The sequence below is a fragment of the Corylus avellana genome, chromosome 10 (genome assembly GCF_965113065.1).
Source record: "Corylus avellana chromosome 10, dhCorAvel1.hap1.2, whole genome shotgun sequence".
Lineage (NCBI taxonomy): Eukaryota > Viridiplantae > Streptophyta > Magnoliopsida > Fagales > Betulaceae > Corylus > Corylus avellana.
The window spans coordinates 7049912-7122000 of NC_142499.1; the positions used below are offsets into that span (position 1 = coordinate 7049912).

General features: G+C 35.5%; 4 protein-coding genes and 1 long non-coding RNA gene across 9 annotated transcripts; 3 read left to right on the forward strand and 2 right to left on the reverse strand.

Moving 5' to 3' along the window:
- Window positions 1-1242: 1242 nt before the first annotated feature.
- LOC132191947 (BTB/POZ domain-containing protein At3g05675) lies at window positions 1243-7801 on the forward strand. 4 transcript variants are annotated; one of them, XM_059607091.1, is made up of 4 exons: window positions 1243-1339; window positions 4714-4778; window positions 5137-6451; window positions 7711-7801. In XM_059607091.1, the coding sequence occupies exons 2-4, from the start codon at window positions 4767-4769 to the stop codon at window positions 7719-7721; spliced, it is 1338 nt and encodes a 445-aa protein (XP_059463074.1). In that variant the 5' UTR covers window positions 1243-1339; window positions 4714-4766; the 3' UTR covers window positions 7722-7801. The 4 variants fall into 4 exon arrangements, with proteins under 4 accessions (XP_059463074.1, XP_059463071.1, XP_059463072.1 ...); XM_059607088.2 differs by having other exon boundaries at window positions 4151-4778; window positions 7638-7727; XM_059607089.1 differs by having other exon boundaries at window positions 4695-4778; window positions 7638-7727.
- LOC132162248 (BEL1-like homeodomain protein 1) lies at window positions 7758-9383 on the reverse strand. Its single transcript, XM_059572510.2, has 4 exons — window positions 9046-9383; window positions 8775-8835; window positions 7890-8485; window positions 7758-7824 (listed from the first exon to the last, which is right to left on the reverse strand). Exons 1-4 carry the CDS (start codon window positions 9381-9383, stop codon window positions 7758-7760), a joined length of 1062 nt encoding a protein of 353 aa, XP_059428493.2.
- Window positions 9384-15719: 6336 nt separating this feature from the next.
- On the forward strand, window positions 15720-21261 carry LOC132192055 (BTB/POZ domain-containing protein At3g05675-like). Its single transcript, XM_059607247.2, has 3 exons — window positions 15720-15809; window positions 19167-19231; window positions 19599-21261. The coding sequence occupies exons 2-3, from the start codon at window positions 19220-19222 to the stop codon at window positions 20928-20930; spliced, it is 1344 nt and encodes a 447-aa protein (XP_059463230.2). The 5' UTR covers window positions 15720-15809; window positions 19167-19219; the 3' UTR covers window positions 20931-21261.
- A 1228-nt stretch (window positions 21262-22489) lies between these two features.
- BLH1 (BEL1-like homeodomain 1) lies at window positions 22490-26822 on the reverse strand. Of its 2 annotated transcripts, none has more exons than XM_059606500.2 (7): window positions 26604-26822; window positions 26092-26136; window positions 25674-25805; window positions 24745-25568; window positions 24084-24457; window positions 23918-23978; window positions 22490-23649 (listed from the first exon to the last, which is right to left on the reverse strand). In XM_059606500.2, exons 4-7 carry the CDS (start codon window positions 25522-25524, stop codon window positions 22798-22800), a joined length of 2067 nt encoding a protein of 688 aa, XP_059462483.1. In that variant the 5' UTR covers window positions 25525-25568; window positions 25674-25805; window positions 26092-26136; window positions 26604-26822; the 3' UTR covers window positions 22490-22797. The 2 variants fall into 2 exon arrangements, with proteins under 2 accessions (XP_059462483.1, XP_059462482.1); XM_059606499.2 differs by lacking the exon at window positions 26604-26822 and adding an exon at window positions 26289-26430.
- A 44118-nt stretch (window positions 26823-70940) lies between these two features.
- LOC148583295 (uncharacterized) lies at window positions 70941-71315 on the forward strand. The gene is made up of 2 exons (XR_015909299.1): window positions 70941-71005; window positions 71087-71315. It is a non-coding gene; the product is annotated as an uncharacterized LOC148583295 (long non-coding RNA).
- Window positions 71316-72089: the final 774 nt, after the last annotated feature.

A 72089-nucleotide genomic window follows, 5' to 3' on the forward strand; every position in this document is an offset into this window, starting at 1 on the left:
AATGAAGGTTGGGGTCGAATGGGGATATAGGGTATTTATAGGGGAAGAAGCTGGGGGCAAAATGGGAAAACTTTTGAAAAAGGGCGAGCACTCGTGTACTATTCACAGCTTTTGTCAGGTGATTTCTGAAAAAGGTGTGAGCACTCGTGTGGTCCACAGTGAAGTGCTCGTGTACTGTTCACAACGAGCCAAAAATGCTTTTCAGGTGTGCGTTTCAAGTATTAACCAAGAGTTTAAAAATGGTCAACGAGCGCTCGTATATACTATTCATACGAGCACTCATATACTATTCACAAAATGCTAAAAGTGTTAAGAGTACGATTTCACGAGGGTGGCGTGAGGTTCATACGAGCTCATCCAGTGAAGGTGATCTTAGACTTTTGCTTGCTAAAAGGCCCAAAGAAGGTTTTAGGGTTTTTTGTTTTGGGCCTGTTTAGAAGACTAATAACTTGTTGAGTAAGGAGTTAAAATTCTTTTTAAAACGATTTAAAAAGTTGGGATATTACAATTTTAGGACACTAGCTAAGATTACACATCAATCATCACTCCAAGTCATGCTGCTTCAATAAATTAATCTAATCTCTTATATCCCCAAAATTTTAGTCTATGCATAACCTTCTCTCATTTTCATCTTCCTCGCAACGATTTGGGAGCATTTTGCGAGAATTTGACAGTCACATCTTCTAACCATTGAAAAATAAATAAAAACAACATTTAAGTTAATAAATTGTGACAAATTTTTTCCTTCAAATTAAATTGGAGAAAATTGAGTTACTCTTTTTTATTAAACTTACATTTGTCTTTAGATCATAAAAATTGATTTCAGAGAATAAACTGTTATTTTGGCCTACCCTGAGGACCTATAAATTATTTTTTATACCATATGAAGTGATTTATAATTTAGATCAAGTACAATGACCTATAAATTATTTTTTATACCACATGGAGTGATTTGTAATTTAGGCCAACCATAATGATCAATTTTGCATTTATCCTTATTTAATAATACTATTTCTCTATTTTTTTCGACCCAGAGCAAATTGGGCTTGGGCCCACTTTTGTCATTTGAATAGAAAAAAGTGCAAGTTGGGCTTGGGGTTATGGGGGCCCAACGTTTTTAGGACTGTATGAGAGGCAATACGGCTCTTTCTCCATCCTGGCCCAACTTTTGGTAACAATATGTTCACCAGCAAATAAAACAACCGAAAAGCTCGTTGTAACCCACTTCACCCTCATCCTCACCCTCCGAGAGAGAAAGAGCTTTCTGGGTTGCTTTTCTCATGCGAAATATAAATAAGCTTCTTTTCAAGAAACGAAAAAGATTGAAAATAAATATGAGGTACCGATTCTCTCTTTCTAACTGGGTTTTAATTTGTTTTCTTTTTTCCTTTATTGTATTCTTTATTCAGTTTTTGGAAAAAGCAGCTATATTTAGCTTCACTTTGAGCTTCGCTTCTGGTTGATTTTGGCTTCCAATTGTTCTTCAAGTACTTGTTTTCTATTATACAATGGATGAATTTCAGGTTTTTTGTGTCATACATATTGTTTAGTTTCACATTGCTTATTAGGCCCAGAATGTGATTGCATTCTATAATTACTGCCTCCAGAAGTTGCTTATAAAGCCTGAGAATTTGGAAAAAAGCAGGATTATTTTGGTGAATGGTGCACTCAGAAGATAATAGGAAATCTAAATTTTATAAGTAAAGGCCGAAATGTGTGCCCACTTCCTGAAACTACTTCATTTGCCCTTCACCCACTTGCTTAATCCAATCAATTGTTGCATAAAATTTGCTGTTTTTGGTGCATCCATCTGCTTGTGCAGTGTTCTAACAGAGTCCCGGTACATTACATGTGTTCTTTAAAAACATTTCAGTTCCTTTAGCTTCGTAGAAGCTATGGCCCCAGAAATCGTCTTTTATCGGCTACTAGAGAAGTTGTAGGCAATCACATATTGAAGGGGATGCAAATATTCGTATTTAATTGTAACTGAAGAAAACAGAATATCGCTTGGAAAATTAGTCTAATTTTCGATTGTCAGAATATTAGCCAAGAAGAAAATTTGAAGGCTATGGTTTCTTATGTCTATGGAGAAACAAAATAAGCTGCTGGTTCGTTAGCTAGAATATGGCATCTCATGAAAGAAACAAAAGTTCTGAACACGAGTTTCCAGGGGATTTCTTAGAGATAGAGACTAGATTTTATGTGTCATGTAGTTCTGGGGTTGGATCCTTAGTTTCTTTCTTACCCAAAACAGAATAGGAAAAAAAAAATTATACATGCTCAATAAATCCTTTGTAGACACTTGTTTGTGTTATAACATGCAAGTTAACTGCCTTTCTTTCTTTCCTTTATTATTATTTTTTTGTTTATTAAAGAGCGTGTATCACTTTTGGTATTGATGTAAAATTTTAGATTAATTTTAGCCTTAGAAAGACATTTTGAATGTAGATTTGAAGAAGAATATAAATTAATGATAAAATATGTTAAGCAATCCCCTATTTCATCTACTTCTCCATAAATCAATTCTCCTGTCATGATAGAGTCCGTTCCTCATCTTCCTTCTGTCCCACTTCATGATCCATGTTCTGATTTCTCTGTATTTGAAGACATTGCTCCTTTTCCATTTGTCTCTCAAACTAATTTACAACCTGAATCTGCCTCCTTGCAAGGGGCCCTCTCTCAAACTGTCTCTCTTACAAAGCTCATTCAGTTGGAGAAAGTCTATACTCTGGAGCATGGATTTGATTGTGATGACATTTTTGCTCCTGTTGCCTGAATGACATCAGTTTGTACCTTAATTTCAGTTGCTGCCTCCCGCAAAGGGCTATCATATCAAATGAATATTACAAATGTTTTTTTAATGGTTATCTTCAAGAAGTATACATGCAGCCTCCTTGATTTTCTTGTGCTCCTAACCAGTTTTGTAGACTGTAGTTGTTCTTTGTATGGTCTCAAAGAAGCACCATGAGCTTGGTTTGAGGTGTTTAGTCGTATGATGCAATAAATTGGCTTTTGTAAAATTTTGCATGACTCAAGTCTCTTTTACTCCTCGTCAAAGCATGGTTTGATTTTGTGGTTTATGTATATAGACCATATGATCATTACTAGTGGTCATAAAGTTGAGATACGTCACAGTTTTTTTTTTTTGGGGGGGGGGAAGGATGCATCACTTGAAACAACATCTTTCCTAGCCTTATAAAACCAACTTCCAAACCGATCCATCTTAGGTTTTTTTTCCAACCACCAACCCAACATGGTTGGAACCTAGCTGATGTTGGTTGGTTCAGATGAGTGGGTCAGGTACTCGAATTCTTTTTCTTTTTTTTTAAATGAAAAAAAAAAAACTCTATATGCTAGTGAGATCACTAATCATGCTTGTTTATTTTATGAAAACATGTTAGTGATACACCTCCTAAACTTAATGTTAAGCTTTGAGTTACTGATAGATTTTCGTTGCAGTATCCCACTCTATGTTGGCAAATCATAGCTTGTCTTGCGTATCTTATGGTTGCCAGGCCTAATATTCTTTATGTTGCCCCTACATCATTGCATTGGGCTGTTGTTTGTATTCCACAATATCTTAGTGACACCTTGTTCTGTGCGTTGTTACTTCATTCATTCTTCTCCTAATTAGGAGTTGCATGCATATTACATGCTCTACTACAAGAATTTTTTTCTTTTTTTTTTTTTTTTTTTTTTTTTTTAATCTTTTTAGAAGACTCCCTCATATCTTGGAGAAGTAGGAAGCAAAATGTTGTTTCTCAATCTAGTTCAGAAGCTAAATACTTTCATGGCTCATACTATTGATAATACTACTTTTCATGGCTCATACTGTAGAAATTATATGGCTTAGATGGTTGTTTCAAGATATGGGGGTCAATCTATTCTCTCCAACTCCTATAACTTTGTGACATAAGCGCCATTCAGACTATTGATAATACTACTATTCATAAGCTACAAACAATATTGAAATTGACTGTCATTTTGTATGTTAGCACCTTGAGCAAGGAATTGTAAGCTTACAGATCATCCTCACTGCAACTTGCTAATATTTTTACAAGGTCCTACATTATTGCCAAGTTTAATGTAGTTTCATTTTATCATTAAGGGTAGAATAGTATTTTCTTACGTATTTTTATTCCTTATATAGTGTTATGAGGTGTAAAGGAAACCTGGAGAAATCCAAGATCATTCTGAAGGTTGTAACACCTATCTTCCATTCGCTGTGCAAGTCCAAATTTCTGCTGCTTGATTGTTTATATTAAGGAATCCCACATTGGTTGGCTGTATACTTGTTCATGGAAATATGTACTTTTTGGACCTCTCCACCTACTAGGTTCAGTTTTTGGATTGGATGCTTTAACAAATACACCTAGGCTGCATGTTACAACTTCACTATCCATTGGAACTATTATATTTGAAACATAACAAAACCTCCTATAGGTATCTGTCAGGTGGAAACATAGCAAATGCAGGAATTTTACAATTGAAAAAAAAACTTTTAGACAATGTTGGAGATCTGTACGTGACATTCCTCTGGGTCACTCGTGAGGTCTGTTTTGATTATTGTGGATTATCTTGGATTTTATTAGAAACGATTATTTCAAGATTTTGACGTGTCTTGTAGTTCTGTAGCTGTTGCTTTTGCCATTAACGTGTTTGTAATTCTACAATCATATTGATTTTTCATGTAGATTCTTCTTTACGGTACAGGTGCCATAATGTTAATGCATAAAAGATAATACTCTTAGGTGCCCATTGCTTCAATGGTCTCTCCTGTAAGTTTATCCACTTGCTTTTTTTCATTTTGTAATCATGTCACTTTGTTGTACCATTATTAAATGTTAGACTGCTAAAACTTTCTTTCTTTTAGGCTCTTGGCTGTATAATTTACAATAACACACTCTAACTGAAACATTTCACTGTTGTTTTAGTACTGTCATTGTTTTGGTCCAGTACCACAATCAACTTTTATGAACGTTACTTTGTTTTGTTTATAATACGGCCTACTTGGAATTTAACTCGCCAAGTTAATGCCGTCTTATTCATTCCAAATGTGTCTTTTGACCTCCACTGTTGCCCACGAACTACTCAGTTGCCCATTCTTTTGTACCTCGTATCTTCCCTTGCTCTCAGGATAATGAAACACGGGTTCCTAGCAAGATTGGTGACCGGTCAACCAGTGATGTAGTTGTGAGACTACGAACACAGGATGGCCGAGATGACTGGATATACTGTCATTCCCACATACTCATAGAAAAAAGCAAGTATTTTGCTGACCGCCTCTCTGAGAATTGGCCAACGTGTCAGATTCTTGATTCACGCAACTGTGTTGAGGTTTACTGCCATGAACCTGACTTTGACTACTATGTCAATGTTGTACGCCTTCTCTATGCTGTCATAGATGGCTCAATGGATGAAATGTGGCATGGTGTTAGAAATGCCCTTGGCATACTGCAGGTGGCTGTCAAGCTTGGGTGCCCACAAATTGTTACTGCTTGTGTGAAGTACTTGGAAGCTGTCCCGTGGGAAGACTCTGAGGAGGAGGAAATTCTAAGAATCATACCAGGCATGGGATTACAAACAGAGCCCATTCTTGCCCGTCTTCAACCGGTGAATCCATCAGCTATCATGGGGTTGTTTCTCTCAGCCCTCCAATTTGCCACATCATCCCCTTCACCAATGAATGATCTTAAAATTTCAGCACAGGAGCAGCTTGAGTACATGATAACTGAAGATGATGATGCCCCTCTATTAACTGCTGATGACGAGATAAAATTGGAGGTGAAAGAATGCGTAAAGAGGCTATTGTCCAGATTCAACAATCTATTAGAAGCTTCGTTGCGTGAACCTGTAGAATCGGTTTGTGGGCCTGGAATAATGCAGTCATTTCAATCCTATCTCTCTGATTTGTCATGGGCTAGTCAGATATTGAATAAGCTGGAAATTATGAGAGAATTTGTCAACAACTGGATTGATGCATCAGATACGATAGTCAATGTTGTTGAGCATGTAAGTCCAACTGCTGAAAAAGCTGAAATTGCTGAGACAAGGTACAAAGTTATTGAAGTTGCAGCCAGAGTTTTGGAGGCAATAGGGTATGGCACTGTTATATTGCCAACTGCGAAACGGCTTTATGCAGTGAAGGTGTGGCTTCCATTCGTGAGGGTTACGAAACCTTTGATTGATTCTGTCATAACTAACAGTGACGGTGATGGAGACAGTGACAATGCTCTGGCAATTAAAATAGATGGCGAGCTGTGGCAATCCTTGGAATCAACATTGGTATCAATAATTGTTGCCTTGCCGTCTGAGAATCAGGCAGAGATATTAACTGAATGGCTAGGAAATGAGCATATTCAGTATCCAGACCTGACTGAGGCATTTGAGGTGTGGTGTTATAGGTCCAAGGTTGCCAGGCGAAGGCTATCATTGGTAGTGGGAGATCATGGTACGACCAACACTCACTAACCTTTTTGCATATTTTTATCAGTACACCCTTTAGGAATCAAGGCATCTAGAGAGGAAAATTATCCTTAAACAAATCAGAGAATGGTTTAGAAGGAAAATTTTCTTGCTTTGAATTCCTTGTTGAATGTATAGTTTTAGGGGTGTTATAATCATGTGATGTAGGGCTTGTTCAATTGTAAAAGTAGTCACATTCAAGTTTTTGATTTTGTGGAAGAACTGAAATCATATTGTCAAATTTACTTAGACCAGTTTTATCATACAGGACAATTAGTTTAATATGCTTGTATGCTATGATGAATGAGCATGAGGTCCTTGTTTTGCTTATTTTAAGAACAGCTAATGGATAACATCTGCTGGGGATGATTGAAAGCTCAGATTATTTAATGAAGTCTGTCCCCTGAGCAGCAAATGTTTTCCGTCTAATTTGGGCCTATAGAAAAATGTATGGTTCTAGATTCTAGTCTCCTGAATAAGTGTGTCATGTTCGGATTGAAATTTCCGGCAATTGATTAACCAAATTAATAATTTGGTGGTCGAGCAGCTCAAAATTTATTTAGGCAAATGGTTTTATATGGGACTTCTCACATTTTTTTTATTTTTTATTTTATTTTTTATATGCATTTTAAATAAGATTAACAAAGCAGGTGATATTTAAAATGCATTTTTATATGCATTTTAAATAGGATTAATAAAGCATGTGATATATGTTGTGTATATACATTCATAATATTATTTTGTTACTTATAGGGTTCCATATTCTTTCTTCTGAGAACCCTAGAAGAAAATTGGCTCCTTGATTCCATGGATCATACACATTCATCACAAGGACATATATATATATATATATATATATATATATATATATATATATTATTGGTGTACCCACCAGATAACTAATTTTATGACATGATAAATCCATCTATCCACCTCCAAAACTAACAAAAATAATATACAATCCTCAACCATATGCTCTCAAATCCTAAGCTGTCTTTGAACTCAAATGATTCTATTCCAAGTATAAACCTATACTAAAAAGTAAGTAAATTTTCTTCTTTCTTTTCCCTACCATGCATGCATTTTCCTTGCTCCCTAGTATTTGTGGGAGCAGGAAGGAAATGTGAAAGATATCCTGAAGCCATGAATTTGTTGATCATGTTCTTCTCCAGGCGACAAAGTCAGGCAACAATTGTGCTGTAAACCTCTTTGGGTTCTGAATATTGTTGATGATTTTATATGCAGCTGAAGAGTGAGTGTTGGAAGTGCTTATGCCACCGAACTCTTCTGCTTCACGCATGTAGTCTACTCTTCTTCCCAATTGAATGTTCAGGTTTGGGAGAAATGTGTGATGGGTTCCTAACAAGGAGAGGTTTTCACAGTGGGGAAGACCAAGAGTGAGAGAGACGCCATTGCCGGAAAACCTTGGTGCTGCAAACTGCTCAGGATCAAACCTTCCAATTTCCCCAATTGGTATCGCCCAAAACCTCCAGTTAAGTTCTTTTTGGCTCCCCACGAAAGAGTACCCATCTCTGCTCTGCCTCTCAATATCACCGAATTTCATAGAAATTTGCTCGTTGTCTGCTGCATTCGGCTTGATATCCATGTAGCTTATTGGTGGCACACTGCTTGGAGAATGCAGCATTTGATTGCTCCTCCGTTTCTTGGGACTTCCTTGTGTGATCCCCTTCAATTTCGACGACCCAATCAGACAGAATCCGGAATGGTTCTGAACATTTCTTCCGACTGGGGATGTTGAAGCTATTGAAATTGAGGTTGCAGGACCACTATTCTGGTTTGCAGAGTTGTCATGTTTGGAATTGAAGCTTTTGGCTTGATGTTCAGTAGCAGGACTTTTCTCATGCTGAGCAGTACTGTTCTTTGATGCTGAATCTTCATTGCTCTTGCTTGTTTTGTCCTCTGATCCATTCTGCTCTTGCTCCTTCAGTTCCTCTATATACATCTCCTCCACCATTGGCTTCCATAGCCGAACTCGAGCATTGATGAACCAATTAGAAACCTGCATTATGTCCAAGCTATTCAACTCCAAAACAACATATAAAATAAGGGTCTGCTTGAATTTACAATTTCAAAATCCAAGTATTTGGCAAAATTGTAGTTTAGACTTTAAAATCGTGCTTTTTTTAAAACGCATCACCCCTTGCCTGCGATTTTTTTTTTAAAATGACATTTTAAACAAACCATTTGCTGGAATTTGATTTAAGATCGAATTTTTTGTCTGGGAATTCTTAATGACAAATGCAATCTAAGACTAAGAGATGTAAAGCTAGACTTTGATGGGTACGTACCTGGCTCCTAGTTAGACCAGTCTGCTTTGCAAGCATGTGCTTGGCTGAGTCCTTGGGATATCTGAACTCCAAATTGAATAATTACATGAAAAAATCAGCAAATCTTTTGAATTGAAGAAGAAACAAGTTCAAATGGGTGGAAAAAACATGAGAATTCTGAGATGCGTACGGGTGGAGAAAGTGGTCGAAAAGCCAAGCACGGAGAACAGAAATTGATCTTTCAGGTAATCCTCTCTGGGGTCTCCAAGCATTGTGCTAGATCATTCCCAACTGTTGGAGAGTTCGTTGCTGCCTAAGCTGATGATCAACATATTTGAGTCTTGAGCCTTCAATCTTCCCTCCCAAGCAATCTTCTTCGCCCAAACTCTTATTTGCAGATCGAATTTGGCCCGTTATTGCATCTTTCAAGCAATGGAACTGCTTTGAGATCGTCTGTAAGGCAAGGGCTGTGTATGTTCTTGCAGAGCCGATTCCTGCCGCTTGCTCGAATGAGGAGATCACAAATTCACAATCTGCATCTGGCTGTGGTACTGCCTGTACCGTTGATCCACCTTCGTATATATATAACACAAAATCATGAACAAAATCATTCAGATTAAAAGAATTCATTTACAAAACTAATTAACATCCTTAAATATAGGAAAAAAATATAATTTAGCCTCCCAAACTACCAGCCATTTCCATTTTAGCCCCCTAATGTTCAAAAAGTGATAAAGCAGCCCCTAAACTACCAAATATTTGCAATTTGGCAACTCCGATAGTCATTACCGTCAAATAGGATGGAAAATTCAAAACTACGTCATTTTAGCAAGGTTAAGTTACTAAAATGTCCTTTTGGAAAAAAAAAATCAATTTAAAAAATGCCCCCCAAAATGACGTCGTTTTGAGGGAAGAAAAGAAAAAAAAAAACCGTGGTTTAGGGGCTATGGGGTAGCCGGAAACTTTTTCCTCAAAACGACATCGTTTTTTTTGGGGGACGGGGGGTGCATTTTTTAATTGATTTTTTTTCAAAAGGGCATTTTGGTAACTTAACCTTGCCAAAACGACGTAGTTTTAAATTTTTCATCCTATTTGACCGTAATAGCTAACGGAGTGGCCAAATTGCAACTGTTTGGTAGTTTGGAGGCTACTTTATAACTTTTTGAACATTAGGGGGCTAAAATGAAAATGACTGGTAATTTTAAGGGCTAAATTATATTTTTCCCTTAAATATATTATTCAATTGAATTCAAGCAAAGATAAGCAAAGATGTAGTCAAGAAAAGACTTTGATGTGTCGACGTAAGCCATAAGCCGAATCACCTTAATTCTTTGATTCTCTCTTCTTGTTCTCATCTCTCTTCCATAAATTGTAAGTTGTAATAATAAACACCCAACAAAGAGTTGAATTTGAATACAAAACTCAACATCAAAATCCAATTCAAATGGAAAACAAAACTCATTTTTTACATTAAAAACTGGTTTGTATGAATTAGCAACAAACCAGTCTGATGAAATGAAATGTATTCCTTAGCATGTGAGGAGCACATATTTTTCTAATAGCATGTACTTCTTACATGTTTTTTTAGAGGATATCATCAATACGGTCATTGCATAAAAGCCCACTTTTCTACCCACCGATCAATGTATAACACATTTGCATAGAACATGATAAGAGAAAAAACAAAAAACAAAAAAAAACAAAACAAAACACCTTATATACCAAATAATACCAAATATTTGAAAAAAAAAAAAATTAAAAAACTAATTAACTTAAAAAAAAAAAAAAAAAAAAAAAAAAAAAAAAATTGAAGGGTGGTTTGCTGGTCACCCTCTCCCCCCCAAGGGGTGGCCGGCGAGCCACCCGGCTACATGCGGGCCACCCCATTGCCTAAGGGTGGCTCGCCGGCCACGCCATCCCATACCCCCACAATAATTGCCGTTTTAATTTTGTTTTAAAAAAAATAATTTATTTTTTAATTTAAATTTGGTATAATCAGGTGTGGTTATATTGTTTTCATACGTGTAAGCTTGGGATGATAGGCTTACGTGGCAACTTTTGATTGGTGACAGAAAACCACATTTTGTTATGCCACAATTGTATAGAAGATGCTCTCTTTTTTAATAACATTAATAAAAAAACGTTGTGCTTCTTACATATTTTACGAATACATGTAACTTTATTAGACTGATTTGTATGAATTAACTACAAAGTTCATTTTAAATTATTGTTTACTTATCGAGCCATAGACTCACCTTTTATTTGTAAAATGCTATTTCACAAAGAATACAGAAGTAGGTGCGAGCAGATGAGTAGATGATAGTCATGGCTTTCAAGAGTTTTTTTTTTTTTAGTGTATATATTTTGGTCTTAATTTTTTTTTGGTATAACAACTAAGAAAAAGGGGGAGGAGATCAAAGATGATCTCTCCCACTCTTGGTTCTTACCCAAGATTAAAAGGAAAAAAAAGTGGAAACGCTTCCATAACAATAATGAAAAGCAGTCAATTTAACAATAAAATGTGCCCAAAGATAATTAGCTCTCCTAAAAACTTGATATAATACCTTTTGTTATGCCTATATTTGACTGGAGTAATTAATTCTATAAACTTGGGTATGCAATTAAAGTTATAAACGTCATGTTCTCTTGGTGAATGTAATTATGGATGAATGCTATGATGTTCATGACTTAGATCTTTTGTAGCGTTGATGATTAAAGTTTAAAAAAAACAAAAAAAAATTATAGCTAAAATTTTGTTGTGAATATACTAAGTGCCTATTTATAGGGGTGAAAAAGTGGGCAGCTATTAACTATCCGCTAACCGCCAATATATATATATATAAATAAAGTCGTTTTGGTTTTTTCTTTTAAAAAGCGGTTAGCGGTTATTAGGGTTTAACTGCTAGGCGGTTAGTAAATTTTACTAATCGCCTAGAAGGTTATTGTTAGCGGTTTTAGTCAATAACCATTAATGGTAACCACATTTTCATCCTTACCTGTTTAGGTGAGGGCAAAAATGAGAGCAAAAAAATTAGTAGTACTCTTGGGCGTCCGTTATTTAAAAGGAAAAAAAATTTGGGGGCGTTACATAGAACATATATATAAGGGAAAAATGTAAAATTAGTCATTGTAATTTAGCTGATTTACAAATAGCTCCATGTGGTACCAAAATGAACTCAAAGATCCCTAAGTATGCCAAAAAAATAATTTAGTTATAAGTCAAATTTCGTTCACTAATTTAATAGATTCTGTTAGTGTGACACTAACTTAAATATGACAAATATCATAATTTTATTGGTTCTAACGTTTCACGCTATCAATAAAATTTAACATTTCTTTCTATCAATGAAATTTAATCTTACCTATGGAAAGAAAAAGACAATAAAACCAATACAAGTCCACTTAGTATTCTAACTTAATACTAAGTTGCAGCAGAAATTTATGGTTTGGGTATTCCTAAAAGTTTGTGTGTATCCAATATAATATATAGAAGTGGCTGGAAATTCAATATTGATAAAGACATGTGCCTTAATAAAATTTTTGCCCACTGATTTGTAATTTCAGCAAAGATTTGGAATTTCTTGCAAGTTTCAAACATTCACTGATGTGCAAGTTGAGTTCCCAAACATAATTAATAATTGTTGGCCAGTCAACCAGAACATGTTCCAATACTTGTCAAAGGATATATACGTGAGCCACGTTTCTGGGGGCATGACTTCATTAACGATCGATGTTAAACAAAGAACAAGCAGACTGCTGACCGGGGTCGTTTTTATTATGAAAAGTATATATATATATATATATAGTAGACGCGTGGATTGAAGGAGCAAAATTTAAGGAATAAATGCAAAATTAGTTCATGTGGTTGGCCTAAATTATAAATTACTCCATGTGATATAAAATAAATATAATTTATAGGTCCTCAGGGTAGGCAAAAATTACAGTTTACTCATTGAAATCAATTTTCATTAAGTAATTTAACAAAATCCGTTACTTTGTCACATCATACACAATAAAAATGCGACACATGTTATTATTAATTTATGACTTTAAAAAATGATAACTAGGGTTTTTCATATCATTTTATGACACCAGTTAAGACTACACATCAGCCTTCACTCCAAATCATACTGCTTCAATAAATTAACCTAATCTTTTATATCCCCAAAATTTTACTCTATGCGTAATCCTCTTTCATTTTCATTTCCCTAGTCACGATTTGAAAGCATCTTGCGAGAATTTGAGGATCACATCTTCTAACCATTGAAAAATAAATAAAAACAACATTCAAGTTAGTAAATTGTGACAAAGTTTTCCCTCAAATTAAGTTGGACTCTTTTTATTAAACTGGTATTTGTCTTTAGAGCATGGAAATTGATTTAAGGGGTAAACTGTTATTCTAGCCTACTCTGAAGATCTATAAATTATTTTTTATACCACAATAACTCAATAAGTAATTTATAATCTAGGTCAACCACAATAACCAGTTTTACATTTATCCCAAAATTTAATTACTACCAAACACTACGTAATAATTATGAGAAGAGTATGCAACCAACCACATGGCCTCTATTCTAGTAGCTATGACTGAGGCAAAGCAGCTTTTGTTGAACTTTTTATTTTATTTTTTATTTATTTTAATTTATAGCTTTTGGTTGGATTATATAATATCAACCACATTAATTTAAACACTTCTAGATGTTTGTTAATATCCATGCACGTCAAAGTTACACTTGGTCAATGAAACAACATTAAAAAGATAGTTCGATGGTAGTGTTTACATGAGAGCAAATTACAGTTCAAGGGAAGCAATAAATTGGGAAAAAAAAAAAAAAAAAACAAAAGAAGAAAAGAAAAGCACGATTGATGAAATAATATTTGAAGTGATGGCGTGCTCAGTTTGTTAATTACCATTTAATTATTTAATGAATTGAATAGGTAAAGCTTAATCTAAGAAATATTTAGTTGAAATGAGAGGTATATAAAATACATGATTCAAATTTAAGACATTTATTTTTATATTATATTAAATTACTATTTATCTCAAAAGGTTAAAATAATAAAAAATAATAAATTTAATTATTTAGTTAATATTTTAAAACAATTGTGGTTATAACTCGGTACTTTGTGGTAACAAATCGGTATCTTGTCCATCATACCAGTGGATGAGAAGTGCTACACTTCTTAAAATTTATTTTTAAAAGTCGATTCTCAAATGACGTGTCACAATTTCATAAGATTTATTATGAAATAAAGACAAAAAATAAATAAATATAAGTGACGAATGGAAAATGAAAAGTAATAGTGATTATCAATTTCAATTTTGAGAAGATTAATGCAACACGTTTAGGTGCTTTAAAAAAAATATAGTAGATTTGTCTTTAGTTTTTCAACCACACATATTTAATAATAGGGAAAATTACACTTTACCCCATTAAAGTTTGAGCCGATTTTCAATTTGACCTCTAATGTTTTAATTTTTGTAATACACTCCTTAAACTTTCAAATTTTTGTAATTCGACCAATTTTATCTCAAAATTTTCATATTGCCTCTAATTTTTTTTTTTTTTTAAATGACCAGATGGCCAGCCACCCCGAATTTTTTTTTAATTTTTTTTTTATAAAAAATAAAAATTAGGAGCAATATGGGAATTTTGGGATAAATTGGTCGAATTGCAAAAATTTGAAAGTTTGGAGGGTACATTGTAAAAATTAAAGGGAAATTATATCTAAAATCCTTAGGTAAACGCGCTTTTTTAAAAAACTCCCTGAGTTTTTTTTTTTTGGAAATTTAGTCTCTGTGTCACTCGAAACTACTAGAAAACTCCCTACCGTCAATTTTTGTTAACTTTCGTTAGTCTACTAAAAACTCACCGTTTTATCTGATTAAAATATTATTTTTTTTATTAATTTAATTTAAAAAATTCAATCTTAAAAAAAAAATATAAAAAAAAAATAAAAAAAATTTGAAGGGTGGCCAGAGGTGGCATCCCCCCCCCCCCAAACCAACCCCTATGGAGTGGCTGCAAGCCACCCCAGGAGTGGGCGAACCACCCCTGGGGTGGCTTGCGGCCACCCCCAGGTGGTTTGGGGTGGCCTGCGGGCCACCCCAAACCACCCATGGGGTGGCTCGAGCCACCCCTTGGGTGGCTTGGGGTGGCTCGCGGCCACCACGGCCACCCCTTGGGGGTTTGGGGTGGCCCGCAGGCCACCCCTCCACCCATGGGGTGGCCGCGAGCCACCCCAAGCCACCCCAAGGGTGGGTGAACCACCCCTGGGGTGGCTTACGGCCACCCCATAGGGGTTGGGGGGGGAGTGGCCAGGGGTGGCGGTGCCACTCCACCCCAAACCACCTAGGGGTGGCCGCAAGCCACCCCAGGGGTGGGTCGCCACCCCTGGCCACCCTTCAAATTTTTTTTTTTTTTTTTTTTTTTTTTTTTTTAGATTGAATTTTTTAAATTAAATTAATAAAAATAATAATATTTTAATCAGATAAAACGGTGAGTTTTGAGTAGACTAACGGAAGTTAACAAAAATTGACGGTAGGGAGTTTTCTAGTAGTTTCGAGTGACCCAGGGACTAAATTTCAAAAAAAAAAAACTTAGGGAGTTTTTAATAAAAGCGCGTTTACCTAAGGATTTTAGATATAATTTCCCGAAATTAAAATATTAGAAGTCGAATTGAAAATCGCCAAAAACTTTGGGGGTAAAGTTTACTTTTCCCTTAATAATACTATTTCTCTATTTTTTTAAACCCAAGCAAATTGGGTTTGAGCCCTCTTTTCTTCTTTGAACATAAAAAAGAGCATGTTGGGCTTGGGTTATTGGGGGGCCAACGTTTTCAGGACCGTATAAGAGGCAATACGGCTCTTTCTCCATCTTGGCCCAACTTTTGGTAACAATACGTTCACCAGCAAATAAAACAACTAAAAAGCTCATTGTAACCCACTTCACCCTCACCCGCCGGGAGAGAAAGAGCTTTCTGGGTTGCTTTGCTCATGCGAAATATAAATGAGCTTCTCTTCAAGAAACGAAAAAGATTGAAAATAAATACGAGGTACCGATTCTCTCTTTCTAACTGGGTTTTTGATTTGTTTTCTTTTTTCCTTTCTTGTATTCTTTATTCAGTTTTGGAAAAGCAGCTATCTTTCGCTTCACTTTGAGCTTCGCTTCTGGTTGATTTTGGCTTCCAATTGTTCTTCAAGTACTTGTTTTCTATTATACAATGGATGGATTTCAGCGTGTTTTGTGTCATACATATTGTTTAGTGCCATATTGCTTATTGTGCCCAGAATGTGATTGCGTTCTATAATTACTGCCTCCAGAAGTTGCTTATAAAGCTTGAGAATTTGGAAAAAAGCAAGATTATTTTGGTGAATGGTGCACTCAGAAGATAATAGGAAATCTGGGTTTTATAAGTAAAGGCCGAAATGTGTGCCCTGAAACTACTTCATTTGCCCTTCACCCACTTGCTTAATCCAATCAATTGTTGCATAAAATTTGTTGTTTTTGGTGCATCCATCTGCTTGTATAGTGTTCTAACAGAGCCCCGGTACATTACATGTGTTCTTTAAAAACTTTTCAGTTCCTTTAGCTTCGTAGAAGCTATGGCCCCAGAAATCGTCTTTTATCAGCTACTAGAGAAGTTGTAGGCAATCACATATTGAAGGGGATGCAAATATTCTTATTTAATTGTAACTGAAGAAAACAGAATATTGCTTGGAAAATTAGTCTAATTTTAGATTGTCAGAATATTAGTCAAGAAGAAAATTTGAAGGATATGGGTTCTTATGTCTATGGAGAGAAAAAACAAGCTGCTGGTTCCTTTGCTAGAATATGGCATCTCATGAAAGAAACTAAAGTTCTGAACACGAGTTTCCAGGGGATTTCTTAGAGATAGAGACTAGTTTATTTTATGTGTGTGTAGCTCTGCTGGGGTTGGATCCTTAGTTTCTTTCTTACCCAAAAACAGAACAGGAAAAAAAAAAAATTATACATGCTCAACAAATCCTTTGTAGACACTTGATTGTGTTATAACATGCAAGTTAACCGCCTTTCTTTCTTTCCTTTATTATTATTATTTTTGTTCATTAAAGAGTGTATCACTTTTGGTATTGATGTAAAATTTTAGATTAATCTTAGCCTTAGAGAGACACTTTGAATGTAGATTTGAAGAAGAATATAGCTTAATGATAAAATATGTTAAGCAATCCCCTATTTCATTTACTTCTCCATAAATCAAGTCTCCTGTCATGGTAGAGTCCGTTCCTCATCTTCCTTCTGTCCCAGTTCATGATCCATGTTCTGATATCTCTGTATTTGAAGACATTGCTCCTTTTCCATTTGTCTCTCAAACTAATTTACAACCTGAATCTGCCTCCTTGCAAGGGGCCCTATCTCAAACTGTCTCTCTTACTATCCCTCCTTTGACCTCCTCCTACTGAATCTAGGTATCCTTCTCAATCTTCAATCCCCCGACTTTGCCCAAGGATTATAAGACTTGCTTTTCATCTTCATATCAGTCATTTTTGGCATCTATTCATCCTCCTCATGAGCCTTGCTCTCAAGAGGCAGCTTCTATACCTCATTGGAAAAAGGCTATGGTTGAAGAACTAGATGCTCTTTTAGAAAACATGCTCTGATCGATCTATTGAGTGCTACAAAGCTCATTCAGTTGGAGAAAGTCTATACTCTGGAGTATGGATTTGATTATGTAGACATTTTTGCTCCTGTTGCCTGAATGACATCAGTTTGTACCTTAATTTCGGTTGCTGCCTCCCGCAAAGGGCTATCATATCAAATGAATATTACAAATGTTTTTTTAATGGTGATCTCCAAGAAGTATACATGCAGCCTCCTTGATTTTCTTGTGCTTCTAACTAGTTTTGTAGACTGTAGTTGTTCTTTGTACGGTCTCAAAGAAGCACCATGAGCTTGGATTGAGGAGTTTAGTCGTATGATGCAATAAATTGGCTTTTCTAAAATTTTGCATGACTCAACTCTCTTTTACTCCCCGTCAAAGCATGGTTTGATTTTGTGGTTTATGTATATAGACCATATGATCATTACTATTGGGCATAAAGTTGAGATACGTCACTTCTTTTCTTTTCTCCTTTTTTTTTTTTTTTTTTTTTTGGTGGGGGATACATCACTTGAACCAACATCTTTCCTAGCCTTATAAAACCAACTTCCAAACCGATCCATCTTAGGGTTTTTTTTTCCGACCGCCAACCCAACATGCTTGGAACCCAGCTGATTTTGGTTGGTTCAAATGAGTGGGTCAGGTACTCAAATTCTTTTTTTTTTTAAAAAAAGAAAAAAGAAAAAAAGAAACTCTATATGCTAGTGAGATCACTAATCATGCTTGTTTATTTTATGAAAACATGTTAGTGATACACCTCCTAAACTTAATGTTAAGCTTTGAGTTACTGATAGAGTTTCGTCGCAGAATCCCACTTTATGTTGGCAAATCATAGCCTGTCTTGCGTATCTTATAGTTGCCAGTCCCAATATTCTTTATGTTGCCCCTACATCATTGCATTGGGCTGTTTGTATTCTACAGTATCTTAGTGACACCTTGTTCTGTGCGTTGTTACTTCATTCTTCTGCTAATTTTGAGTTGCATGCATATTACATGCTCTACTACAAGACTTTTTTATTTTTTATTTTTTTTTATTTTTTATCTTTTTAAAAGACTCCCTCATATCTTGGAGAAGTAGGAAGCAAAATGTTGTTTCTCAATCTAGTTCAGAAGCTAAATGTAGTTTAATGTTAGTCCAACATTATTCCCCAGTTTAATGTAGTTTCATTTTATCATTAAGCGTAGAATAGTATTTTCTTACGTATTTTTATTCCTTATATGGTGTTATGATGTGTAAAGAAAACCTGGAGAAATTCAAGATCATTCTGAAGGTTTTAACACCTATCTTCCATTCGCTGTGCAAGTCCAAATTTCTGCTGCTTGATTGTTTATATTAAGGAATCCCACATTGGTTGGCTGTATATGGGTTCATGGAAATATATACCTTTTGGACCTCTCCACCTACTAGGTTAAGTTTTTGGATTGGACGCTTTAACAAATACACTTAGGCTGCATGTTACAACTTCACTATCCATTGGAACTATTATATTTGAAACATAACAAAACCTCCTATAGGTATCTGTCAGGTGGAAACATAGCAAATGCAGGAATTTTACAATTGAAAAGAACTTTTAGACCTCTGTACGTGACATTCTTCTGGGTCACTCATGAGGTCTGTTTTGATTATCATGGATTATCTTGGATTATATTAGAAACGATTATTTCAAGATTTTGATGTGTCTTGTCGTTCTGTAGCTGTTGCTTTTGCCAATAACGTGTTTGTAATTCTAAAATCATATTGATTTTTCATGTATATTCTTCTTTATGGTACAGGTGCCATAATGTTGATGCATAAAAGATTATACTCTTAGGTGCCCATTGCTTCAATGGTCTCTCCTGTAAGTTTATCCACCTGCTTTTTTTCATTATTTTATCATTTTGTAATCATGTCACTTTGTTGTACCATTATTAAATATTAGACTGCCAAAACTTTCTTTCTTTTAGGCCCTTGGCTGTATAATTTTTAATAACACTCTAACTGAAACATTTCACTGTTGTTTTAGTACTGTCATTGTTTTGGTCCAGTACCACAATCAACTTTTACGAACATTACTTTGTTTTGTTTATAATATGGCCCACTTGGAGTTTAACTCACTAAGTTAATGCCGTCTTATTCATTCAAAATGTGTCTTTTGACCTCCACGGGTGCCCACAAACTACTCAGTTGCCCATTCTTTTGTACCTTGTATCTTCCCTTGCTCTCAGGATAATGAAACACGGGTTCCTGGCAAGATTGGTGACCGGTCAACCAGTGATGTAGTTGTGAGACTGCGAACACAGGATGGCCGAGATGACTGGATATACTGTCATTCCCACATACTCATAGAAAAAAGCAAGTATTTTGCTGACCGCCTCTCTGAGAATTGGCCAACGTGTCAGGTTCTTGATTCCCGCAACTGTGTTGAGGTTTACTGTCATGAACCTGACTTTGACTACTATGTCAATGTTGTACGCCTTCTCTATGCTGTCATAGATGGCTCAATGGATGAAATGTGGCATGGTGTTAGAAATGCCCTTGGCATACTGCAGGTGGCTGTCAAGCTTGGGTGCCCACAAATTGTTACTGCTTGTGTGAAGTACTTGGAAGCTGTCCCGTGGGAAGACGCTGAGGAGGAGGAAATTCTAAGAAGCATACCACGCATGGGATTACAAACAGAGCCCATTCTTGCCCGGCTCCAACCGATCAATCCGTCAGCTATCATGGGGGTTTTTCTCTCAGGCCTCCAATTTGCCACATCGTCCCCTCCACCAATGAATTATGTGAAAATTTCAGCACAGAAGCAGCTTAAGTACATGATAACTGAAGATGGCGATGCCCCTCTATTAACTGCTGATGATGAGATAAAATTGGAGGTGAAAGAATGCGTAAAGAGGCTATTGTCCAGATTCAACAATCTATTAGAAGCTTTGTTGCGTGAACCTGTAGAATCGGTTTGTGGGCCTGGAATAATGTCATTTCAATCCTATCTCTCTGATTTGATATGGGCTTGTCAGATATTGGATGAGCTGGAAATTATGAGCGAATTTGTCAACAACTGGATTGATGCATCAGATAAGATAGTCAAATTTGTTGAGCAAGTAAGTCCAATTGCTGATAAAACTGAAATTACTGAGACAAGGATCCATGTTATTGTAGCTGTAGCCAGAGTTTGGGAGGCAATAGGGTGTGGCACTGTTATATTGCCAACTGAGAAACGGCTTCATGCAGTGAAGGTGTGGCTTCCATTCGTGAGGGTTACAAAACCTTTTATTGATTCTGTCATAACTAACAGTGACGGTGATGGAGACGGTGACAATGCTCTGGCAATTAAAATAGGTGGCGAGCTGTGGCAATACTTGGAATCCACATTGGTTTCAATAATTGTTGCCTTGCCGTCTGAGAATCAGGCAGAGATATTAACTGAATGGCTAGGAAATGAGCATATTCAGTATCCAGACCTGACTGTGGCATTTGAGGTGTGGTGTTATAGGTTCAAGGTTGCCAGGAGAAGGCTATCATTGGTAGTGGGAGATCATGGTACGACCAACACACACTAACGTTTTTGCATATTTTTATCCGTACAGTACACACCCTTTAGCAATCAAGGCATCTAGAGAGAAAAATTATCCTAAAACAAATCAGAGAATGGTTTAGAAGGAAAATTTTCTTGCTTTGAATTCCTTGTTGAATGTATAGTTTTAGGGGTGTTATAATCATGTGATGTAGGGCTTGTTCAATTGTAAAATTAGTCACATTCAAGTTTTTGATTTTGTGGAAGAACTGAAATCATACTGTCAAATTTACTTAGACCAGTTTTATCATATAGGACAATTAGTTTAATATGCTTTTATGCTATGACTAATGAGCATGAGGTCCTTGTTTTGCTTATTTTAAGAACAGCTAATGGATAACATCTGATGGGGATGATTTGGAAGCTCAGATACTTTAATGAAGCCTGTCCCCTGAACAGCAAATGTTTTCCGTCTAATTTGGGCCTATAGAAAAATGTATGGTTCTGGATTCTGGTCTCCTGAATAAGCGCATCATGTTCGGATTGAAATCTCTGGCAATTAATTATTCCAATTGTTAATAATTTGGTGGTCGTGCAGCTCAAAATTTATTTAAGCAAATGGTTTTATATGGGACTTCTCACATTATCTCTTTAAACTGTTAGCAATTTGGACATATAAAAGATCCTTATCCGTCCTTCGTGCTCATATTTTGTCTTGGAGAATGTCATGTGTTTTCGTTAATCCAAGTAGCGTAGATTGTTTGAGGATATGGTTTTTGGTATTCTTTCCTCTGTAAAAACAAATGCTAATATGCGGACTTCTCCGCTGGAAAAATGTTTTTGAAAGCTTCTTTCCGCAGTCTCTGAAATAATTATAAATTATGAGTCCCATCATCATTAGTTTATTGTCCTCTCTCTCCAGCCACTAGTGCTACTAAATTTAGTCCAAGGCTCATGCATGACTAAACCAAAAGATTATATATATTTAAACCAAAAGAAAAAGTAAAGTGGAAAATTTCTTCTTGGCAGTTACATATTGTAGTTAAAGTCCTACAAAGAGGCTTAAGGAAAAAAGCAAAAAAACAAAAAAACAAAACAAAACAAAAATAAGAATGGTCTTATGAAGATTCCAGTATCTTAACCCGTGAAACATTCTCACAATTTACATATCATTTATTTATCTTTTAGCCCAAAAATTGAAGTGTTTTTTTTTTTTTTTCAAAATAAGTTGGGAGAGTTTTTTTAAGATGGGTTTTAAATAGGATTAACAAAGTATGTGATAATTCTTCCATGCATTTGAGAATCATGTGCTCTAAAAGCATATGTCAATATAATAAACTAGATTAAAACTAATTTGGACAAAAAACTTTATCCCCGTTGAAATACTCCATATATATATATATATATATATATATATATATATATATATAAATTTGTATGATAATTATAGTTATTGGCAATAGGCATCTGCATTTTGTGTCTATAAATTCATAATATTATTTTGTTACATATAGGGTTCCATATTCTTTCTTTTGAGAACCCTAGAAGAAAATTGGCTCCTTGATTCCATGGATCATACACATTCATCACAAGGGCATATATATATGTACTTACAATCATTAATATTATTGGTATACCCACCAGATAACTAATTTTATGACATGATAAATCCATCTATCCACCTCCAAAACTAACAAAAATAATATACAATCCTCAACCATATGCTCTCAAATCCTAAGCTAAGAACTCAAATGGTTCTATTCCAAGTATAAACCTATACTAAAAAGTAAGTAAATTTTCTTCTTTCTTTACACTACCATGCATGCATTTTCCTTGCTCTCTAGTATTAGAGGGAGCAGGAAGGAAATGTGAAAGATACCCTTAAACCATGAATCTGTTGATCATGTTCTTATTTAGGCGACAAAGTCAGGCAACAATTGTGCTGCAAACCTCTTTGGGTTCTGAATATTGTTGATGTTTTCATATGCAGCTGAAGAGTGAGTGTTGGAAGTGCTTATGCCACCGAACTCATCTGCTTCACCCATGTGGTCTACTCTTCTTCCCAATTGAATGTTTTGGTTTGGGAGAAATGTGTGATGGGTTCCTGACAATGAGAGGTTTTCACAGTGGGGAAGACCAAGAGTGAGAGAGACGCCATTGCCGGAAAACCTTGGTGCTGCAAACTGCTCAGCATCAAACCTTCCAATTTCCCCAATTGGGTATTGCCCAAAACCTCCAGTGAAGTTCGTTTGGCTCCCCATGAAAGAGTACCCATCTCTGCTCTGCCTCTCAATGTCACCGAATTTCATAGAAATTTGCTCGTTGTTTGCTGCATTAGGCTTGATATCCATGCAGCTTATTGATGGCACACTGCTTGGAGAATGCAGCATCTCATTGCTCCTCGGTTTCTTGGGACTTCCTTGTGTGATCCCCTCCAATTCCGACGACCCAATAAGATGGAATCCGGAATGGTTCCGAACATTTCCTCCGACCGGGGATGTTGAAGCTTTGGAAATTGAGGTTGCAGGACCACTATTCTGGTTTGCAGAGTTGTCATGTTTGGAATTGAAGCTTTTGGCTTGATGTTCCGTAGTAGGACTTTTCTCATGCTGAGCAGTACTGTTCTTTGATACTGAATCTTCATTGCTCTTGCTGGTTTTGTCTTCTGATCCATTCTGCTCTTGCTCCTTCAGCTCCTCCATATACATCTCCTCCACCATTGGCTTCCATAGCCGAACTCGAGCATTGATGAACCAATTAGACACCTGCGTTATGTCCAAGCTATTAAACTCCAAAACAACATATAAAATAAGGGTCTTCTTGAATTTTCAATTTCAAAATCCAAGCATTTGGCAAAATTGTAGTTTGGACTTTAAAATCTTGCGTTTTTTGAAACGCACCACTTCTTGCTTCCATTTTTTTAAAAAACGCCATTTTAAACCATCCGTTTACTGAAATTTGATTTAAGATTGCATTTTTTGCCACAAATACAATCTAAGACCAAGAGATGTATAGACTTTGACGGGGACGTACCTGGCTCCTAGTTAGACCAGTCTGCTTTGCAAGCATGTGCTTGTCTGAGTCCTTGGGATATCTGAAATCCAAATTGAATAATTACATGAAAAAATCAGCAAAGCTTTTGAATTGAAGAAACAAGTTCAAATGGGTTGAAAAAACATGAGAATTCTGAGATGCGTACGGGTGGAGAAAGTGGTCGAAAAGCCAAGCACGGAGAACAGAAACTGATCTTTCAGGTAATCCTCTCTGGGGTCTCCAAGCATTGTGCTGGATCATTCCCAACTGTTGGAGAGTTCGTTGCTGCCTAAGCTGATGATCGACATATTTGAGTCTTGAGCCTTCAATCTTCCCTCCCAAGCAATCTTCTTCGCCCAAGCTCTTATTTGCTGATCGAATTTGGCCCGTTATTGCATCTTTCAAGCACCGGAATTGCTTTGAGATTGTCTGTAACGCAAGGGCTGTGTATGTTCTTGCAGAGCCGATTCCTGCGGCTTGCTCGAATGACGAGATCACAATCTGCATCTGGTTGTGGTACTGCCTGTACCGTTGATCCACCTTCATATATATATATATATAACACACCATCATGAACAAAATAATTCAGATTAAAAGAATTTATTTACAAAACTAATTATCAACCTTAAATATATTATTTAATTGAATTATGTAGTGAATAAAAAGTTTTGATATGGACGTAGGCATAAATCGAGCCACCTTAATTTTTTAAGTCTATTATTATTAGTTTAGTTTTAATAATAATAGACTCAACATGAAAACTCAACATCAAAATCCAATTCAAATGGAAAACAAAACTCACATATTTTTTACATAAAAAAAAATACCTCATCAAGCATGTTAATAAGCTTTGCCTTTTTCATCTGAATTTCCTGGCGCTCGGCGGTAGAAAGCTCAGCAGCACGCTTACCGCTTCCTTCGCCACCGACGGAACCGTCGACGCTGGCCCCGACCGAAGATTCTCCAGTCACCTTACTCCGTTCACCCTTCTTCAGTATCTCACTCTTAATTCCGTTACCGACATTCACAAACTCGTCCAGAAGCTCCTGCGCGGCCTTCAGGTACTTAGAGCTCATCAGCACACTCCGCATCCCACCGTTGGTAACCCCGGAAACGGAAGACGGGGAACCGGCCGAAATTCGCATATCGTCGCCCGAGATAGCCGGCGCTTGAGCCTGAGATGACCCGTACCCGGGCTGCTGTGATGAGAGGCTCAAAGACAGTCCTTGCTGCGCGCGTGGGGTATCACGCGCCGCTGCGTTGGGGTCAATTGAGTTCCAGAGATTGTACTGAACACGTGGGATGAAGCCATGCAAGGCGGAGATGTCGTGGTGGGCGTGCATGGACTGTGAATTGGGGTCATGGGGCGTCGCGGGAAGTGGGATCCCCACAAATTGCTGGGTGTGTGGCGACGGCGCGTGAGGGAGATTCATAGAGTTTGCTGCCGCGGCAGCGACAGAATTGAGAAACATAAAGTTGTTGGCTGCGGAATGCGACGGTGGGGGCGTGTCGGAGTATTGGACGTAGCCACCTGGGTTCATGAGCACGAGGGTTTGTAAGCCATCGGCTCCTTGGATTTCGGAATTTCCATGAAAGTACGTCGCCATCGGAGATTCTTTTGGAAAAATATGTATCTTCTTTCTTCGGGTTACTTCATTGAAAAGAGACCACGTTAATTAGTCACCCTCCACATCCAGATAACACACGATCGAACACACACACACACACACACACATATATATATATATATATATACCTTGTGAATATGTGGGAATTAAGATGAGTCAACCCATGAAAGAAAACTCTGCTGGAAATTAAATCGGTTGGTGAATTTGTCGACGATTATGGAGCACTCTGTGAAGGCCTCGTACTTCTTCTCAGACAAATCCTGGAGAAATTAAGAACCAAAAAGAATTTCATAAAATTGATTATGTAATGATCATCATCAGACAAGTTTGCGCACAAACCCATCAATCTATAGCTTAAAGCTCCCTCAATTCTGATCTAGAAGAAGAAGAAGAAGAAGAAGAGGAAGGAGGAAAGGGACTAAAATATGAAGGTAAACCGGTATATATATATATACTGAAAAAGCTAGAGAGAGAGGAGAGATAAAGAGGTAAAGATATTGATGGAGAGAGAGAGAGAGTCATTAGTTAATAATAGATCAGTGGTACCTGGTGTGACGAAAATCCGAGTGTGCACGTGCTTCATGATCATCTCTGCGCAAGAAAGGAAAGGAGAATTTGGGTTACAATGACCCAGAAGAAACCATTAAAATTTGAAAGAGAGAGAGAGAGAGAGAGAAGATCCAACGGTTATGGGGAGAATTAATTCATAGAAGGAAACATCAAAAGAGAAGAAGCACACCCACCTGTCTATATATGCATGCTCTATCTATAAATCTACCTATAGGATTCATTCGTCTATATAAGGGAATAGCTCTCTGTCAGACTCAAATCTCTGCTACTGCCCAACTAAAAAGGCAGAGAGAGAGAGAGAGAGAGAGATTGGGGTTAAAAGGCCGAGAAAAAGATACCCATCTATATATATATATATATATTCATCTCATTATCCAAACAATTTTTATGGCCATTTTAATTAGAGAGGAAAAAGAAAAAAATCAAATTAAAATATAATGTTGTGTTGGTGTATATATCTCTCTTTTATGAGCTTTTGAGTGAAGTACCTGCGAACAGATCAAAAACAAGAGGGGAGGGGGAACTTCTTGGTGATTTGACCCTCCTCCCTTTTCAAATCATTTGATGCAGGCAGGCACCCTTTGATGAGCAACAAAAGAACTTTTTAGAGAGAGAAAGAGAGAGAGCGAGGTGTCTGCGTTTATGAAAAGTAGTAAAATATGATGAAAATGCAATCTCGAAGCGTGTCAGAAGATACAAACAGCTGAAAAACGAGGAAACGTCTCCTTCCACCAAAGCTTAATTATATAAGCAAAATAAATAAATAAATAAATAAGTAAAAGAGAAAAAGAAAAGGAAAATTGGAAAGAAGATGATGGAAAACAAGAGGGGGTGGAGGGGTCCTTTTGTTCAATTCACTATTAAATATCTCCTTGTCCTTTTCATATTTTTGTTTTTTCTTATCATCTTATTGATATTTTTCTGTGGTTGGATGCCAGAGTTTGAAGATAAAGCAATTAAATTCCTAAGGAACATAGAACCAACCACCATAACACCCACTTTAATGCTTAAAAAGTTATGAGAATACAATTTTTTTTCTTCTTGTATTTTTCCTAATTCATATATATGTATCTACTACAAATACGTATTCATGAGCATCCATTTTCCCAAAAATATATAATGGGTCCTGATTACACCAATTAAGTATATATATACAAGGGATTTTTTTTTTTATTGTATAAATATTTTTTTGATCACTTTTCATCTTTGAAAGCATGAAAGAGTGTCCTCTAGCTAGCATAAACATATATATATATAAAGAAAATAAAGTAACTTGACTGGAATGCGAAAAAACGAAGGCATAAAACGAAAGAAAACAAATAAAATGATAAAATAAAAGAGCAAAGAACCCTTTTTAATCTAATGCAAAAGGCAATCCCAAGGCTTGCAACGGTTTGACATGTGAAAGGACAAGAGACATCGTCACCTCCAAACAATGAATCCCCTATTTTTCTATTCCAATATCACCTTCGTTTACTATAAGTTTTCCATCAACATCAGTAACAATGATGGCATGAGAATGAGCAGTGACAAAGCAGCTTTAAAGTTTCTGATGTTAATGGGAGTACTTTTTTTCAAACCTACACATTCATGTTCATCATCAGCTAAACAATGGAGGTGGTGGTTGGCGAGGGGTTTATTTAATTTGTGTGTGCATGGGCCTCTAACTCTGTGATATATATCAACTGTCATTCTCTCAAAATCAATATCACTATTATTATTATTATTATTAATTTTTTCATACTTCCTAGGATGTTATAATTCATCGAAACCTATTGGAAATCTCCACATATATTTCTTTTATTTTTTTTAATGTTTTTCCGGCAACTATCGAGCAGACATTAACTACCTAGTGGAGTTTCACTGCCAGTGCTATTGTTAAAAGCTCCTGTCACAGAATGAGTGCTTAATCATCTCATTCATCTGAAGTACATGTACATTATTGGACAGCCTCAGGCTCTGCTTAAATGACCATTAATTCATCTACCCTTATCAACAAGTCAATTTATCCAAGGGTTATACCGATGATTTCAAATTAAGTTGACCTTCTGGGGTATATTATACTTTTATAATGGTTTGTTTGGGAAAACTTTTTAAATAGTTATTTTTGTTCTTTTGGTTGTAAAGTGGCATTTAGGTTCCCTTTGTTTAAATGTAAAACTTTTTTTAGAAAATGTTTTAATTTTTTTTAGTATTTGGCACGGTTAAAAATTTTGGTCAAATTGAAAACAGTTTATGAAAATGTTTTTTTTTTTTCATAAACCATTTTTTGACTTTGAGTTTCTTCTTCTTGTAGCTCATTCCTCGCCACTGGCGGAAGTTGCTAAATGTCACCAGCTGTCTTCTCGCCATTGTGGTCATTACCACTACTAATTATTCGTATGAGCTCAAACGGAGAAAAATGCTTTCATCTAAAATCATTTTCCAACATAAAACATTTTACGTCAAAACAAACGGATCCAATTGTAAAAATATTTTTGAGTGTCTTTTATTTATTTTATGAAGACCTTGAAAAATAATTTAAAAAACATTTTCTAGTTTTTGATTAGCACGTACGTACAAAAGGTATTGTTTATCCATTACTTACGTGACAGGTGGACAATGGGTGATAGGTGGAGGATGGTGACAAGGGAGGTAGCCAATCGGGTTCAACGGTCCAAATTTAATACTTCTCTCTTTTTCAAATAAATAATTTGAATTAAATATGAACAATTAAAAAAACTACAATACGTACATATGTTATAATTTTTTTTACCGCTTCTAAGCCAAATCCATTCCTTTGTTAGGATTGGATTCATTGTCTTAGGGTGGTAGGGGGGTTATACAATGAGGCTAGAAAGATGGTTGGTGAAAGGTGGATGGGGTGATGCCGGACGGAGAAGGGTGGCTAAATTACTTTGCAAGAGTGGTGTTATGGTTTATTATTATTATTCCATGAAAAAAATAAAGAAAACAAATTAAAAAAAAAAATGCTTAAAAAAGGCAACTTGAAGATAGATAAAATAGGTATTTACAAATGAGTAAATAGTATTACCAAATTGAACTAATATAATAGGTTATTGAAGAATGAAGCAAGGATTATTAATTAGGAATTCATGAGATAGCAAACTTGTACATGGCCGTACTAAGATGTCCCCTTAATGGTATTATCAGTTGATTTGGAACATATAAGTGGCGCACGTACATCACATCATAGCAAGCCCCAGGCTTCCCTTCCACCTTCTTGTACCCTTTCTCTCTCTCTCTCTCTCTCTCTCTCTTCTATCTGTCTTTCTGTGATCCCCTTTGATGTACATATGAGAGATTATATAATATAGTTTGTAAGTGGGCATGGCCCCTCTTGTGCTCTATATATCTATTTCAATATTGTTATAATGGGACTTCCTTGTTGCCTCTTGTCTCGTCTTCACAATTTCCAGCTTCTTTTCAACAGAAAATGACTTCCAGTGAAGAGAATCGTACATATATATCTATCTATCTCAAAAGCTTGGGATTTCTTGCTTAAAAAATTCCCATGTATGTGTCAAAAAAGATTGCAAAGATGATCCAAGTCGATGGGGGCATTTGGAAATCAATTGCACAACCCACTTGTGTATCATTATCAATCACCATAAAATTTGAAAATCAGTTTCATCATGATCACCATCATCAACACTAATCCGACCCTACCCACCCCCCCTTCTCTCTCTCTCTCTTTCCTAAAGGAAATATAAAGAAACACCATCATTGTATTTGTATGATGAAATATGAATTTCGCTTTTAAATTTCTCAAGATGTGTGTGTGTTTTCATGTGGGGGCTATGGCTATTGCAAAAGTAAGTTTAGGGGGCCTACAATTTTCAATCTTGACCATTGGTTTGGTGACTATCTATCTCCTCAACCCGCCACAGCCTAAAATCAACAACATTACCAATAACGCGACCGCATTTGCCCTTGAAGCTTATTGTGGGGCTAACAATTCGTGTTAACGTATTGGATTTGTGTTAGGTAAATTGAATAGTCAATTTGAACACAACCCATTTAAATAGGTGGGACAGGTGATATATATATATAAGACATGATCCATATAACTCGTTTAATAAACGACGACTCACATAACTTATTTAATAAACAATTTATATTGGATTGACTAAAACACGATTCATTTCGACATGTATATGAATTTATGAACTTAAAAAACACACTTATAAGAATTTCATCCTTTTAGGTTTTTTTTTTTTTAATTGTAAAAAATTAAATTAATTTATACGGGTTATGCGGGTCACTTGTGAATTAAGCGAATTGATCTGGGATTGACTCATTTATTAAACGGAATAATTCAAGTCGACCCAAATTGACCCGAACCCCTTTATTCAAAACTTTAACTCATCAATTTTGTATTGAATTTGTATCAAAATTGCACGTTTTGTTAAAAATTATTAGTTCTTGCTTATTGTATAAACTTGGCTTGTATATATATATATATATATATTCAAAAGATATTTTGAGGGAACAACCACATAGTATTTCTGAAGCCGAGGTCGAATGACAGTATGACATGGTATGGCGAATTTCCTTTTCGTATCCTATGGATTCAACACACACACCAGGCTCCTTGTCTTCTTGTTATGCAATACCCAATTCGAGCTGTGATTTTCAAATAAATAAAACGATCGATCCTATCCATCATCGATGGATCCAAGCTTGTTGACCACAACCACAAACGAAAGGGAGAGTGATGTTCCTTTCAAGGGTGGACCCCATTTCTTAATTAGCTACAAAAGCGGCTGCTCCTTTGCTCTCTACTATGTCTTTCCTCCTCCAATACCCGTCCCCAGACGCAACCCATTATTATTGCATTTTTCTTCCTTCCAAGACTAAACACCCCCCCCCTCAACAAAATAAATAAAAACCCAAAAAATTTTGCACAAAAGTTATTGGGCCCCCCATTACCAACCAATGGGCCCACTGCCTCTCCCCTCCTCTCACGCGCTCCCCATGCTGTCTATGCATGTATGCACACTCGCACAAATCTTATACGTGGGTGGATCATCATGCATGTGTGCGCACACTAACTTATATATTTAAACCATCATATATATATATATATATATATATATATATAAAATTATTTTGTTTGTTAATTTTGTTTGGTTTTTATTTATTCCTGCGGCTTCCAACCCTTTTTACACTAGGTTAAGTTGTTGTCATTAAGCAGTACTTGTAGATTCTACATGTCAAATTCATCCAATTATCCCAACTTTTGACATGCATTTCCCATCATTGTGTTTGTCTTCATCCTTTTGGTTTTTTTTCAAGGATAAAGTTTGATGGAGTACTGTTTGAGGTACCTTGTATCCAGTACTTTTAAGTCTAATTGATCAGACATGCAGAAGATTCATATATATATATATATATATATATATATACAAAAACCTGTGTTGTATTTTACAAAGTTTTGTAGAAATTACTTTCTGTGAAAGAAAGAAAGAAAGAAAAAAAAAAAATCAATAGAGAATATTGTTTGCGATTGCTTTGCTTAAATGTGGCTTATATATAATTACTTTGTATGGTAAGAAGATTATTTCATTCAAATTTATATCATTTATGAATTTTCAAGTATTGCGGGACAAAGTAAAATAATAAAGTGAAAAACGAAGAATATAGTAAACCTTCTATCTTTAATTTCCGACAAAATACCTCTTAAAGCTTACCTCAATTGGAAAGGGCAACGTAACTTTCAGAGATCTCATGCCTCTTAATTGCAAGCCCCAAAAGTTTTTTTTTTTTTTTTTTTCCCTAAGAAGCCACAAAAGTTTTTATTTCATCCATTTTCGAACTGTTAATGTTGGGGAGGTTGAAATGGATATGAGGTCAGTTACAAAAATAGAAAGTGGTTCAATGGTAAAGATTATGCCCAATTGTATTGACCCTTCAATATATTTTGAATGAGTAATACTAAGGGTTATACAACTTTTATTACAAATCTCTTACAATATCATATCAACCACTAAACAATTACATTTAACTGTCAAATTTTATAGCTTAATTTTTTCACCACGTGGCACTTACCCATGGCAACCACTATAGTAAAAGAAAACTTATAGTAAAATCAATAGTATCCTAAACATTTTTCTTTTTCTCCGCACATGCATGATCAGAAATGGGAACATATTTTCATAACATTTATTATGGTCGATAGTATATCTTAATTAATTAATTGGATCTCATCCTAAATGACTTAATTTATGATTTCTGATCAATATAAACCAATGGCATTGAACCATTTTGATTTAGTTAAAATTAAGTCAAGTAAGATTAATTATGTACAAGAACTCACTAAAAATTATGTTGGGAATAAAAATTATAGGTGAACACACTCAAGCACCCCCACTACATTGGAAATTATTGCAATCTCACTATGTGGAAGATAACCCGCCCATTACTCTAAATGGGAAGCAGAATCCCAAAAAATAAGGCATCTACATAAATAGCAATTGTAAAAAACAATATAAAAGGTAGCATAGCACCATGTAAAATGGGACTTTTGGGTCTCCTCCCAAAAACTCTGCCTTATTTCAAGAATATTTTTCAACCACCATGTTAACTTAAGCAACGGAATATCTCATGAGCATATTACATCAAATGAGATTATGCATGGAACATATGATCAAAACCTGCCTTTCCCAAATCAATCAACAAACAAAACTCCTCTTTTCCAATTCAATTGGCAGAACCCCACCGAGCCACCCAACCATTGCCCAACCTATAATTGTTCTTCAAGTGTGATTACATGAAAGAAGAGTTGGCTTCAAAATCCTATAATTGTTCTTGCCAATCAAAAGAGGTTAAGCACTTAACCCAACAACACAGACAACATACATTATGGTTTCCCACATCGCCTGGAAATGGAGATGTGCTTATATGTATATTCGCACCTTTCTTGATAACAATGTGTTTTAAAGCCGTGATGGTTATGAATCCATTAAAACTCTACAGTTAAGCGTGCTTCTGTGAGAGTAGTACTAAAATGGGCGACCTCCTGAAAAGTCTGATTAGGAGGAGTTAAAAGCAGATAATATTGTGTGTCATTGGGGTTGGAGCGTTACATACATGATCCACAAACTTTCCTTCAACTTCCAAATCAAACAAACTTACACTTGAACATTGTGGTGGTGGCAGAAGCGATAGAAAGAAAATAACTTTCCAAATTGGGTGAAAGAGCAGCGACATTCTTGGTCGGCATTCATTAGTAGGGTTTGGCAGCAACGTGTCTCAAATCTCCTGGTGGCGCTGGAATCTTTCATGGGGGAAAGGAGGGGTTTTGTCAATGAGAATAACTTTCCAAATTCGGTGGGAGTCCAATGCTGATAAACCTGGTGAAGCAACAAGAAAGGACTCGCTAATGGGGTTTGGTGGCATTAATTAGGCGGTGCCCAGTGGAGGAGAGGGAGATGGGTGGGTAGTGGCTCGGTGGCTCGCTGGAGCTCTTGCTGATTGAATGGGAAAATTAGGGTTTTGTTTGTCGATTGATTTGGGAAAGGGGGTTTTGACCGTACGTATGTTTTCCGCAAAATATCATTTGATGTAATATGTTGACGTGTCTCTTTTTTTATTGGATGGCTTAAAAGAAATGAATTATATCAAGTCCTTATAGAAGTTATTCTCTTGTCAGACTATTATAACTTTCACATTGAAATTACCTTTTCCTTTTTTTTCCTTCTTTTTATAATAATTTTTCTTCTCTATTCATTTCATAAAAATAGAGCATGGTGCTCTAACAAAACAATATCATGGATACAATGAGATATATGCTTTGTTTAACTCTTTGAATGTCACCATTCCAATCAGTTTTGAGATCTGCAGCATATTCCAACGAATTGCTTCTCTGACCGCTGCCCAATCCATCACAACTTTCATAACTAGAACAATGACTTTCTAGCTTTTTCATCTCCGCGGCAAGTGCATTCCTAAATGCAATTCCCTTGGTTGCTTCTACTTTCAGTGACAATTCTTCCGTATACCTGATAATTTCTTTGCCATGGGTCAATGATTTGCTCCTAGAAAAAAAGTAGAGAGAAAACAAAAGATAGACCGAAAATCTAAGATCGTTACTCTTAAGGTTTTGTGTAAACAAACCATTAGAAAATTACTAAAGGAAATCGAAAACCAAAAAAGCAGAAAACACTTCACACCGTAAATTACTGCTGAAAGCAAATCTAGAGAGAAAACAAACAAGAATTGATGCAGTGACTCAGCATCAGCATATTCACCACTGTATTATTAAGAAAAAAAATTGAAGAGTTGGAGGAGGGCTTCCCTCCTCCTAGAAAGGTTCTCAGGTGTCTAAGGTTTTTTGAGCCTTTTTTTTTTTTGGTAGAAGTGTTTTGTAGTACGAGGAGATATCACATTGAAATTACCTTAGCTTGATTGACATGTCAATTTTATTAAAGGCTCATGCATTTAATGATAATAAAGCTATCAAACGAAGAACGCTAGAGAAAAATAGATTCCATATATAATATAAATTGTAAGTGATGATAAATAGTATGACACTAAGTTTTTTATGTTAACTCCACATCAAATATAAGTTTACATATAACTTGCTCCAATCTCTTTGATAAGAATATGAATCATTCATTTTTAAAGTATTTGTTTACATTTAAATCCAAATTAAAAGTTAATTAAATAAGATTAATCATTTTACAAGAAAATGAAATATGTCTTGTCAATAAAAGATTGAGTTAGGTTTTGATAACTCTAATTATTTCATATTCTCAATATATTGATATGGAGTTATAAACTCTTAATTAATTCTTATACGAATTTTCTTGGAAGCTATATATATATGCCCCAAATGATAGCTATTAATCAAATGCATTTATTTGTCTAATAGGATGAATGTATTATACGCCACAAATTATGTTGATACAATGACTACACGCCAAACACTTGGAGGAAGAAGTATTTGAGGAAGGCAAAGGGTTAGAGAAGTTTATCGAAGGTAACAATGAAATCACATTTGATGTTTAAGTTAATAATCGAAAAAAGGTAGAATCCTGGTCGGGAAAAATGTACGTACATAATGAAGACACTCCCTCTCCATTTATAGGTTCACTATTATCGCCTCTTCCTAGTAGGGCTTCAGGGGCTCCCGCCCATTTTCTATTGGCGACGTGAGAGATTCCCCTCGAGAATATCAAGAGGTTATGAAATGTGGTTTCATGGGTTACCTGACATAGCGAGGGGAATGTTGATGAGTAGCTGAGTGCGGTCCTAGATGGTTTATATGACGTGGAGCGGGAGTGATCCAATGCACCACGTCTCATTGATCAATACTAGGTGTTTCCTCTCTAGAGGGCAAAACGAGCTTTGGACTTCGGCCATGGCCTCTTGTAAGTTTGGGTGGCTCGAGTTTCCTTGTTAACCTTTGAGCTTGTAGGTTGTCTACACTTGGTTGGAGATGACCTCGTAGTTGCCAGGCGCAATGGGCCTTTGACGGATGGGTCTCATAGGCCCTAGGTAATTTGGGCACACCAAATTGAGTAATGCTAGAAGGATAATTAGAATTTTCATTGTATCAATCTAAATGTGATGTGGCGTTTGAAATTATCATTGAATCTGAGATGTTCATTATTGAATTTTGATCTATTGTTGACTTTAAAAAACACATCACATTTAGGATGACTCTGATCCTCTTTCTAACATTACTCTAGCTCCAAATTATATTATAAATGCACAGTAATATTTTAATTAGATGTTTAAATTATTTCTATTGTTATTATTTCCTTTTCCTTAGTGCAAATTATTCAACAATCATCTAGCTCTTATATTATAATTCATAACTAGAGGGTTAGTACAACAATTTCATCATAAACAAATAAATCAAAGAGACATGGGCCCTAACATTTATACAAAGTTTCACCAAATAATTTAGATATATTTGGAAAAAAATTTAAAATTATTTGTGCTACTCAAACACTAAAAACTATTGGTTTCACCTCCCCTTTAATCATTTCCTGTCTTTAATTAGAAAAAATAAAAAATAAATAAAATTAACAACTATTCTCAAATATCAATTATCCAAATGATTTTTTTAGATATGACTATACCTTTAATACGTACATTTTTCAAAACAAGCCACAAAACACTTGTCATAACATACTTATCAAAAAATTAAACTCGAAACACAAGGTTATTTCTTTTCATGTGTAGCTAGATGTTACTTGTTACACATAACAAAATTAAAAATTAAAACAAAAAATAAAAAAGACGACTAGCGTGGTGGTGATTCTGGTGAATACCAAAATCGTTGGCGGTCCTCCAGCCACCACGTATGGACTTGCTCCAACAATCTTTTTTAAAAAAAAATTTTGAAACATTAAATATATATATTTTTTGTTTTAAAGAAAAACTTCTCAAAATTTTACAAAACAAATTTTCTTTGATTGACTCACATATATATAATACTTTTCCAAATGCAACTCCCACCAAAATGATATCCAATTTTTCCTCTTTTTTTCAAAACTCTGTTTGAAACTTAAAATAAAAAATATATATATTTTTAAAAAATTACCAAAATTTCTTTTAATTTAATTATAAAAATTTGAAACCCAATCCATGGGGTGAAGGGTTAAGAAACTGCCACATCACGCAAGACAACAAAGGGGTAGAGTTAGGCAAGAAAGCGGGTCCCACCGCGTCGATTCCACGTGCCGACTCTCTAACGTAAAGCACTTTGCCAGCCCTTTTTTCAATTAGAGCTGGGCTTGGACTTTTGCTAGCAAGGAGCGGTCCCAACGGGACCCACTCAACTGTACACGCGTCAACTGTACAGGGCCTATGCCCTAACCCCTTTAACGAAGATTCGCCCCCTCCTTCTTCCCCGGGTCCCACCGTCCCATCAAAGCCCTACTTTAATTTTTTAGGCGTGTAATTCCACGAATAGACGGGACCCACGTGTTCACAAGGTCAAGAAAGCAACCAATCAGGAAGAGAGCTGGCTCTCTCGGCAACCGCCTTTTCTTTAATGCGGATATATCTACGAGCTTGTCGTTGTCGGCTCTATGATTGGACACGTGTCGCTCGTTTATAGCACATGAGGTACTAACCCCCGCTCTACCCCTACTGTGACGTTGCGCTGACACATAGTCTGGTTCGTCTCTTTCTCACAAAATGACGGTTTAGCCCCTGCCTTTTGTTGGTAAACTTTTTGATTGCAGCGTGACAAATTTTTAAATTTAATTATTTATAATTAATATTTTAATACTTTTCGTGTTGCTAAATAACACCCGTTTGGCAACGCTTTTTAAAATAATTATTTTTTGTTTTTTTAGCAAAATAGCAAAATTATTAACAAATTCAAAATAAAACAGCCACAAAACACTAAAAATTATTTTTAAATTTATGTCATATAACAACTTAAAAAGTAAAAATAGTCAAATCCAACGTAATCTTCATCATTATATAATTAACATTCAATGCATGAAATATTTAATTAAAATATAAATAAATTGCATAGTCGAGTTCACGCGAATCACCTTTTGTGGGTGGGGCTGCGTGGCTGAGAATCTACCATCACCAACGGTGTTGGTTGTTTCAGCCCATAACCACCACCTGCCTATTTCTTTTTCATTTCTTCTATTTTTTTATTTTTGTTTTGAGAAAATTACAGTTTATCTCCTTAAAGTTGACAGCGTTTTTCAATTTGAACACCAAAATTTCAATTTTTGCAATCCACCCCCAAAGTTTCAAATTTTTGCAATTTGACCAATTGTATCCTAAACTTTCCATATTGCCCCTAATTTTTTATAAAAAAATTTAAAAAAAAATTGGCCACCCCCATTGGCCATCTGGCCATTTTTGCACCCCAAATTTGGTTTTTTTTAAAAAAAATAAAAATTATGGGCAATATGAGAATTTTGGAATAATATTGGTCGAACTAAAAAAAAAAAATTGAAACTTTGTGAGGGTGGATTGCAAAAATTGAAACTTTAGTGCTTGAATTGAAAAATATTGTCAACTTTAAGAGAGTAAACTGTAATTTTCCCTTTCGTTTTTAACCAAAAAAAAAAAAAAACTGATATGCTAATATGACAAAAATGGAAATGTTGCGATGTTTTAGTGGTTTTACAAAGTGATCGAAACAAGTTGCATAAATCCATTAACTCTTTTAACCGAAGATGGATGCAAGGAGTAGAACAATAAAAAGTAAAAGCGCAAAAATTATTTCCATCACTTATGAAAATCAAGGAAGCACTTTAATAAAAATGCAAAGCAAAAGGGCAAACAAAAGTATTTAAACCTAATATTTTAATACTTTTTCTATAAATCTATATTTTCGGTCGAAAAAATAATACTCAATGCATTGAATATTTTATTAAAATAACAATAAATTACCATTTATCTAAAAATTAATATTCTAACATTGAAAAATACATTAATTAATAAATAAAAACATGAATATTTTTATAAATCTATACTATTCCCTTGTTGTAGGAATATTTTGACAAAACAAGTGCTTAACTTTTGTAGAGATAAAAACTAACTTATTATTTAAAAAAAAAAAAAAAGAAAAGAAAAAATAGGGTAATTGTGTGGTCACTCTAAGTTGAAGAAAGGGTGTTAAAAACAATTAAGATAGAAGTGTGGGCATTCTAAGTGGAGGAAGCAGCCACCCCAAATAAACTTTTATCTTTTCTTAATTTTTTAATTTTTAATTTTTTTTTTTTTAAGTATGGTTATACATATATGTTTGAATTTCTCAAAATAAGTCGATGTACTCTATAAAATCCATTTTCTAAAATGCGGAACCCACCAAAAAATACTTCTAAAAATAATTTTTACCTCTATGCGATATCGACACAGTTTTTCAAATAAATTTCGTCCAAAAGAAAATGACACTTTATCTATAGTAAAATTCTTCTCTTCAGCTCTTTTCTTCTAGACAACACCAAGAAGAATTTTAAGAGGAGGAAAGTTCTAGATCTAACTTCACTCCTCCCCTTTCATTGTAGCAGTGCTCGATGTCTTCTCTATAGGCTCCAACGGTCTCCGTTTCTGAAGGGTTGCTTTAGATCTAGTTTGTAGATCTAAATCTAGATTCAGATATAGTCTCTTCAACCTTAGATCTGATCGTCTTCTTCGCCTAAGGTGTGTCTTCTAAAGAGATGTTTATGATGCCGTGTTCCTCCACTGCTGCTTGTGGGGTTTTTGTTTTTTATTTTGTTTGTCTTAGCCTTCGGGTTGAGGATAAATTTATTGTCCTGGCCTTCGAGTTGAGGGTAGAGTAGATCGGTGTTGGGGCTTAACTCTAATGGCCAGATTTTTAGTTTCTAGTTGTCTTTTATTTTTGTTTTATATTTGGGCTATGTTAAGTGCTAAAATATTCATATTTTTAGCCCTTAATTTACATGTTTTAATCCTTTAGTTTTAGTTAATTTATGTCATTTTAGCTCTTTTATGTGTTTTCCTTGCTTTTGTACGCTTTTGGAAGAAAATGAAGCAAATCTGGAAGATTTGGGCTCAAAGAGAGAATTTTGGAAAAATTTGAGTTTTTGGTAGTGTGATCGATCGCACACGGGTTGCGATCGATCGCACTTGTGCGTTGAAGAATTCTAGAAGCTGCGAACAGACTCCCTTTCCTTCCATATTAGGGTTTTTCAAGTTCCACTTGTAATAGGACTAAAACCCTTTAAATTTTCTAGGTTTACTAGTGTAACAAGGACTTCTAAATAGATTTCTAAACCTTGAGAATAATCAAACTGGAAAAGACACAACTTTGGGAGAGGAATTGGAGGCTACCTTTCGGTTCTTTCTTTACCTTTTCCTTTTTCTTTTATTATGTGTAACTAATTTATTTAGTAGGGCTAGATTGAAACCCTAGTTATGTTTAATTAGTATTCAATATTGGCGCCCTTGTGATGATCTTGTTGTGTATCTAAATTGATTAATTCCTGTTTTCATGAATTCCTCATATGTGTGTGCCTAATTAACATATGCATGTGGTATGTACTAGTTAGTTAAATTAATTTGGATGACCGAGTCCTAGGTTTAATAAAAGTAACAAGAGAAATCCACACCGGGTTCTTAGGTTAATCAACATGGGGAACCGGGAGTAGACACCCATGCCCTAGGCCTCATGTGTTTGTCGATTTTCACAGTTTTATACTTTCTTAAATAACAACTTAGTAGACACCCATGTTAAATCCTTTAAAAAATAAAAGAATTAGAGTAGACACCCATGCCTAATTCGTTGCTTAGGAAAATCAATAGTTTAAGGAGTAAACATCAATGCCCTTAGGTTGATAAACATTAGATATTCATAACATGATCAAAACATTATCATATTGATATATTAGCTAAATATAATTAGTGGTGGATATCAAAGCCCTACCCTTTTATCATTATCAATTCAATTCCAATCTTTATTTTAGTTTAATTTTGGAATTAATTTGAAGCAAAATTCAGCAATCCTCGTGGGAATAACCCCATACTTGCACCCTATATTATTGTGTTGACTTCGTGCACTTACGGGTAAAACATCCAATTATTTGCCTATTAATTTAGGTAGGTAATTGTGACAACAAGTTTTTGGCGCCGTTGCCGGGGAATGCGGCAAATTTTGTTTAAAATTAATTTCCTTTAGTCCTGTTATTCTAATTTTCAATTTTCAATTTTGCTTCTCCTTTAATTTATTTTTGTTTTAAATTTTTCTGTTTTTCTATTTTTTCTACAGTTCCTGTTTTGCTTCTAGAGGTGCGCTCGAGCGCCCAACCAGGGCGATCGAGCGCACCTTATGGTGCGATCAATCTCACATCCAGAGAGTAGCACAGTTACTGCACTAATTCTAGATCTAATTTTTTTATTTTTTATTTTATTTCATGCAGGGTCATTCGAGTCTGCATATTAGTAAGTTTTCTTTTTTAATTTTTGTTTTTATTTTCCCTTTTAATTTTAAATTTTTGTTACTTTATTTGTACACATGTGGGGAGGCATTCCGACACTCCATGGACTATGTTCTTTATGCCATGACCCTTATCACCATGACCCTTATCACCATGTTAGAGAATGTCTTATAATGAGACAAATTTCTAACAAATTTAATGGGCATAAGAACACATCAATCTCTAGACCGAGGAACGGCCGCTATTTTGATTCTTGTAACTCAACATGGAGCCAACAGTCAAATCTCTCATGGTAAGCTCAAGCTCCCAGAATTCATGCTCATCAATCTCATGGACCACAACATCACTCATATCAGCAGTTCTATGATCATGCATACTCCTCTCAATCAGCTCCACAACAACAATGTCAGGCTAAACCACCTTCTCTTCTAGATATGATAAATACATTGATTAAGACTACTCAACAAGCATTTGAGGAAATGAAGACCTACTTCAAACCGAAAGGCAATAGTCTCAAAGAAGAAGAAGCATATCAAGAGAAGCCATCGTCCACCTATTGGCCTCCACAATACCAAGAAGAGGAGCCATCTTCCATATATGATCATTTGGATTCTTCTTCACATCAACAATATCAAAAAGAACCACCTCCTCCAAAAAGGTCTACCTTACAAGAAGTAGTTGCTGCATTAGAAAAATAGTATGTTGACTTTACAAAGCATACGGCAGCTCATCTTAACAGCATGGAGGAAAGGGAGCAATCATTTGAATGGATGGAGGCTCACCTCAAGCAAAAATCAGATACACTTAAAGAAGAAGAAGAAGAAGAGTGTCAAAGTCAATTGATGGCCAATCTTAATGAGCATTACACGGAGGAAGAATGCACCTACTATCATGCACAAGCTGTCACACTGAGGAGTGAAGAGGTGGTTGAAAATCAAGTGGAAAAGGGGAATGGGGAGCAACCCAAAGTTCTAGAGGAGCTACATCGGGAAAAAGGAAGAGAGCACTGAAACTTCTTCAACATCAACTCCTATTCCTGAATTACTAAGAATCCATGAGAGAAGTCTGTTGGGGCTATGTGATGAGCAATTTGAGGACATTAAGTTAGACAAGCTCCCTGAGCTTTCTTCTTACTATATTCTAGTTCATGATTCCCCACCGAATAAGCACCTGTTTGAGAAAACTCAGATTGGTCTTCCCCGATCTATAGATATCTGGAATCACCTTGCAGCAAAAAAGAATCATTCCCTTTGGTGCAAGAAAAGGAAAGATTGGTGCTTCAAGTTTAAAGTACCAAAGTTTGGCTGAAGACGTTAAACTTAGCACTCATAGAAGGCACCCCATAGTTATCTTTTTATTTTGTTTAAGTATGTTTTCAGTTAATTTAATGCTTTGTTCTTTTTACTTGTCTTTATTTTTCTTATTTTGCAGGGACAAGTGTGCTTCAATTCAAGTTTGGGGGTGTGCTATGAGTCATACTATTCCAAACAATTCGTCCATCTCCCGGGTAAATTCTTTCCATGTTATAGACACATTGGGGACAATGTGTAATTTAAGTTTGGGGGTATGGGAGACACTTTACACACACTTTGTTCCAGTTCTATTTTATTTTTATTTTTATTGTTTATGAAAAAAAAAATTGTCCCAATTTTATTTTTGTTGTTTGTGAAAAGAATATATATATATATATATGCATGTTTATGTTCGTCTTTAAATTTTGGTTGATCTTAAAAATTGTGATTTGATTTCATTGGTGAGCTTAAAATTTTGAACACATGATCTAATAATTGAGTTTTTCAGTTTGGTTACTTGCTTAGGACAGTTGAGAATTCACATGTTTGATCTAATCTTACACAAGCACATTAGCACATAATTTGTAGGTATGACATGAAGTCTGATGTGTGTGTTTTTATGTCTTGGGTGAAACTAGATGATTTATTAGATAGATACTTTGGCATATATATATGTGAAGAAAAAAACAATCATGATCAGTGATAAGCTTTTCACTAAGTAACTGGACCTTTTGCCTCAAAGCATTGAGTGTTCACGTCAAAAGGTGAATAATGCCTTTTTGACTCGAGTTAGTAAGTCCTAGGGGTGTCTTTACACCTAATGCCCTAAAACCATCTAGTTTGTGAGTCATTGACTTAACAGTCATTACATGGGTCAATTAGAAAACTTAAGAGATCCAAGTATTGCACAACCTGACGAAAAAAAAAAGAAAAAAAAGAAAAAGAAAAATATGCCATTGTTGTTCATTCTAACAGGGATTTTAGTGAACTTTGAGATATGGCGACATTGCATATTGGAAATACTTGGAAGCTTCATATTTATGTGCTAGTTCACTTTACATTGTTTCGAACTTGTAATGTTTTAGCATGTCTTTTGTAAGTAATTGAATTTTAAAATTTCAATTCATTGTGAAGATGAGGTTTATCTTTTTAAGCTTGTTAATGAATGAAAATCATGGTTTTGAGTGATACCTTAATTTTTGGGTAACATGAACTCTTGCATGATGTTTGTGGGTAACATTTCTGAAAAACCCTCACGAGACTTCACTCGTCCACTAGGGAATTCCTAGGGGTTTAAAAGACTTGTTGCATACGCTAAATGCAATCGTACATCCCATAAAAGATGGATTTATTTTTTTGTTTTCTGTTTTTCATTTTTTTGTTTTTTGTTTTGTATTGCTAAGGGACTAGCAATATGTAAGTTTGGGGGTATGTTAAGTGCTAAAATATTCATATTTTTAGCCCTTAACATACATGTTTTAATCATTTAGTTTTAGTCAATTTATGTTATTTTAGCTCTTTTATGTGTTTTCCTTGCTTTTGTAGGCTTTTTGGAAGAAAATAAAGCAAATATGGAAGATTTGAGCTCAAAGAAAGAATTTTGGAAAAATTGGAGTTTTTGGTAGTGTGATCGATCGCACACGGGTTGCGATCGATCGCACCTGTGCACTGAAGAATTCTAGAAGCTGCAGACAGACTCTCTTTCCTTCCATATTAGGGTTTTTCAAGTCCCATTTGTAATATGACTAAAATCCTACGAATTTTCTAGGTTTACTAGTGTAATAAGGACTTCTAAAGCCCTATAAATAGACCTCTAAACCTTGAGAATAATTAAGCTGGAAAAGACACAACTTTGGGAGAGGAATTGGAGGCTACCTTTCGGTTCTTTCTTTACCTTTTTCCTTTTTCTTTTATTATGTGTAACTAATTTATTTAGTAGGGCTAGATTGAAGCCCTAGTTATGTTTAGTTAATAGACGCCCTTGTGATGATCTTGTTGTGATATCTAAATTGATTAATTCCTGTTTTCATGAATTCCTCATATGTGTGTGTCTGATCAACATATGCATGTGGTATGAACTAGTTAGTTAAATCAATTTGGATGACCGAGTCCTGGGTTTAATAAAAGTAACAAAAGAAATCCACACCGAGTTTTTGGGTTAATCAACATGGGGAACCGAGAGTAGACATCTATGCCCTAGGCCTCATGTGTTTGATGATTTTCACAATTTTATGCTTTCTTAAAGAACAACTTAGTAGACATACATGCTAAATCTTTTAAGAAAGAAAAGAATTAGAGTAGACACTCATGCCTAATTCGTTGCTTAGGAAAATCAATAGCTTAAGGAGTAGACACCAATGCCCTTAGGTTGACAAACATTAGACATTCATAACATGGTCAAAACATTGTCATATTGATATATTAGCTAAATATAATTAGTGGTGGATATTAAAGCCTTACCCTTTTATTATTATCAACTCAATTCCAATATTTGTTTTAGTTTACTTTTGGAATTAATTTGAAGCAAAATTCAGCAATCCTCGTGGGAATGACTCCATACTTGCACCATATACTATTGTGTTGACCTCGTGCACTTGTGGGTAAAATATCCAATTCTTTGCCTATTAGTTTAGGTAGGTAATTGTGACAATGAGCAACCCATGTCCTAGATCTAGTCTGCACGAAGCATATTTGTTTCTTAAATGTAATTGTAGATAGGTTAGCGGAAGCTTGAAGTTATTTTTATGACTTTATAATTCATAGCTTTTGGCTATGATTTTTCAGAATTGTATGCTCTATAGCATAAGAGCTTTATGCTCATTAAATTTCATCAATGGAAATTTCATATTTTTCAAAAAAAAAAAAAAAGAAAAAAAAAAGAAAGATACTCTTTAAAAAAAAAAAACACTAACAAACATACTACATAGTTCTCCCAATTGTTAGAATATATGATCACATTTAATTGTATTTAAATCTTATAATTATTGATTAATTTCAATATTTGATTGTAATTATCTACTACATTTTAGGTAATCAGATTTGATTGTACTCAAATTTGATTTGATATTATCTTCACCTCTGATTTTGTATTCTCTCCACCTATCACAGTTTTCCTTTAAACGTGGACAGTTTGTATTGTCATTGATTATCAAGAAATAAGAGCAAGATGTAGCCCTTTGGGTTCTTCCCTAGTAGTGGACGTAGGTGTTTGAATTTCTTTTGTTTCAATTCTCTCTTTATTTTACTTTTTATATTTAATTCTCCATTACTTTTATGAATTTCTTCACCATTTACGCGCTCTGGACAATTATTAGCTCATATCAAACTTTTGAAGAAACCGATGAGATAATCATGTTAGTAAAGTTCCAAAAGCTCGACTTACATTATACAAGATGTGAGTTTTTTTCAAGAACATGCATATGAATTAGGATCCTCTATACTTAGGGTATCTAAATTGCTAGTAATTTGAGTAGCTCCATAGATTGGGGTTTCAAAAGCCTACCTAGCCTAGACAACTCATGGTGCAAAGCCTTCCTACCCCCACAACCCCCCTCTTTATGTGGTAAAGGCAGGGGATCTTCATTCCATGCATCAATATTGTTCTATGATTTTTTTTTTTTTTTGGTTGTATTAAGCACCTATTTTGAGGGCACATTCAAAAGATACTAATGTGCAAAGTAATACAAATAAGTACAATTTCAAAATCTCAATCTATGTCACGTTTTACAGCCATGATCAATACCATTGAATAATTGGTTTGTAGTAAGTACCTATCTTTAGTGTTAGCAATTCATGTTTGTGTGTTAGCTTCGGGTCATGTCGAGTTATGGATATAAGACTATATGGGTTAACCCAAACATGATCAATTTAATTAAATAGGTCAAACCCTTCAACCCTGATACAACACATTTAAATAAGCGGGTACTACACGACCCACATAAGCCATTTAATACTAGGTCATATTAGGTTGACTCAACATGACTCAACCTGCATAACCCATTGTTTTTTGTTGTCAATGACCAAGGCACGCTGGCTCCCAAACTAGGATACTAGTGATCATCACAGGAAGTTTTTAATGTTGTTACTTGTTATGGTCGCCAAAGCCTCCACTTTAACCCATTTGGTAAAATAGTTGATGGTCACCATAGCAAATTTTACTTCTCTATTTTCAGAGGAAGGCACTCGACGATGTCAACCCCTTGTTGGGTGAAGGGCCACGGTAAGGTGATCAAAGTCAATTCCTCTTGCAGACGCTTAGGAATGTTTGCAAAATTTTGACATTTTTGGTACTTCTTCACCATTTTCAAGGAGTCCTACATATTACGCCAATAATATCCCGCTTATACAACTTTGTGGGCGAGAGATTGACCTCCCGAATGATTATCACACTCCTTCATGTATTTTTTGGAGTACATAATTACCCTATTTCTCAAAGACACACCTTAGAGGTGGTAAGGTGAAAACTCATATAAAATGTTTCCTACCAAGGTAACCTTAGTCACTTAGAATCTTGCCTTCTAGGCCTCAAATTTAACTTCTAGTAATATGGCATACTTCAAGTAGTCCATAATCGGTTTTGCCCAAATTATCTCGGTCTTCACTTGATTAACTTGTGTTCCTTCTTTGGTTAGTTTCGGTTTTGCTAGAATTTACACAGGCACTTTTGAAGTTTCAAGGTCTTCCTCAAGTGGTGAGACTAGGCAGGCAAGCTAATCTGCTCGAGCATTCTGCTCTCTTGTAACTTGCTTTATAGAAAATTTCTTGAAGTGGTTCTTAAGCTCCCATACTTTGGCAAGGTATTTCTTCATACATTCTCCCTTCGCTTCTAACTTCCTTGTCACTTGGCCTACAATCACACGAGAATAACTCCATATCTTCACAGGTTCTACTTCAATCTCATTGGAAATTATGATTTAGCTGTGACGACCTTGTGTTCGGCTTCGTTATTTGTAGTTTTGAACTCTATCCTCCCCGCATACTCCAACTCTATTTGTTTGGGGAGTTCATACCAACACCCGTTTTGATGAACTTCTTATTGGAAGAACTATCTACATTTACTACCTAGGTTTGTTCCCTCAAGAAAATCCTACTCACCTTTGGATGGAAAGTTGGTGAATTCCACCAAAAAGTTGGCAACAAACTATCCTTTGATTGCCATCCTCATGTGGTATTCTATATTAATCTCTTCGAGTTCTATTGACTAATTAATCCCCGATGTGTAAAGCTTATATAAGGCTTTCTTTAGTGGGTGCTTGGTCAAAACCCTTATGGTGTGTGCTAGAAATAAGGATGCAACCTTCTTGCCAAGGTGACCAATGCAAATGCTAGCTTCTCAATCTTCAAATACATCTCATTTGCTCCTCAGAGAGCTTTGCTAGTATGGTAGACTAGTTTCTATACCCTATTCTCTTCACGCACCAAGGCAAAACTAAGAGCCAATATGGACATGGTCAAATACAAGTATAAGGGTTCCCCATTCTTTGTTTAGATTGAGTGGGGAATGACTTAGGTATTTCTTCCATTCTTAGAAGGCCTCTTGGCACTTCTCATTCCATTCAAAATCTTTTTGAGAATCATGAAAATTGGTAAACACTTATGAGTTGATTGGGAAATAAATATGTTCAAGGCAATTATATGCCTACTGAGCCGCTATAACTTAATGTTCTGAGGGGACTGCATGTCGAACATCACCTTTATCTTCTCAAGATTTATTTATATCCATGAATCAAATGATTTTTTTCAAGGACACTTCGAATGTATACTTGGTAGGATTGAGCTTCATTTGGTACTGCCTTAGGGTTTCAAAAGTTTCTTCCAAGTTAGAAATGTGGTCACCAATTGTGACACTCGGAACCAACATGTCATGAAGGTAGACTTCCAAGTTCACTTCTACTTGTTTTCAAAACCTCATATTAACACACCTCTAATACGTTGACTCTGCATTTTTTTAACTCGAATGATATTACCTTGTAACAATACAACCATTGGTCAATGATAAAGGATGTATTCCCTTGATCAAATTCCTGCGTCAAAATTTGAATATATTTTGAGAATGTGGCCATGAAACTAAGAATGTCATGTCTGGCAGTAAAGCCCACAAGGAGATCGATCTGAAGGAGAGGGATGCTATATTTCGAACAAGCCTTGTTCAGATAAAAATTAAGATATAGAGCTTCCCCCTTCCCCCCGCATACCAACCTCCACTGCTATAGCAGCTCTAACCCTTGTCTCGCACTAATGCCTTATTGTGTTGTGTACTCGACGCTTTCTATACCTAGTTAGCAAGCACAAGAAAAAAAAAAAAAAAGGATCCATGTTGGTGCACTACCAAATTCCCTAAGACCTCATTGTCCCTTCATCCCAAAAGCCTGCATACTTAGTCGTGTTCCCCTCCCATTATCTTCCTCGTTAGAAAGCCTACACATATTCTCCATTTACTGTTTGACTTTTTTTTACCACTATTATGTTTGCCAACCAATTATCTAGGTACTGAACTTTTCTTATAAACACTGCATGCAGAAGCTTGTTCACTTCTTTGGCTGCCACTTGATTTTTCCCAGGAGCAAAACTCCATCACTTCGGCTTAACCATTTTCATCATTGTGTCCAAATTTCATATAAGCACCATCATTGCAAGGTCAATTTTGGTGATTTCTTCATGTGTTCAGGTGAAGAAATCTTTGTTTTCTCGAAGGAAAGTCTTCAATCGCATTGTTTGATCGGGAAGCACACTACCGATTGAAACTTCTACCAATTCCTCTCTAGGCTCCTCGTGCTTCAAAGCTTGCTCATATCCAACCTTGACTCCTTCTTTGTCTAGTGTTTCTCTCTATGCCATGTACTTTAGAATAGTGTTGTAGCATTTTCGGGCCACAAGTTGGTCTCATTTGATTTTTCCAATCTCATTCTTCGTCGCGAACTTCATTTTGAAATAATTGTTGGAAGTAAGAACTCTAAGTTTGTAAATGATTTTCCTTCCAATAATGGATTATATGCCGATGGGCAATTTACAATCAAGAAGTCTACCATTATGGTGACTTGATTTGGGATGCTTTTGATTGTTACGACTAAAGCGATTGATCATATCACTTACACCCTTTCTCTAGCAAGTCCTCAAGGGAGCGAGGACACAAGTCACACCCTCTCCCTTCTAAGCTTCATCTATTCGAAAGTTGGCCAGATAGTGCATGTCCATAAAACTTACATTATCTATTGAGGTTCTTCGTGTGGTGTAATGGGCCACCATCATCATCACCACTAAAGCATCATCATGTAGATGTTGAACCACCTATGCATCCTCTTATGTGAATGTGATTGACCAAGACTCTGTTTTGTGTACCTTTGGGGGCCTTTCGAGGGAAAAGACCTCTTTTGCCTGAACCTTCTAAGCATACACTTTTCTTGTTAAGCTAGATTCTCCTTTTGCAAAGCCCCCAACAACTATTCTAACCTCCCTAACTTTTTCTTGGGAGCCCTCAATCACCTCTCTTCTCCTCGGTTTTCCTCTCAATCCTCTCTTCGTTTGGTCTTCTTCTCGGGTCACTTGGTTGCTTTGCGACTGCTGGTTAGCGACAAACCTCAACAACTTCCATTTCTTGATCATCTTCTCCAATTGATTTCACAAAGCTTAACAATTTTCAATTTCATAACCATGATCTTGGTGGAACATGTGATACTTATGCTCGCCACGGGCTTGAATTATAGGGGAGACCTCATCTTTCCCTAGAAATTTGGTCCTAAATCATCTAGGATGTACATCAACATTTCAGTTGTTGTGATGTTAAAAGGCATGAAGTTGAAAGGCTGCAGAGAAAGGGTCTTGCCTTTGCTTGGATCACTCTTGTATCCTTTCAGGCCTTTGAGGGTGCCTCTCCATGTCTCCTCAGTCTGTTATGGACTTTTTTTTTTTTTTTTTTTTTAGCAATTGTCTTCCTTTTGATTTGGCTCTGTGAGAGCCTTGATGGTATGGTCGACATTCATGAACTCTTTGGCCTTATCTATGAACTTTTAGAGTGAGGTTGGGGTCCTTTGGGCCAAATCTTCCATGAAAGATTCGTGGGGCCATACACACCCTTGAGAAGGGTTACCAAAACTATGCTTTCTTTTGGTTCGTCTATGTTTAGCTTCCCCTCTTTGAAATGCATCATATAGTCTTTGCGGGATTCATTCTCCCTTGGTTTTAAGGTCAAAAGGTAAGTTATTTGTTTCCTTCACCTCTGGCCAACTATAAATTGGGTGAGAAATTGATAAAAGATTGAAGCATACGATGGATCTAGGTCCAAACCACCTCCTACAGGTCCTTTAAGTGATATTGAAAATGGCATGCATGTTATCTCATCTAGGATCCCGTAGAGGGTTATGTGTACTCTATAAGTCTTGATGTGTTTGACGAAATCGTTGGACCCATCATACATGTCAATATGTGGGACCTTGAACTTTTCTAGTAACGACAACCTGATCACTTTGTCTGTAAAGGGAAGGCTAGCTACTTGCAATAAGCTCTTCATAACGGACTGCTTTCCCTTCATCTTTTGAGACATCTTCTTAATTTTGTTGACAAGTCAACAATATGAGCATTCACCTGACTCTCTGTTTTGCCAAATACTACCTAAATTAATAGATAATATTTAGTACATTTTATTCACAAGTGCACAAGATCAAATGATAGTATAGTACATCAAGTTCGAGATTGATCCCACGATGATTGTTGATTTTATTTAGAATTCATTAAAAATATAAAGTTGTCACTAAAAAGATATAAAGATAAAGTAAAGGTAGGGCTTTGATATCTACCACTAATTATGCTCAAAGAATACAACAATATGCCAATGATCCAATCATATTATGAATACCTAATGTTTGCCAACCTAAGGGCATGAGTGTATACTCCTTAAGCTATTGATTTTCCTAAGCAACGAGCTAGGCAATGGTGTATACTCTAACTCTTTTCTTTCTCAAAAGATTTAGCATGAGTGTATACTAAGTTGTTCTTTAAGAAAGCATAAATCTATGGAAATCGAAAAACACACGAAACCTAGGGCATGGGTGGTGTATACTCCCGGTTTTCCATGTTGACTAACCCAAGAATTCGGTGTGGATTTCTTTTGTTACTCTTATTAAACCCAAGACTCGGCCATCCAAATTCATTTAATTAACTAATCCATACCACATGCATATAATGGCCAATCACATACATATGAGGAATTCAAGAAAACAGGAATTAATCAAGTTAAGTAACACAATATGATTATCATAAAGGCGCCAATATCGAAATATTAAATAAACATAATTAGGGTTTCAATTTAGCACTCCTTAAGAGTTAGTTACACATAATTAAAATAAAACTAAAAAGAAAAGGGAAAGAAAGAACCAAAAACCGTTTCTAGAAGTAGCCTCAAAATTCCTCTCCCAAAGTTGTGTCTCTTCAAGGATCCTTATTCTCAAAGTTTAAAGGTCTATTTATAGGGCTTTAAAAGTCCTTGTTATACTAGTAAACCTAAAAAATTCGTAGGGTTTAGTCCTATTACAAGTGGGACTTGGAATACCCTAATATGGAAGGAAATCGCATTCTGGCCGCAGCTCATTGTTCTCCAGTGCACAGGTACGATCGATTGTAGCCCGTGTGTACTCGATCACAGGCCCTGTGTGCTTGATCGCAGGTCTCTTGCGATTGATTGCACTACTAGAGATTTCAGCTTTTCCCAAATTTGTTCTTTAAGCTCAATATTTCCAGGTTTTCTTCATTTTCTTCTAAAGGCCTACAAAGACACAGAAAAGGAATAAAATGGCATAAACTAACAACACTAAATAATTAACACATGTAAGTTTAAGGGCTAAAATATGAATATTTTAGCACTTAACACTCCTTTCCCCTCGATGACTTGTAGGTTGAAAGCGGGATATGGCTAGCAAATTCTGAGACATCTCCTTAAATTTTGTCGACAAGTCAACAATATGTGTTGCATAATTCGAGGTTATGTTATCATAAGATTTCCACATTCTAGGACATTTGTATGAGATGGGCCTCAAGCTAGTGAGGCATTGGTCTTGGGGGTTTGGTGGGTTATACGTTCCAGCGTCGAGTGGGTTGGAGGTATTGCCATCATTATTCCTAGAAATTATCGATTGTGTAGTTTGTATTTGGATTTTTTTTCAAGAACTAATACTTGTTTACCGCAAATGGCACAAACTTGTTAGAGCCTCGTGCTAAATACCAATCGATCCTTGCATGAAAAAAAAAAAAAAAAAAAAAAAAGAGTGAGCAAAAAAAAAAAAAAAAAACAGAATAAGGGTATTTGGAGGAGACAAAAAATCTCTTACTAGAGCACTCACATTAGATTAGCCATATTGCACTTTTATGCATAATGGCTGAGCAAATGAGTAAAAGTGCTACCACATCTGATTAGCCATTTAAAATGAATTTTGCATTTTAGATACATTTGTGCACACAGTGTCATGCTACATGTAGCATGCACTATTCACATATCCATATAATTTATTTACTATTTATGTCTCTCCCTCTCTCTTTCTTTAATTTTTTTTTTCTTCTTTCCCTCCAACAATTTTTGCCTCTCCCGCCTCTCTCTCTCTCTCTTTCTTTCAAGCAAGGATTTTAATTTGTCATTGATTAACATACTTGTGTGCATATACACATCCTTGTACATTGCATCTGAATATATTAGCTTAAGAAGGAACTAGAGAGTAACTCATTCACTAGGGCTACTTTTTGAAAAAATAAGTTAACTAAAGTAAAAGAAAAAAAAAAACTACTTTTTGAATAGTCAAAATAAATAATGCCCTGCAGCATATGTTTATCATCTATTCCAATGCATGATTGTAAAGCAACCCCTCCAAGGCTTGGACGACCCATGTAGATTCTAAATTGGGGGGAGGGGTGAAGGACCTAGACACTAATTAAGACACGTATCCTTCCTCTCTCATGGCCTGGCACCAAGCAGCAGTGATGATTAGATGGTCCATGCTTTATCTGGTTAGGACACCCCCGGAGACTGAATCATGCATTCATGTGGCCTAGCTTCTTGTGGGAACGGAAATGTTGGGCTTTGGCAGGAGCACTATTAAGCTCTGGAGTTGTCTTCAAATACCCTTTGTCGTTGGCTCAAAACCCTTCTCCTACAACAGGATTTTGTGTTCAATGTTTTAACCTTAGATCGACAAACAATAATGGTCTACTATGCTAACAGTATTGTCGTTTCCTTGTCCAAAATATTCATTATCTGACAAGCTAGCCCTCGGGGATCAACCATATACCAATTAACCTCTCAAACTCATGCAACTATTGTATATTTTTAAAACTTCAATTCAAACATATTTTTAATTATTTGAGATTATTTTATTAACATTTATTGTCAATTGATGATCAACGTGCATTTCAATCCAATTTGAAGTGTATCCAATCTCGTTGCATTCTTTAAGGAGAGCACATAAATAACGCAATCAATATTATATATTCGACCATTTCAACCAGAAAGGAATGAGTTAAAAAAGAGCAGAAGAAACAAAATCTATATATATATATATACACACATACACTTGTTCTGCGCTGGAACATTTGTCTGAAAGAGTCCACTTTTCTTTCCTTGCCTTGGGTCTTAATTCCTTGCAACCATTGAATGGGGGGGGGGGGGGGGGGGGACACTTGCTTATAAAATCCAACTTTCCAACTGCAATATCTAATTTATTATACATTATTTTTTTGAAACCCCATTATTTATACCCAAACGTGGCCTTTCTGCATCCACCAGCTGGTTTGTTAGGCGGGCATAGCAGACAGCAAAAGCCTCGCCCCGTACGTAATCTGTCTTTGACCCTTCCTTTTTTTTCTTTAAAGATAATGACACGTGCTAGACAAGCATTGCCCATCAATTCAATAAATAATTTGGACTTACCTAACTATATGTTATAATTTTACTTATAATTTAAGATATATATATATATATATATATATATATATATATGTCCAGATGTTATAAAGGAATGGGATTGTGCCATTATATATAGATGGATTCCTAAGATAAATACATACAACATAGGAAGACAAAAAATAATTATCTATTGAAAAGATAGAGAGCACTAAGACTGGATTTCGATAAAGTGGGGGATCATTGAAAAGCAGTAAATGTTTGGGGAGTTTCCTCTATACCGTTTGATTTTGGTTCCTGGATCTTGAGGCACTACGAAGTCAATGATTTTGGCTCCTGCACCAACAATTGATATTCATTGAACAAGAACTAATTTTTTAAGCTCTCTTTCTTTCCTGCCCTTTTTTCTTGTGAAATGGTGCCTCGGAAAGTATAGACAGCCCCAAGTCACATGAAGTATATATGATTCACTATCAAAATCATCCCCATCTGTATCTTTCAGTCAATCTTTTGTTTGTCATATTAATATATATTTAAATAAAGCTGCAAAGTTTGTCAGAGTTTAAGGAATTAAGAATTAATAATCAAAAGAAACAGTTGGGTGAAAGATCTTTAGGGGCATTAGTTTTTGAGCATTTATAAGCATTTATTTTACTTGAATGAAGGAAAATAAATATTTGATTTGGTATTCAATTAGCATTAGTTGCCGTTAAATAAACTACAGAAGATCTCCTCCGTCGGTCGTTTTTTTACGGCACTTAAGTCAAATCCAACTCACCTATAAATGGCTCATTCTGAAAAAGATGTAAAAAAGGTTTCTGTATGAAATACTGAAAGCCAAAACGACCCAGTTCCCAGTATGCAAGGCTGCTCCATGTGTCAAGCTGTCGAGTGTAGAATGAATGATGGAGAGACATGGGGCCTGGGTTGTTTTTATGAGATTGCTTTGTGTTGTTCAATCATGAGATTCCCATTTTCATATTTTGGAGAGTGGGATCCTCATCCACTACTTTTTTTCATCATTTGGGACCTTCCTTCCTACTGTAACGAGGTTTTTAGCCAAACTTATCAATGTATTAGTGCATAAAGTTAATGTCTCATTCTCTAATGATCTGTTATTTCCCTTTTTTTTTTTTCTTTTTTTTTTTTGGATTTTTGGTTGGTATCTATTCTCTTATCTCTTATCAGGAAGGAATATTGAGGTAAGGCAAATAATTGGATCATCAATAAACCCAATAGGCCCAAAAAGAAGTGTTCGATTGTAATATCTGTAATAAACCCAAAGCCCAAAAAGAAGTGTTTTGCTCTTTTTCTTTTTCTTTTTTCAAAATTTTTTTTTTTAATTTTTTTTTTTTTTATATATTTTCATCAAGATCTTCTGTTGCTTTTTGGGCAAGAAACGAAAAAGGAGGTTGTTGATGCATTAACTTTGAAACTAGTTTGGAAATCCAGAATAATATAAACCCCGCTTTGAGTACAAAAAGAAAAAAAATTGTGAAACCATTGTCCAAGGCTATTAATTAACAAAGCAGCTCAGTTTCTGGGCTCAATTGCAGGCCCTATCTAGTCCTGCAATGTTCTTGAAGACCCAGGCCTGGTTCCTGCTGGTCCTGCTTTAATGTAGTTTTTTAAGGTTAGTGGGAAAACAAAAGAGGCATTGACTAACCACGTATGCGACTGCCATTTTCATGATTAATATTTGGGAATTATTGTGCCAATATCTTTGTATAAAATGTCATTTTCATGCTCAACAAATGAGAATTTTGTTTATTAAAAGGGTTATGCGAGTCGGGTCAAAACGTGTGAAGTCAACCTAACATGATTTGTTTATTAATTAGGTTATGCGGTCCGGGTCGTGTCACCTATTTATTTAAGTAGGTCATGTCGGAATTAATGAGTTTAACCTGTTTAATTAAAAATGAATTGTGTCAAGGTATATGGGTTTAACACGTTTAATTAAGTTGTATTCAGATTGACTCATATAATTTTATGCTCATAATCCGGCACGATTCAAATTCGACATGCGAACATAAATTATCACCTCCACACTTCAGGTTGTTGGCTTGTTAATTTTGACACGGGCTTAACCATATATATGAAGGGTGAGATTGATTTTTGTTCTTGAGATAATAGATTAAAATGTATTATCTTTTTTGTTTTCTTTTTCAAGTTGCTTACGAAAATGGAACTTTCAAAAAGTAGATTTTTGTAAATTTCAATATCCTATCAATTTTTTTTAATCGTAATTTTTTTTTTTTTTTTTTTAATAAAAGTTCAATGTCGCTTTTAATATAATTGATATTTAAAAATATCATATAATATTTTTATTTGTGAAAACAATAAACCTCATAATAAAAATCAAGATTAATATAGAGAGGCCAGTCAACATGCATTCTTTTGCCAATGTAGAGATATATAACGCTATGAAATTTTTCACGAGTAATATTTGTAAATGTTAGAATAATTTACATACTAAGGCTTGATTTAGTTTTTTTTTTCTTTTTTTTAAGGTCTTTCATCAATTTTCTACCATGCCTTGTTCATCACAACTTTTAATTTCTTTATAAATACCATACATTGTAATGCAATCATATACAATTCAATACAATAAAGATGTAGTTGTAAGGGCCTTATTAGTGGTGGATGTATGCTTCTAAGGCTAAACCATTCCAAATTATCTTTCTCGTTTCTCTCTCTTTGCTTCCGGTTCCACTATATTTTCCCTTTCTTTTTATATTTTACATAAATTTCTACATGATATCAAAGCTATCGTTTTCTTATAACCTCTAATAATCTTCACGTGGTAGTTGCAGTTATCATATATATATATAAAAGCCGAGTTTTGACGTAGGGAATGCTTAGAATTGCGACACGTGTCCTCCTAACTCCATCTCCCACGTGTCTCTCTCTCTCTCTCTCTCTCTCTCTCTATCTCAACTTAAATGTCTTAAACTAATTCTATGGTTTAAGACATTTAATTAATTGTGCTAACTCCCACTCTCCCATAATTTGTGTTTCAACCGTTTTTTTTTTCTCTCTCTCTCCCTCTATCTCTACTTAAATGTCTTAAACTAATTCTATGGTTTAAGACAATTAATTGTGCCAACTCTCACTCTCCCATAATTTGTGTTTCAATCATTTTTTTTTAATTAATTGTGCTAATTATCTCCCATAATTTGTGTTTCAATCGTTTTTTGTCAATCTCTCTCTCTCCCTCCATTTCCACTTAATTGTCTTAAATCTCTCTCCCATAATTTTATATTTGAATTCTTTTTCTTTCTTTCTTTTTTTTTTTTAATTAATTTTGCTAACTCTCACTCTCCCATAATCTCTTTCTCTCCCATAATTTATGTCTCCCTCTATCTCAACTTAAATGTCTTAAACTAATTCTATGGTTTAAGACATTTAATTAATTGTGCTAACTCTCACTCTCCCATAATTTGCGTTTCAATCGTTTTTTTTTTTAATTAATTGTGCTAATTCTCTCCCATAATTTGTGTTTCAATCGTTTTTTGTCAATCTCTCTCTCTCCCTCTATTTCCACTTAATTGTCTTAAATCTCTCTCCCATAATTTTATATTTGAATTCTTTTTTTTTTTTTTTTTTTTAATTAATTTTGCTAACTCTCACTCTCCCATAATCTCTTTCTCTCTCATAATTTATGTTTCAACCGTTTTTTTTTTTTTAAATATAATTTTATGTTTGAACCTTTTCTTTTCTCTAAACTAATTATATGGTTTAAGTGTCTTAACTATTTGTGTCTCCCATAATTTTGTCTATCTCTCTCTCCCTCTATCTCCATTTAAATATCTTAAATCTTTCTCCCATAATTTTATATCTGAATTCTTTTTTTTTTTTTTTAAATTAATTGTGCTAACTCCCACTCTCCCATAATCTCTCTCTCTCTCCCATAATTTATGTTTCAACCGTTTTTTTTTTTAAATATAATTTTATGTTTGAACATTTTCTTTTCTCTCTCTAAACTAATTATATGGTTTAAGTGTCTTAACTATTTCTCTCTCCCATAATTTTGTCTCTCTCTCTCTCTCCCTCTATCTGCATTTAAATGTCTTAAATCTTTCTCTCTCCCATAATTTATGTTTGAACCGATTTTTTTATTTTTTATTTGTAATGCATTGAATTGTCTTAATGAAGAAAACAAAAGGTTTTCAAATTCTCTATTTCTCTCTCTTTATTTAATTTTCTTTTTATCTTCTCTTGCTTTATGTTTATATCTCAATATGAGACAATTAAAATGTATGAGTTTTATTTGTAATATATTTAATTGTCTTAATGAAGAAAACAAAAGGTTCTCAAATTCTCTCTTTCTCTCTCTGTTTATTTTTCTTTTTCTCTTTTCTTGCTTTCTATTTATATCTCAATGTTCCTCTATCAATTTCACACTCAAATCAGGAAAAAGACAAGACTACAAGAGAGAGGTAGAGAGTTTCTAATCATTGTTTCTCAATGATTTCTTTTCTTTATTTTATTTTTTTGCAATAACAGTTCTTTTCAATTTTCCAATCGTTATATCTCAATGAAAAATTATACTATTCTCAATGAAGAATATAATAGTTATTTTCAATTATATTAGTATTTTCATTTTATTCGTTTTTTTTAATCTTTATTTTCGGTGCTTATGTTCTTCCATTTTTGTTTTTGTCCCTTATATCCTTTTCTAATTTTTTTTTCTTCTCTTACTGTCTATTTATATCTCAATGTTCCTTTGTAAATTTCACAATCAATTCAGAAAAAGACAAGAGAGAGAGAGAGAGAGATTTGCATTGCTGTTTCTCAATGAAAAATTATACTACAGTTATTTTTTATATATATATATATATATATTTTTCTAGAACAGTTTTTTTTCAATTTTCCAATCGTTGTTTCTCAATGAAAAATTATACTACAATTTTTTTTTTTATTTTTTTTTTATTTTTATTTTTTTATCCAAAATAATTATTTTCAATTAGTATTTTCATTTTTTTTCCTTTTTTTTTATCTTTATTTCCGGTGCTTATGTTCTTCCATTTTTTTTTTTGTCCCTTATTTTTTTTTTCTAATTTATATATTATTTTTTATTCAAATGATTACTTTTCTTTGGTAAATTTTACATTGAACTCAAGAAATAATAATGAGAGAGAGTTTCTTATCGTTATTTTTGGTTGATAATTTTTTAGTTTGTACATGTTGTTGTTCATTGAGTAATTTAATTTTTTTTATCTGTTTACATGCTTAATTAATGGATGACATTGGTTTTTAAGGTTTCATTGGAATCGGAAAACGTATACAGTTGAAAAAAAGACAATTCTTTCAATTATATTAAAATTTTATTTTTAGTTTTTTATTTTATCTTTATTTAATGTATTTATGTTCTTCCATTGTTATCCTTTAAAGTTTCTACTAATTTATATATTATTTATTCAAATTGAATATTTTTCTTTTGTAAATTTCACATTGAATTAGGAAATGATAGTGAAAAAGTTTCCTGTCATTATTTTTATTTGTTTACATGCTTAATTAATGGATGGCATTGGTTTTTAAGGTTTCAATGGAATCGGGAAACGCATACAGTAGAAAAAGACAATTCTTTCAATTATATTAAAATTTTATTTTTAGTTTTTTATTTTATCTTTATTTAATGTATTTATGTTCTTCCATTGTTATCCCTTAAATTTTCTACTAATTTATATATTATTTATTCAAATTGAATATTTTTCTTTTGTAAATTTCACATTGAATTAGGAAATGATAGTGAGAGTTTCCTATCATTATATTTGGTACGGTGTATGATGCTTTTTTAGATTATGTCAATGTTCATTGTGTAGATTTTTTCGTCTTTGTTTTCCTGTATGTCTTAAAATTAGTTTCATTTACTTTATATATGTGAACGATGGTTGTTAAAAAAAAAAAAAAAAGTGGTTATGTTCTTCCATTTTTTTCCCTTAAATTTTATACTAATTTATATATTATTTATTCAAATTGATTAGTTTTCTTTTGTAAATTTCACGTTGATTTAAGGGAAATGATAGTGAAAAAGTTTCCTATCATTATTTTTGGTACGATGTATAATTAGATTATGTCAATATTCCTGCCAGTGTTTTTTATCTCTTTCATTTTTAAAAAGAAAAATTAAACTACCAACATTCTTTTGTTTACAAAATTAGTAAACATAACTGTAATAAAATATCAATATGCTCATATATTTTAGAACACTTCTTTATTTTTGTTTGTGTAATAGAAAAATTTCTCAAAAAAATTGTTTATGAGGAGAAAGTTCAACTCCTAAAGACAAAAGTTTACCATAATGGATTGTGTAATGGATGAGAAGTGGTGTCATTGTTGGAATATAATGATTAATTAATCATTTTGTATAATTGATTAATCTATGTTTTTATTTTGAATTTTTTTTCGTTTATGTTTCATTTTAAACTACATATATGGGAACAAATATTTAATATGTTTCAGTTTATAAGAACTAAAATTTATGAATTTTTAAATTTATTAGATATGTATTGAGTAAAACTATGGTTTTAAAGGATCTTATGAACATTTGTCATTTTTGGTAGCTAATTAGTTTATTAAGAGAAGAAAATAAAAATTGTTGTTGATAATCTTTTAAAGACTTTTTGAGTAAATTACAAAATAAAAAAAAAACCGGCGCGGGCTCTAAGCTAGTAAAATATTACATGCAAGTTTTCTCATTTAAGAGCAATTATATTTTATTTTTGGTTTTTTTCACGGCAAAAGCATACACCAAACACTTTGTTGAGGTTAGCTTTGCACTTGACGGAAAATTAGGAGTCCATCTGATCCTGCTCGCACCTCCACGTGGTAGTTGCAGTTTCTGTCGCTGCCTCCACGAGCCCACTCGCCGCCACGGGCCACTAACTCCAATTATGGTGCTTTTCCAACCTTCACTACTGCCACAATCAAGTTTGCAAGGTGCAAATCTACCTTTTTGAGAAAGCTGCGACATCAATGGATCTCTAATGCGCCATCACGCGTCACTACTAGGTCTACAGACGTCGCCACCAGGTACCCTTCCGGCATAACAACTATCAAAACTGCTTTTCTATCCCTAGATCGATGGATTTGTGCCCTTTTAGTGCGATGCCTATGACGCGCATGCGCCTCCATGCACTGCTCACACCTCCTGATAGTTCCTCGACGCCCTGGCAACCTCTTCTAGCTACTAGTTTCCTTTACGCGTGTCACACGTCACTCGCCATGCATGCTACATTAGAGTTGACCACACAATCGTGAATCCAACACGAAACTAGTGGATTAGTGTTTAATTTGTGTAATCAGATTCGAGTTAAACCAGACCGACCCGCTTTATATATACATACACATTAGAAAAAAGAGCATTGATGAACAAGACTCCAAAGAAAAGCATACAAGCCCCTTTAAGTACTCACTCCCACTTCAAAATTTTTAAACGCACTTTACGATTTAGAACTATAAATTTATAATATAAAGTTAATATCTAAATCTATATCCAATGGCTTTAATTTTTTATATAAGTAAATTGATAGCATAACATTACAAAAGTTAAGAGTAGATATTGTTTAGGTAAATGATCTCTCGAGGACTACTACTCGTGAAGTTGATGATATCCCACAGTCTAGTTCAGTTTCAGAGTTTACTATGACAGATGAAGCTGCAGCCTGTGTCTCTGTGTCAGAGTCTGTAAAAGATAATCCTCAACAGATTGACACTCAACAAGATTCTAGCACATAATATTCAAATTCAAACTTGTTATCTTTATCTGTAAATTTATATTCTTAGATTAGATGTATAGTTCAAATTGTAAATCTTATCTTTGAATTCTATATATACAATCAGTCATGCTCAAGTTGAGCAAGGCTTTAAACAATAATACAGTTCCATATTCTTACATGGTATTAGAGCCGATCGTAACTTACATCTCTCACTAGGCTTCTGCTTCTTCTTCATCCGACTCATCTCCAATTCTCCATAGCCTTCAAAACTGCTTTCAACACAAGCTCAAAAGCGATAATTATCACCTCTAGAACACAAGTGGTCCCTCAATTGACGGGTGCTGACTGACGGGTGCTGACGTCTACGATTATGTAGATGGCTCCACACTTGCCCCACCAAAGAAGATTCCACAACCTCTGCAGCTGGAGTTGTTACTATTTAAGCTTTTATGATAACTGGTAATTTAACATGGTATCAAAATCAAATGTCCTAAAATTGAACATTTACTCCGTCAATTCACCACATTTCAATTAAATATTTCACGTATTGGCCTCACCTATTAAAAGGGAGTTTGAGCCCACATGTGAGCGGGAATGTTATTGTAATGATTAAGTGATTAAATTTACATCTTCCTATCAGTTTAAGTTTTTAGGATAAATAATAATTTAACACAATCCAATTCCCATTCTATTGCTCCTAAGCAAAACAACTCAGAGACTACTACTAGTTATTATCCTTTATGCAATCATGATACATTTACAGCTATGAGATTTATATTGTGTAATTAGATTTTCTTATGTAAACAATCGTTTAGTTCATTCATAGTTCTATACTTGTGGTTATCCTTAGGAACCGCAACTCTAATATAATGTAAAAAAAATAAGGAAAAACTTCACTTACCCCCCTATACTTTCGTGGTTTTTGCAGACACCTCCCTATTGTTCAAAAACTCACACTTTGATGTATCAAACTTTCGTTTCCTTCCACTTTGCCCCTTCCGTTAAGATTTTGTAGTTAAATCAAACGGTCAAATAAGTAAAAGTCCTTTATACCCCTCATTTTTTTTAAAATTCCAAATTTACCCTTATTTATAAATAAAAAATTATTATTATAATTATTATCTTAAAAAAAAAAAAAAAAAAAAAAAAGAAAAAAAAGTGACCCAACGGGGTTCACTTTGTGACCCACCGGTGGGTCACTTTGTGACCCCCGGACCCCCGGTGGGTCAAACACCGTCACTTTTTTTTTTTTTTTATAACAATAATATGACCCGTGGGTCACAATACAGGTGGGTTAGATCCACTGGTAAACCCATGGGTCAAGATTTAAAAAAATAAAAATAAAAAATTATTTTTTAATAAAAAATAAGGGCAAGATTGGAATTTCATACCCCTCCGTTAGGATTTCACAGAAAATCCTAACAGAAGGGGCAAAGTGGAAAGAAACAAAAGTTAGATACATGAAAGTGAGAGTTTTTGAACAATGGTGGGGTGTCTGCAAAAACCGCGAAAATATAAGAGGGTAAGTGAAGTTTCCCCAAAAAATAAAATCATGGTCGATTATCCCATCATTGCACTTCTTAGGAAGTGCAACAAATATCTTCCCTCCAATGCGAAAAAGCTCTTCAAGGTCCTGGAACAGCCCATGATCGAATACCGCCAGTTATACTGCAGTTAAAAAAAAAAACAAGCACAAATGATTAGTTAAAACTTGCCATTCTCATAAATAAACATACACTACAAAAATGCTGTGAATTTTTAATTAGGAGTTTTTAACGTGTCAATGGTATTGACACGTCAAAAACCCTTCTGATGTGCGCCTTTTGATGTTTCTCAACGGTTAAAATGGGAGTGTCAAAAATTTCAGATTTTTGACGTGTCTACTACAGTGCTACGTCAAAACTTTTTGACGTGGTCAAAAATTTTTTCAATCTTTTTTGACGTGTCACTCCGTTTGATACGTCAAATATATATATTTCAATTAAATATTACAATTCCAATATTAACTTGATATCCAAATACAATTATAATATTCAAATACAATTACAATTCCAATATCCAATCCAATCCAATATCCAATATCCAATACATATATCAAATGTCCAATATCCCATATATATATATCCTATATCCTATATCCAATATATATCCAATACATATCCAATATCTAATACATATCCAATTTTCAATACATTCAATACGTATGAAATTTCAACACAACTTCATTAAACAAAATTCCAACATACATACTACGTTCCAACACAACACATAACAAAACAGATATATACATCGAAAACACGTTCCAACACAAGGCAAAACAAATATACAATCAAACACTTTTAGACTATCTACTAGAAATAAGTTCCAATTAGTCTCAACAAACATATAGTTTGATCTAACTATATACAAACCAATAAACAAAATATATATATAGAACTTAACAAACAGTGATGATAAATGACGTGCTCAGCCCAACTCAACACAGTCATCCCCTAACGCTTAATCTGCATTACCTATAAATGAGTTGTGAACCAATAATAATCAATACAAAAATTCAAAATTAATGTGCACAGTGATGCAAATATACATTAGTTTTAAAATGGACTGCTGTAACAAAGCATTTCTAACTGGGACTTTTGTGAAAACTAGGGGTTTCTAACAGTAAACAACGGTTAGAAAAACAACACAAAATATATCATTACCTCTATGGAGCGCAGATCCAGAGGTCGACGCGAACATGGCCTCAAGCTGGCGGAAATGGGCCTCAAAGATGGCATATTTCTCTGCTATCTGAGCTTTTTGTTCTTCAATCTGCTTCGCCATCTCATCCATTGCAAGTCTTTGTTCTGCCCGCTCCTCTTCCATCGCACATTTTTGTTGTGCCCGCTCCTCTTCAAGTTCTCTAATTCTATCCGTCATCTGTGAGAACGAGGAGCTCCAAGAATTCTGAGACCGTGCCTGGGACGGTGTATAGTACGAATGTATGCTGCCCCGCACCGGCTACACATTCGGACCCACCTGTCTGACCCTGCCAGTATACTCAGGCTTATTTCTGTGCGCCTGAGCATACACGTCATTAGGTATCCACCGTACCGTCCCTTCAGTCATGGTCGATGTCAATGCCAGGTCAGTGGGCATCAATTCCTTCATCCTCTCCTGTACATTAAAAAACAAGTTAGTATCTCATATAAGGAAAGTTAATCATAAATAATTTATCAAAATATATATCGGTGAGTACTTACGCATCTCTCCCTAACCACTTCATTTGGATAGCCATCACCCTTCTTCGTGTGTGTCGAGATGTAATTTTGCGCTCGAGTCGGAGTAGTGCACAAAGATAAGGTCTGCATAGAAAAAAAAAATCAATCAAAAAAAAAAAAAAAAAAAAAAAAACAAAGACCTAAACAACCGATTATATAAATATGGGGTAAATAAGACAAATACCTCTTGATATGTCGTCCTAGCGAAGCTCATCGACCCGGTGCAGTGAGGTGTGTTATTTTTTGCTCGCAATGCCTTCATGTAGGCAGCATACTCCTACATGAATATCACCCTTAAAATGTCAGGTCTAACACAATTACAATTAATGAAATTACACAATTACAATTAATTCAACTACACTCGTGACCTACCTGATTCTTCGGGTCGCACCATTTAGCCAACAAGACATTCAAGTCCTCGGCGTTGTATTCCTTAACGGCATCCTGACATATTCTCGCCTCCACTGCGTCTGGAGTATCGCCCGACTTGATTTTTAACGCGCGTTTTACAGCGTGTCTCCAACTCTTCAGCTTCACACCCATGTCTCTGAACGCGTCCCTTTTAATCGCCTCGAGATTGTACTCAGGCGGGATGTAGAACTCAGTCTGCACAAGTTGAAAAAGTTAGGCGTATAATTCACGCATTAACAACGTTTAAAATATTGCAATACACATGCGAAAATAGAAGAAAGAGTTTAACCATACCATCAAGGCGTCCCATATATCATCCTTCGTATAGGGAGGTACATTCGCCCATTCATCCCATAGTCTAATATAATTCCTGGTCCTTATGACGTTGCCGATCGACCTTCGGAATTTCATCCCGCTAAATCCTACGGACTGCCACGCCCCTATTGTACTCGCACACGACTTTTTGCCCTAGAGGGACATCCCACGTCTTGTTCGATGGTGGGATGGTCAGCACCTGAATTTGGGTTCCCCCATCTCACTCGATGCCTAACACATTAATAATTGCAAATGTTAATTATTTGGAATTCAATAGTAGCTACATAAATTTTATACGTATTCAATATTGGTATTTGAAGCATATATACTTACTTATTGTCTGGAGCTGGCGAATGCCCAACACTTCTGGAGGATCATCGGGCTGCGAGTCACCTGAGCCATCATCCATGTCCTCCCTATAGTACTGTGTCTCGCTATCATCCAGCTGCAATGGCTCACTGAACGGGACACTGTTCAACTCGGAGGGGAACAACTGCTCTTCCTCGCCATGTGCACATACCCATATCTCGCTCATTGTAGGCACCGGAGTAAGCGGATCATATGACGGCTCCGTGTCATACGAAACTTGCTAAGACCCTTCCACATGCTCAGGAAGTACTGGTCTATACCCCTGGTTGTCTATATGTAGGGACCCCCGTCGTCTACTCATCCCACAAGTACTCATGTCAACCTGTGAAACACATAACGTACCCAATTAATTATGTATACAATAGATAAAATATGCACCACAATAACCAATCAATGTAGAAAGAAATAACATAAAACACGCCAAATAGTGTGAACTATATATATTATTACAGCAAATATTTTTTAACCACATATGGATCTAAGTCTTGTCGGATGTAGTTAATGTTATCCTGCAGATCCACTTTATTATTTCTGGTCAATGGGAGCGGCTCACACTCGTGGTAGTTGGCACATTCATCATCAGGACCTTCACCTTGACCAACGTCGTATACATTTCTAGGTTTAGTCCTTACAACACAAGCCCAATCAGGGTCCCTTTCATCTTGGATGTAAAAGACTTGGTCAACTTGTGACGTTAGCACATATGGCTCATCAGTAATTTCCTGACCCAGTGGACAAGGTTTTTGAAGCTGACAAGCATCATGCATACTCGTCTACCTTGCACCCCATGTCCTTCGTGTTGTCCGCCCAATCGCACTTGAACAAAACATACTTAGTCCTGTCGAAGTACTCCACCTTAATTATTTCCGTCAACTTCTCATAGTACGTTTCGCCATCAACAGTCGACACGCGTACGCCGCTGTTCTGCATCCTCTTACCAGGATCGATTGTAATAGTGTGAAACAGCTTCCCGTTAACCACATATCTGTTATATTTGGTAGTTGTGGCTTTCGGCCCTCTACAATGCATTACCAGTTTGTCACCTATTTCCTTTCTTCGTCGATCGTCCAATCAATCGACCTACGAGTATATTACGTACAATTGACCATAAAGAAGTTAGTTTTGTTAGTTGTTATGAACCAATAAGTAAATATAATTGGCATGTAACAGTTAAATATCACGGTAATCTTACGTAGTCACGGTACCAATCGTAGAATAGTGCATGATGTTGGGTTTCCAACTGATCCTCCGTCGTTCGCCCCCTATCGCATGATCGCCTAAGTGTATCCATGTGCATCCTACAATACGAAGTTTAAATTTTATTCTAATTCACAACTAAGGGTGCAAGGTGATATTGAAGTTGCATAGACTCTTAACACGACTTACGTTCGAAGTTGAAGGAACTCGTCCGAGTTAAACATAATGTATCAGTGAATTTGTGTCAATGTGACACGGTTGATGATGACTCGTGTTCTGCCCCCTTTGAACCATCCAGGTTTCTTTAAGCCCTATTGTGAAATGTTGGTGCGTTGTCTAAATACCTCGTAGAACGCCACCAACTCCGTTACTATGTAGCCCTCCGCAATGTAGCCCTCAGGAGCCGCTTTATTGGAAAAATTAGATTTGAACCCCCGAAGGCTCCTACATATGAACATAATTCATTCATTACAGTTAGTGGCGATTTTATAATGGAGGAAAAATAAGTTGATGAATAGTGCTAAAGTTATTTTACCTCTCTGCCGGATACATCCACCTATACAGTACTAGTCCACCGAGTCGGCATTCACGGACAAGATGCACAACCAAGTGAACTATCACGGTAAAAAAACTTAGGGGGAAGACCTGTTCAATCTGGCACAAAGTAATACAAATGTCACCCTCTAGTCGGTCCATATCATCTTATGTCAATGTTGTTGAACATAGGCCCCTGAAGAATGCAGACATTCCGACAAGTCGACTAACTACGTTTCTTGGCAGTAATCCACGCAATGCAATAGGAAGAAGTTGTTGCATAATGACATGACTGTCATGGCTCTTCAAACCAGATATCGTACGATCACTAAGTCGTACACATCGGGAAATGTTCGAGGCATATCCGTCCGACACCCTTACATTTCGAAGCACTTTAAAAAAATGTGTTTTCTCATCCTTAGACATCGTGTGGCAAGCTGCGGGCATATATGTTTGACCATCCTCGCCTGTGTACGGATGAAGTGTATGTCTCAACCCCATTTCTTGTAAGTTTGTGCGGGCTTGGAGGTTGTCCTTCGTTTTCCCGGAATATCCAGTATTGTGTCAAGTATGTTGTTCATCACATTTTTCTCAATGTGCATGACATCAAGGTTATGCCGCAATAGATTATTTTTCTAATACGGCAACCTAAAGAAAACATTTTTCTTCTTCCACAATACGTTAACAGTCTCACCTTCTCTTTCTGTAGGCCCACTCTTCTTCCGTTTCTTGTCTTTTTTCTTATTATCCGCCCTTGCCTTACAGGCATTTTCATCCCCAAATGCCATATCTTCTAATTGTCTAAGGATTTCATCTCCACTTGGCACATCGAGGGCACATTCTAATTCTTGCTTGCCGTCAAATATTCTTTTGTTCCTCCTCCACGGATGATCCATGGGCAAATATCGCCTGTGCCCCATATAACAAAATTTCTTTCCGTGTTTTAACATCTTGGAATTTGTCGAGTACATACAGCAGGGACATGTCTTCTCACCCCTGTTAGGCCACTCGGACAAATCTGCGTATGCCGGGAAGTCATTAATTGTCCACATCAACTACGCTCGCAACACAAAGTTCTTTTTCTTGGACACATCAAATGTGCGTACACATATAGTCCATAGTTCCTGTAACTCCTCAATTAAGGGTCAAAGGTAGACATCTAGATCCATTCCAGGTGACTTTGGGCCCAGGATTATCTGGGATAGTATAAATGACGTTTGTTTCATGTAGGGCTGAAATTTAAAACCGCCTAACCACAACCGCTAACCGCTAACCGCCTAACTGCTTTGAAAGCGGTTAGTAAAAACCGCTAACCGCCTAGGTGGTTGCGGTTAGCGGTTAGTGGGTTTTGGAAACTCGCTAACCGCTAACCGCTTTTTTTTAAATATAATATATATTTATATTATATATATATATTTCATATAATAAATTGCAATGAGGCGTTGCAGCGTAGTGGTACATGTGCGTGTTTGTCAACAAAAGTACCGGGGTTCGATTCCCCCTAACATCGGTTTTAATGTTTATTGTTATTAATTTTTTATTATATAGAAGTGCAAAACGACGTCATTTTGCACTTCTATATATTCCCTCTTTTCTAACCCTAAAATCCGAAGCTCCTTCTCCCTCCCTGCATCCGCAATCGGCTCTGCCTCAGTGCCTCTCATCTCAAGCCTGCCTCACTCTCACAACTCCGTCTCTATCTCTCGTCGCTCTCTCTCTCTCTCTCTCTCAACTCGTTGTCTCCGACTCTCCGTCGCTCCCTCTTTCAACTCGCCGTCTCCATCGCTCCCTCTCTCAACTCGCCGTCTCGTCGCCAAGCAAGGTAAGTTATTAACTTGATTTTGATTTTTACACAATTGATTTTAATGTTGAGCACCGCTGAGAAGTACCAAAAAGCTTTTGACTTACTAGGTGAAGATGATGGCCATCTGTTTATTGTTCCTTCAAATACTGATTGGGAAAATGCTAGGGCACTTGTGAAATTTTTGAAGGTTTTTTATGATGCCACGTTGAAGTTTTCAGGTAAATGTTGATTTGCAAATTCAAATTACATAACATTATTTATTAATTCATTTCAGTTATTTATTACTTTTTAGGTTCAACTCATGTCACCTCCAACTCATATTTCATGCAACTTTGTATCATTCAGCATACATTGAATCTTGGGTGTCTTAGTCTTGATCCTATCTTGAGTGGTGTGAGTATGAATATGAAGCTTAAGTACGAAAAGTATTGGGAGAATATGGATAATATCAACTTCATGATCTATGTTGCTTTTATTCTTGACCCCCGTTCTAAGATGATGGCATTGGAGTTTTGGTTGGAAAGATGCAATGGGTCTGAGTGGGCAGGAAAGGTAAAGGGAGTTGTGAAAGATCTTCTAAAACATTTGATGGACCAATACAATAAATTTCAGATGGGGTCGTCGTTTGTTGATGTGAATATCACAAGTTCAAATGATGTTTATGATAATGTTGCTTGTGATAACTTAGAAGATAGTGAGACGCAATTTAGAAAGATGTTCTCCCAACATGTTGAGAAAGTGAATGATTTGCAGTGTAGGTCTGAGTTGGATCGGTATTTACATGATGGGCCTGTAGTAGAAACAAAAGAGTTTGATATTTTGGCTTGGTGGAAGATTTATGCATCCAACTACCCTATCTTTGCTGAGATAGCTCGTGATGTATTGGCCATTCCTATTTCCTCTGTTGCATCTGAGTCCGCATTTAGCACCGGTGGACGTGTATTGGATTCCTTTAGGAGTTCATTGTCTCCAATTACTGTTGAGGCCTTGATTTGCATACAGAACTGGTTATTGTACCGCATAAGCCATGATGAGTTTGAGGATTTTTTGGAAAGTTGTGATGATATAGGTAAATGTTTTTAAATTAGTGACTTACAAATTTATTTACTTTTAATTACTTATTAATTCATTTAACTTATTCTATTGTATATGGGCCTCAAGCTTCAAGTTCAACGACCGAATCATCATTTGATTGAATAAATATTTAATTGAATTGTCATGGTAATTAAGGTTATTATTTCATTACTTATTAATTTATTTATGCTAGATGCTACTTGCTAATGTTTTCCAATTTCTGCACAGGTGGGGATTGGCATGAATTTCTTTGAAAATGTTGGTTGAAATGGGTTGTCTTGGTTAATTGAATTTTGATGAATTTTTTTTGGTTGATTGAAATGAACCTCAAGCTTAAGTTCAACCATCTTGGTTTTTTTTGTTGCTTGTAAGTTTATGAACTTGTTTGTGTTTTATTTTAATTCTATGTTGTGTATAAGACTACAAGTGAAGTAATGATTTTATTGTAATTTTATCATTATATTGTATGATGTGTAGATTTGTAGAAGGTGGCCAACAAGATTTTGGTATATAGAAATTTTTAATGCTAAAATGGCCATGAAAAGGAAAAAAAAAAACAAAAAAAAAAAGGTTCAAAATGAGCAAAAAAAATGATTAAAGTCAGCCCAAAATCGGGCCAAAATTGGCCCAAAACCGGTCCAAATTTGGCCCAAAAACGGTCCAAAAAAAAGCGGTTAGGAAAAAGCGGTTATCACAAAGCAGTTAACCGCTAACCGGGCGGTTAACTGCTATCCGGTTAGCGGAGGCGGTTAGTAATTTTTACTAACCGCCTAGGCGGTTGCGGTTAGCGGTTTTAGCCACTAACCGCTAACCGCAACCGCTATTTCAGCCCTAGTTTCATGCACGTCCAAGGAGGCAAGTTGTACGGTACAAGTATTACAGGTCAAGTGCTGTGGGATGTGCTCATGTTTCAGAATGGATTAAATCCATCCGAGGTTAGTCCAAGCCTGATGTTCCTGCTGTCCGCTAAGAAGTCTGGATGCAAATTATCGAATGCCCTCCACGCTTCACCATCGGCCGGATGCCTCAATACACAGTCCTTAGTCCGGACTTCTGCATGCCACCTCATATAGGGGTAGTATGCTCTGACATAAACAATCTCTGTAGTCGTGGTATGAGTGGAAACCACCGCAACACCTTGACCTGGCGTTTTTTACTCGATGATATGGGTTGACCATCCTCATCCAACTGAATTTCATCCTTCCACTTAGATACTCCACAAACAGTACAT

Excerpts from the sequence above, each read along its gene's own strand:
- LOC132162248 (XM_059572510.2), bottom strand. The coding sequence starts at position 9,383 with ATGAATTCTTTTAATCTGAATGATTTTGTTCATGATTTTGTGTTATAT. Across the intron at positions 8,836-9,045 it reads CAGCAACGAACTCTCCAACA|ATATCCCAAGGACTCAGCCA; the intron begins GTTGGGAATGAT and ends TTTGGAGTTCAG. Across the intron at positions 7,825-7,889 it reads GAGCAGTTTGCAGCACCAAG|GAACCCATCACACATTTCTC; the intron begins GTTTTCCGGCAA and ends TCTCCTTGTTAG.
- LOC132191947 (XM_059607088.2), top strand. Across the intron at positions 6,452-7,637 it reads ATTGGTAGTGGGAGATCATG|GCGACAAAGTCAGGCAACAA; the intron begins GTACGACCAACA and ends GTTCTTCTCCAG.
- BLH1 (XM_059606500.2), bottom strand. The coding sequence starts at position 25,524 with ATGGCGACGTACTTTCATGGAAATTCCGAAATCCAAGGAGCCGATGGC. Across the intron at positions 23,979-24,083 it reads TTCGACCACTTTCTCCACCC|ATATCCCAAGGACTCAGACA; the intron begins GTACGCATCTCA and ends TTTGGATTTCAG. Across the intron at positions 23,650-23,917 it reads CTGGTCTAACTAGGAGCCAG|GTGTCTAATTGGTTCATCAA; the intron begins GTACGTCCCCGT and ends GACATAACGCAG.